Here is a 72,089-nt window from a genome sequence, read left to right as displayed (position 1 = left end):
CTGTTAGATACTAATATAATAGCCAGCACCCTCTCCAGGGACCTTTATTGCGGTGCTTAAATCTTTGGGCCATTGGGTCGTTAAGTCTTATAAAAACTGACTGCTTAATTAAAGCCAGATTAGAAGGACTACACGCAAGCTTTAATCCGAGGTATTGAAAAATAGATCATTTTCCGTATTTTCACCCCATTTTCTACCAATTTAGTCTCTCGCAGTTGCTCGTTCTCAAATCAGGGATACTTCAGGCTAAGATGTGCTTCCTTTGAGACACTGAAAGGAAGACATGCAGAAAAAAAAAGGCTTCTTGGTTTGAATGCTCTCTGGAGGAAAACATCCTCCTGATGAACTGTCTTGAGGTCCAACTGCTTCAAGTGTGTGTTTATGTGGAGGCTGGCAGTTTGAGTTTGTTTTTGTAAGCTGGCTCAAAGTGTGGTGTGTTTCACCAATTAAACATCGACTTTGACAGAAAGAAGCAGTTTGGGAGATACGGCTGATGAGCAGCGAGAGATTTTTACCATCGTCTGTTTGCAAACATCTGTCATCGCAGCACTATCAACAGAACTTTGGAAAGCCAAACAAATTGCTTTCAAAGACTTGAAGATCCTGAAGCTTGTGGCCAGAAAAGTGTACAAAAGATTTTGGAAACACGTCACTTCGAAACAATTCACAGTTATTCCACGAAATCGAGTCGTACATGAGCTGACGAGCGCTACAAGCCGTGTACGACGAGATTGAGTGGAATATCTGTTTTATTCAATGTAAATTCACTGGATTTTGAGAAATGGAGCATTTTTATTTTTTGCAAATTTGATAAATAAAAACTTTATACAAAATGCTGACAAAATCATTTCCACTTAAAATGTAAACAAACCAGCGAAATGACAGAAGCAATTTGTGAAAAATGCGATAATAATAATAATAATTATTATTATTATTGAAAAATAAAAAAAGATACATTCTTACCATCAAACACTTTCATTCCATATTTTGTTGCTTTTTTAAAAAAATTTTAGGGCTTTGTTTTCGAGTAGTTTTTATTTCATCCTCGGTTGGTTCAGTAACGCGCCGCCATTTTGTTTTTCTCTACTCGCGGTATATGAGCTGATATCCTAGTAGTAGAGTAGCCAATCAGAGCGCACGATTGCTCATATCCAGTGAATGTGGAGAGAATAATGTTAGGCTTTTTTTTTTTTAATAATAAATACAAATGTTCCTTGGAAGCAGGTGACTGGTTGTTGAAGTGTTTACAAGTTAAAAATTGCAAAGTGGAAAAAAAATGCTTTTCATTCTATCTTTATAGTGTGAAATTATTTATTTTTATGATTGGTTTTATTTTTTTAAATAAAGATAATTTCAAAATATACGCAAATATATCCAGACTGCTTTGTAGGGGTGTTCACACAGCACATATTTGCATACGGTAGATGCTGCACCGATGTATTTTGTTGCGATATCTCTTACACCGGTGTAAATTTTGTGGAGCGTTCACACGTCACAACCCTGCTTACTAGAGAGAAGTGTGTTCGCACCGGTGCAGCCCCACTTGCGTTCACATGGCAGTTTTTGCGACCGTGCTATACGATAGTAATAATGCGGAAATGAAATATGCGCATGCGTGAAAATGTACTTCCTTTTCCCGGTTGTCATGGCATCACCAAGCGCCGGGAAAACAACGTGGATGAAGACACCAGTGTTGCCAGATACTGCTGACGTTTTCCAGCCCAAAATATGTTCAAATCCACCAAAATGCACTTAAAACCGCCCAATCTGGCAACACTGGAAGACACGCAGTTCTGTTGTTGTTGATATTCGCCATTTTGGAAGCGCAAAATACCAGGATGCAAATTATGCAATGCCCGTATGTAATCAACTCTCCTGACGCGTAGCGAGTCTACCCCTGTAGCGTTCAGACGTCCCATTTTATATCGGTGCTGCCCCGCAAACTAGCATTAGGGGTGTTCACACGGCAACTTTTACTCCGGTGTAGCACCGGGGCTGCCCCAGTAGAGCGTTCACACGGTACAGTTATACCGGTGTAGCCCCTGAAAGCTGCTTAAACCGGTGCAAATCTAACCCTGCTCGGGAGGTGGTTTAAGAAATTTACTCCGGAGTAAATGCTAGTTTGCGGGGCAGCACCGATATAAAATGGGACGTCTGAACGCTACAGGGGTAGACTCGCTATGCGTGAGGAGAGTTGATTACATACGGGCATTGCATAATTTGCATCCTGATATTTTGCGCTTCCAAAATGGCGAATATCAACAACAACAGAACTGTGTGTCTTCCAATGTTGCCAGATTGGGCGGTTTTACGTGCATTTTGGCGGATTTGAACATATTTTGGGCTGGAAAACGTCAGCAGTATCTGGCAACACTGGTGTCTTCATCCACGTTGTTTTCCCGGCGCTGGGTGATGCCATGACAACCGGGAAAAGGAAGTACATTTTCACGCATGCGCATATTTCATTTCCGCATTATTACTATCGTATAGCACGGTCGCAAAAACTGCCGTGTGAACGCAAGTGGGGCTGCACCGGTGCGAACACACTTCTCTCTAGTAAGCAGGTTTGTGACATGTGAATGATCCACAAAATTTACACCGGTGTAAGATATATCGCAACAAAATACATCGGTGCAGCATCGATGCAAATATGTGCCGTGTGAACACCCCATTTACTCCGGAGTAAATTTCTTAAACCACCTCCCGAGCAGGGTTAGATTTGCACCGGTTTAAGCAGCTTTCAGGGGCTACACCGGTATAACTTTGTACCGTGTGAACGCTCTACCGGGGCAGCCCCGGTGCTACACCGGAGTAAAAGTTGCCATGTGAACACCCCATTTGAAAGCAACAACAATTTGTCAGCAAACCTATACATCATGATATCTAAAAACATTAGATATCATGATGTATAGGTTTGCTGACAAATTTAGACTTTTTTTTTTTACATTTTTTAAGTATCGTGATATATTTTTGTCATATTGTTCACCCCAGCGATGTGGTGTTGATTAATTTTCTCGAACAGCAGCTCTGACAGTAGTGTAGCTACCGGCCACTTTAACTGGAACTTGTTCTTGATTCTAAGATCCCTGTTCTCGGCTGTAGGAGTGGAACCCAGCTACTTTTATTCCGTATTTTGTAGCTGCTTTTTTCTTTTTAAGTTTTCTTCTTCTTCTTTCTTCTTCTTCTTTAGGGCTTTTTTTGGTGGTTGGCAAACCAACTTAAAGGTCCATTACTGCCACCGACTGGGCTGGAGTGTGGAACAGGCGATATTGGAGGGAAAAAACAAACAAATAAACAAACAAACAAACAACTCTATTCTTTCAGCTATTTCTGTTTCTTTTAAATTCTTCATAACAATTTTTATGATTTTGTTTTCGAGTCGAGTTTTTATTTCATCCTCGGTTGGTTCAGTAACACACTCCGCCATTTAGTTTTTCTCGACTCATGGTATATGAGCTGATATCCTAGTAGTAGAGTAGCCAATCAGAGGGCACGATTACTCATATCCAGTGAATGTAAATGGAATAAATACATATTATCCATCGTCCTAGTGATGTGCTTGACATTATGAAGTGCTGCAAATGCAGTGTGACAGTGCAGCTAAACACGCTTGAAGGAGATTGCTTCATTGCACTTAAGCGAAGAGACACCCGTGATTAGCAAGGGGACAGGGACATGCTGTTTTACACTCATGACCACAGATAACTGTCACATCATCAGGATTCAAAACCTGGGGTCAGTTTCAGCGTTTACGAAACTCTCAAAGTGCGAACACTGCTATGACATTCATATAAAAGCCACCAATAGGGGGAGCTAAAAAAACATTCATACTAATGGACAGAAAAATAGCCTTATCTCCTCAGACTCCTCCTCTTCACAATTTAAATGTTTTGTCTCGTTATAACGTTGGTACACTGGGCTTGTTTGTGTTCATGTGTCTGATTGATGACATAAACAGGATGTAGTTATTTTCTTTCCATCAATAGAGAACCTTCATCATCTAATCTGACGGAGAACAGATGTTATCGCACATCTGTTGTTGAATTCAGTCAGGATTTTATTGGAATCCTGTACAGTCTGACAAATAATGATCACACAGTCTAAAACCGGCTTTACCCATCTCTCATGGAGTCATTTATCCGGGCCGTGCTCAGCTCACTCCCAGTCTCCACGAGCAGAGACGTTTTTCTGCGAAACACCTGGACGGAGTCATCATTATGCTCAGGTCAGTGCTCTCGTGTGGCTCTGAGCACACAGCTCGAGAGCGTCCAGGATCATAAACCCGTCTGTGACGGTCATCCATCTCACTGGCACACTGACTGAGCTGAGAGCTGCTTTAATATTCCGCTGCAGAAACATTACAGAGTTTAAAATCCACATGCAGTGGCTTCCTCGCTGGGATTCGACCCCGTACGGTTCTGGATTCGCTTCTGAAACAGGAAGTCGGTGTGACAGCGTAGATTCTAGCTCCAACCTTGACTTATTCTTCCTGATAGAGAGCTCCTGACTGGGTGTAAAGACGGAATCACGTTCCTGAGGAGTCTGAGGAAGGGTACAGTATATTCCAGCATTAAAGTCACGCAAGCTGGTAAAACACTTCCAGATAAGTTCTTGTCACATAACTACAACCTCATACAAACTCCACCCTGTTCTGAAAAAAAACCCCACCTCAAACAACGATGGATGAAACGGGGACGACGTTGACAAAAATACATACATCAACCAACTGGGTTACTGCTGACGAGCTTCTACTCTCGAGCCAAACTTGCCCTGGGATGTTCTCCAGAGCGTTTCATTGGATGATCATGAAGATTTGCACAAAAATGAATCACCCAGATTTGAATAGTTTTCCTGGAAGTAATGAGCTAAAACAAGAAGATCTCCCAAAACTATTTTTTGTCATTTATTTTTGGAGTCCATAACAATAAGCATCTGCTATTAAAGTCTTTATTTTCTATGTGGGATTTGACCCACTGCCCATCGATTTCCAAACTCATTCAGGAAGGAAAGAAAGCGATATGATACTTGCTGTATGATATATAATTAAGATATGCATTTTTAATTTGGATTGTTTATAATTAATGCTGAATTCTTCTACGCTGTGTAAAATAATGCAATAAATAAATAAAACAAACACCTGTTTGAGACACAAGTTATATTGCTCAATATTTTTTGCACCATACACACTTCAGATTGGACTTTAGCATTAATAATTATAATAATGAGACGGTCAATGACGGCGTAGCTCACTCCGGCAACGTCTAGTCCAGAAGGAACGATCTAAAGTGGGCCACCTTGCACAATAAATGTTGCAAGCTATATACACTCTACAGTGGTGCTTGAAAGTTTGTGAACCCTTTAGAATTGTCTATATTTCTGCATAAATATGACCTAAAACATCATCAGATTTTCACACAAGTCCTAAAAGTAGATAAAGAGAACCCAATTAAACAAATGAGACAAAAATATTATACTTGGTCATTTATTTATTGAGGAAAATGATCCAATATTACATATCTGTGAGTGGCAAAAGTATGTGAACCTCTAGGATTAGCAGTTAATGTGAAGGTGAAATTAGAGTCAGGTGTTTTCAGTCAATGGGATGACAATCAGGTGTGAGTGGGCACCCTGTTTTATTTAAAGAGCAGGGATCTATCAAAGTCTGATCTTCACAATACCTGTTTGTGGAAGTGTATCATGTCACGAACAAAGGAGATTTCTGAGGACCTCAGAAAAAGTGTTGTTGATGCTCATCAGACTGGAAAAGGTTACAAAACCATCTCTAAAGAGTTTGGACTCCACCAATCCACAGTCAGACAGATTGTGTACAAATGGAGGAAATTCAAGACCATTGTTACCCTCCCCAGGAGTGGTCGACCAAGAACGATCACTCCAAGAGCAAGGCGTGTAATAGTCGGCGAGGTCACAAAGGACCTCAGGGTAACTTCTAAGCAACTGAAGGCCTCTCTCACATTGGCTAATGTTAAATGTTCATGAGTCCACCATCAGGAGAACACTGAACAACAATAGTGTGCGTGGCAGGGTTGCAAGGAGAAAGCCACTGCTCTCCAAAAACAACATTGTTGCTCATCTGTAGTTTGCTAAAGATCATGTGGACAAGCCAGAAGGCTATTGGAAAAATGTTTTGTGGACGGATGAGACCAAAATAGAACTTTTTGGTTTAAATGAGAAGCGTTATGTTTGGAGAAAGGAAAACACTGCATTCCAGCATAAGAACCTTATCCCATCTGTGAAACATGGTGGTGGTAGTATCATGGTTTGGGCCTGTTTTGCTGCATCTGGGCCAGGATGGCTTGCCATCATTGATGGAACAATGAATTCTGAATTATACCAGTGAATTCTAAAGGAAAATGTCAGGACATCTGTCCATGAACTGAATCTCAAGAGAAGGTGGGTCATGCAGCAAGACAACGACCCTAAGCACACAAGTCGTTCTACCAAAGAATGGTTAAAGAAGAATAAAGTTAATGTTTTGGAATGGCCAAGTCAAAGTCCTGACCTTAATCCAATGGAAATGTTGTGGAAGGACCTGAAGCGAGCAGTTCATGTGAGGAAACCCACCAGCATCCCAGAGTTGAAGCTGTTCTGTACGGAGGAATGGGCTAAAATTCCTCCAAGCCGGTGTGCAGGACTGATCAACAGTTACTGTAAACGTTTAGTTGCAGTTATTGCTGCACAAGGGGGTCACACCAGATACTGAAAGCAAAGGTTCACTCACTTTTGCCACTCACAGATATGTAATATTGGATCATTTTCCTCAATAAATAAATGACCAAGTATAATATTTTTGTCTCATTTGTTTAACTGGGTTCTCTTTATCTACTTTTAGGACTTGTGTGAAAATCTGATGATGTTTTCGGTCATATTTATGCAGAAATATAAAAATTCTAAAGGGGTCACAAACTTTCAAGCACCACTATATACACGATACAGTTAGGTCCATATATATTTGGACACTGACACAAATTTTGTTTTTTTACCTGTTTACTGAAACATATTCAAGTTGTAGTTATATAATGGACATGGACATAAAGTCCAGACTTTCAGCTTTCATTTCAGGGTATCCACATTAAAATTGGATGAAGGGTTTAGGAGTTTCAGCTCCTTAACATGTGCCAACCTGTTTTTAAAGGGACCAAAAGTAATTGGACAATTGACTCAAAGGCTATTTCATGGGCAGTTGTGGGCAATTCCTTCGTTATGTCATTCTCAATTAAGCAGATAAAAGGCCTGGAGTTGATTTGAGGTGTGGTGCTTGCATTTGGAAGATTTTGCTGTGAAGAAAACATGCGGTCAAATGAGCTCTCCATGCAGGTGAAACAAGCCATCCTTAAGCTGCGAAAACAGAAAAAACCCATCTGAGAAATTGCTACAATATTAGGAGTGGCAAAATCTACAGTTTAGCACATCCTGAGAAAGAAAGAAAACACTGGTGAACTCATCAATGCAAAAAGACCTGGACGCCCACAGAAGACAACAGTGGTGGATGATCGCAGAATAATTTCCATGGTGAAGAGAAACCCCTTCACAACAGCCAACCAAGTGAACAACACTCTCCAGGAGGTAGGCGTATCAATATCCAAATCTACCATAAAGAGAAGACTGCATGAAAGTAAATACAGAGGGTTCACGGCATGGTGCAAGCCACTCAAAAGCCTCAAGAATAAAAAGGCTAGATTGGACTTTGCTAAAAAACATCTAAAAAAGCCAGCACAGTTCTGGAAGAACATTCTTTGGACAGATGAAACCAAGATCAACCTCTACCAGAATGATGGAAAGAAAAAAGTATGGCGAAGGCGTGGTACAGCTCATGATCCAAAGCATACCACATCATCTGTAAAACACGGTGGAGGCAGTGTGATGGCTTGGGCATGCATGGCTGCCAGTGGCACTGGGTCACTAGTGTTTATTGATGATGTGACACAGGACAGAATTCTGAGGTATTCAGAGACATACTGTGTGCTCAAATCCAGCCAAACTGATTGGTCGGCGTTTCATAATACAGATGGACAATGACCCAAAACATAAAGCCAAAGCAACCCAGGAGTTTATTAAAGCAAAGAAGTGGAATATTCTTGAATGGCCAAGTCAGTCACCTGATCTCAACCCAATTGAGCAGCATTTCACTTGTTAAAGACTAAACTTCAGACAGAAAGGCCCACAAACAAACAGCAACTGAAAACCGCTGCAGTAAAGGCCTGGCAGAACATTAAAAAGGAGGAAACGCAGCGTCTGGTGATGTCCATGAGTTCAAGACTTCAGGCAGTCATTGCCAACAAAGGGTTTTCAACCAAGTATTAGAAATGAACATTTTATTTACAATTATTTAATTTGTCCAATTACTTTTGAGCCCCTGAAATGAAGGGATTGTGTTTAAAAAATGCTTTAGTTCCTCACATTTTTATGCAATCATTTTGTTCAACCCACTGAATTAAAGCTGAAAGTCTGAACTTCAACTGCATCTGAATTGTTTTGTTCAAAATTCATTGTGGTAATGTACAGAACCAAAATTAGAAAAATGCTGTCTCTGTCCAAATATTTATGGACCTAACTGTATATACAGACGCGATATCCACCCCAGGAATACTGACCTATTTACCAGAAAGAATCCAAAACAGTGAGGAACTGACCAAGGAGAAGCGATTTTTGTTGAACTGCTCATTCAGGCTTAATTAGTCCATAACTAGGTTCCCCTACCTTCATGCCAGAAAGAATCAAAATCAGTGAAGAATTGAGGGAGAAAAAGCGATTTGTGTGGAAACTGCTCATTAGGGATTGATTAATTACTGCATATCTTCATTATTAATTGCAATTATGCAAATTTGGGTAGAAGCCATATGCACCCCAGGCAGACCCACCTTCCTGCCAAAAAGAATAAAAATTAGTGAAGAACTGAGAGAGAAGAAGCGATTTTTGTGAGACGTGGACGACGCTGAATGGACGACAAAGAACACATGATGGATTAATAATAATAATAATAATAATAATAATACATCTTGTGTAATGCAGTAATGTCAGATGCATCCTAGTGTTTACTTATTCCATAATTACAGAGATTAAAGATGCAAGAAGATGTAAGAAACAAAACTCTACATTTATTGGTACCTTTATGAAAATTAACAAAAATGGATGACATCATTTATTTGGTCGTTTTTCAAACAAAAATATCTTCCATTAGTTTTAGTATTTAGGATGATTTCAAAACATTAAAACTATTCAGATTCCTACAAAAGCCTCACCAGGTTCTCTTTGAGAGTTTCTGAAATGGGTTCAAATCCACAGGGTGCCAATAATTTTGTCACATATTATCTCATCTCATTATCTCTAGCCGCTTTATCCTTCTACAGGGTCGCAGGCAAGCTGGAGCCTATCCCAGCTGACTACGGGTGAAAGGCGGGGTTCACCCTGGACAAGTCGCCAGGTCATCACAGGGCTGACACTTATAGACACAGACAACCATTCACACTCACATTCACACCTACGGTCAATTTAGAGTCACCAGTTAACCTAACCTGCATGTCTTTGGACTGTGGGGGAAACCGGAGCACCCGGAGGAAACCCACGCGGACACGGGGAGAACGTGCAAACTCCGCACAGAAAGGCCCTCGCCGGCCACGGGGCTCGAACCCGGACCTTCTTGCTGTGAGGCGACAGCGCTAACCACTACACCACCGTGCCGCCCGTCACATATTATTTTCAAGAGAAAATACAATTGGGAAATACTGAGATTTCAACTTGCAAACATTCAACAAAACAAACACTCAGCAAAAGACACCTTTATGGTGTCAGAACCTTTTTTTTTCAATAAGCCCAGTTTCTCCAGTTGGTTGAGTGCAAGTGAAATGTAATACAATGCAGTATAATGTATTGTTTATTAGATCCAGTAAACATCATGTACACAGCAAAATCCCCAGCGATGAATGAACACCGAGAGTGTTGAGTTAACCCTTTCAGAGTTCATTTGAACCATTTTTTTTATTCATTGGGCAGCAGATACTGTAGTTTATTTTCATGTCGTTTTTTCCAGCTTCCTCCTTGTTCATTTGTTACATTTTGAGGTGTGACATCGCACGACAGCGAATGAAACAAGAAATACAAAACGGATCTGATGCCTAAAACCAAAATAGTGTGTAAGGCTGATGACACTCAGTGAAAGATGGCACCTGAATGCAGCGAGAGGTACTTATCGGGATAAGAAGTCAGGGATGAAAGCGGAATCTGGGGTAGATTGCTTTCAGAACCTGGATGGGGCTCGTTAGGAGGAACGTTTATGGTAGGAAACGTTCTGTGGAGCTTTTTTTCCCAAAGGGAAGTATATTAACATCACGAGACACTTCTCTGAGTATCATAATGTTGTTATTCACATGTTCAGAGTCAGCACGTTAAGTATTTATGTCGGGAAAGTTATGTGTACTCTTTACATTAATAGGATTTAGCAGACACTCTTACCCAGAGTGACATATAACATACCCAGAGCAGCCCAGGGGTTAGGTACCACTTCAGCCATTCCTGCTGGTCCAGGGAATTGAACCAGCAACCTTTTGGTCCCAAAGCTGCTTCTCTCACCATGAGGCTAAGGCTTGTTATTCAGAGCTGTTTGTTTAAGTGGATTTTCTGGGCTGAAGCAAATCACGTGTTGAGTTCATGTCTCACCAAGTTGCCAGATTTTTCTTGAGCAAACAGGGTCTTGTTCCATCACCTTTGAACACAAGCACTTAAGGGATAGAAAATGCAGACTGAAGAAGGAAATAGTGTGTTTTCCTGTTCCTGCTGTTAAACACAGAACTCCAGGGCACTCTTCGAGCGCAGACCTCCAACAAGGCCAAATGCCGTATCTCACAGTGTTAGCGAAAGGGAAATTAAATTCACAGATCCACCCCATGACTCGGATCTGCTCCAGAATTTATTCCAATCTTTCTCAGCTCATGCTCCACCATTCCACCAACGTTCATGGAAATCAGGTCGGTAGGTTTTGCACAATCCTGTTTAGAGTCACCAAAAATGTAACCTTCTTGGCAGAGGAAATAAAGGCAACAGAGCATTTGAAAATTAAACATAAAAATAAAAGAGTAACATTTTCATGGACTTTACAGTGATATGATTGATTGCTTGATTAATTAATTAATTAAATTAATTGTGTCATATTTACACTACCGTTCAAAAGTTTGGGGTCACTTTGAAATGTCCTTATTTTTGAAAGAAAAGCACTGTTCTCTTCAATGAAGATCACTTTAAACTAATCAGAAATCCACTCTATACATTGCTAATGTGGTAAATGACTATTCTAGCTGCAAATGTCTGGTTTTTGGTGCAATATCTACACAGGTGTATGGAGCACTTGCATGTGACGTCACAGCCGATCCAGATTGTGACAGACGCCATCTTGTCGGTCAAACGCCTTTCCGCCTTCTACTTCTAGTTCTACTTCTGCTTCTACTTCTACCTTTTCTTCTGGAAAACCCTACTATATACAATTCTACTACAACGGCTGCAAGCTCTCCCTACCTGTGCACGTTTTTAATGTTTTTTGTGTGTATTTTTGTGTGTTGCTCATCTGTACCGGACTTCAATATCCACTACAACCGTATGGACTTACTGGACATGGGCTTCCAGCAGAAAATGACGGTTTGTAGCGATTTCCATCGCATGCACAACATTCCGGACGAGATAGCGAGACCAGCGGAGTCTCCGTGGATTGTTATCGGAAGCAAAGCGAAGAAGGCAGCGCCGGGAGCGGAAGCAAAAGCGAGGCTGCAGAGCCGGCCTGTTGACTAAGCTCAGAAAACAGCCACTCAAATCTCCACTGCTAAGCCTCTACTTCTCCAACGCCAGATCCATGGTAAACAAGACAGACGATTTGGAATTACAGCTGGAATTACCTTATTATATTCTATAATCGGCTGGTCAGTGCTATACTCAATACTTAAGTGACTTACCCGTCCAATGAGGATTCTTGTTTACAAGATGCCACATCTGAGTCGCTGACAAATCCTGAATTTCTGTAAAGATAACTGTCCAGAGATTTATAAGCACGCAGTGCTTCACCACTGAACAGCGAGAGAAAGTTGATGAGGTAATTATACACATCTGGGTATTCCACCTCTGGCAGTTCAAAATCCACTGACACGGTCATGAAAACTCCGTCCGGTAAGCCATAAGGGTCACTAATCTGTAGGTCGTTTATTTTAGACATATATCTAGTTATCTGTTCATTAGAAAAATGAGTCGTGTAGTCCGTCGGTTGAAATTGATCCATTCTGTACATGAGTGCAGCAGTATTCAGCTGTGTTTTTTACCGACAAGATGGCGGCTGTGTACTTTCCGGTCACGTGACTGCAAGATCTCTATAGAGGCCCATTTCCAGCAACTCTCACTCCAGTGTTCTAATGGTACAATGTGTTTGCTCATTGCCTCAGAAGGCTAATGGATGATTAGAAAACCCTTGTACAATCATGTTAGCACAGCTGAAAACAGTTGAGCTCTTTAGAGAAGCTATAAAACTGACCTTCCTTTGAGCAGATTGAGTTTCTGGAGCATCACATTTGTGGGGTCGATTAAATGCTCAAAATGGCCAGAAAAACGTCTCGACTATATTTTCTATTCATTTTACAACTTATGGTGGGAAATAAAAGTGTGACTTTTCATGGAAAACACAAAATTGTCTGGGTGACCCCAAACTTTTGAACGGTAGTGTATGTTTTTAATTTTGGCCATGAATTGCATTCTGCATATTTTAAGAGTATTTAGAGCCAAAACATCATTTTCATTTTCATTTTAGGTGCTGATATATTCCCCATTTCTCGTTAAATGATTGGTTCTGGATATTTAGATTTGTTTTTGCATCACTGGATGTGCTAAATTCACATTTTTTCCATTTTAAAACAGACTTTTTTGTACATCTGGATTAAATAGGGGTGGAGCTCCAGTATGTTGCTGACATCACAAAATTTTTCATTGACTTTCCACCAATTACAATTCGATATGCAAATAATGCGAAGTGCTAATGGTGACGTAAAAGTTTTAGCCACAGAGTCTACATGCTAGTGATGCTAACATTGTTAGCAATAATAATATGGTTGCTAGGGTGACACTTTTCTGTTAAATAAATATGATGCAAATTACACTTGTTTCATTAAAATAGCTAACTAGCCTAACCAAGGGTAACTAGCTAGTTAGCTGCTCAGGATAACAGAAGGACATGTGAGAAAGACATTTCTTATTTGCATATTTATTCATATTCATTAGATCCCAGCATTTTTAATGAAGATAAAGGGGAAGAGATGTTCCGAGGCCATTTTTTGGTCATTGAACAATTTATGATTCAGCATAAAGTTTTAATAGTTTTGCATTTGAAGACAGACAGAGAAGAGACGCTCAGTAATACCAGCTTCCATTGCTCTGTAACGCTGTGAAATGGAACAGGTTTGGTTCGTGTTCTGCCTTCAGGTCTGAGATGTTCATCAAAGGGAGTGAAAACATTGTGAATGAGAATGGAAGTGCAAAGACAGGAGAAAAAGAAAGCAAAAAGAAAGCGAGAGAGCGAGAGGGAGGCTGTGGAGACGAGAGACGAGCGAGCAAGGCTGGAGAGGAAAGATGGATAAATGCACTATGTGAATTATGTAAAAGAGGTGCGTGGGTGATCGAGAACAAACTGTGTGTATGTGTTAAAGAGGCAGAAAAATGGCAGGGAGAGCAGGAAAGAGAGGAAAATGAAGGAGGGAAAGAGGGTGACAGCGAGAGATGGAGAGAGTGATCGCTTGCAAAGGCAGTGGGCTTTTACAGTCGGGTTTACGTAAGGGCTAGCATTGATCTGCTGCTGCATGATAATGCAGAAGAAAAAGCAGAACGCTGGTGGTGGTGATGTATGGTTTTTTTTTCCTTTTCCTTTCTGCTCTTTCACTCCATCCTGACTGCTGGAGCTCACCCAGCCTTCTGATGCCTCCTCACCCGATACGCCGTCCATTCATTTGATTCTGCTGAACCGGCTTGTGTCCACATTCATCACACACACACACACACACACACACACACACACACACACACACACACACACACATACACACTGGAAGCAGATGTGCGCCCAAGGACGCCGTTTGATACATGCTCTGTTTGCCTGCACGGCCTCCTGCCTCCCGCCTCTCGTTCTCGTGACTACAGCTTCATTTCTTCTCCAGTGTATCTGCGGAAACTTCTTTTTTATGTTGGCCTTGGCTCTTTCATGATGCGTGATCTTTGTGATGATGTTGATGGGTAGATTCACGTGCATCATCCTGAAAGCATCAGGAAACGGTGTGGACAAAAACAAGCATGCAGTGTATCATGGTTACAAAAAGTCAAGGCTCATAAAAAGTGTGAGATTTTATATTTTATATTATTCTATTAATCCACAATCCACATTCCCGAGCTGGAGGATATGAGTTGAGTCCAGAGTCACAAGCTGGAGAGTCCATGTCGTTTCCAGAAACCTGTAGTGTAGCGTCCAGAATCCCATACCATCCGTTCTGAGTTGAGTTTCAAAGCAGAGGGTTGAATCCAGGACCCCAAGCTCATCTCATCTCATTATCTCTAGCCGCTTTATCCTTCTACAGGGTTGCAGGCAAGCTGGAGCCTATCCCAGCTGACTACGGGCGAAAGGCGGGGTACACCCTGGACAAGTCGCCAGGTCATCACAGGGCTGACACATAGACACAGACAACCATTCACACTCACATTCACACCTACGCTCAATTTAGAGTTACCAGTTAACCTAACCTGCATGTCTTTGGACTGTGGGGGAAACCGGAGCACCCGGAGGAAACCCACGCGGACACGGGGAGAACATGCAAACTCCACACAGAAAGGCCCTCGCCGGCCCCGGGGCTCGAACCCAGGACCTTCTTGCTGTGAGGCGATAGCGCTAACCACTACACCACCGTGCCGCCCTGGACCCCAAGCTGTAGATCCTAAATTCAGTCCAGAGTCACAAGCTGGAGCTGATTCCAAAGCTGCAGAGTCCAATTTGAGTCCAGAATTTCAAGCTTTAAAGATCGAGTTGTGTAAAACCCCAGCACCTTATATTCCAGATGAGCTTATGCAATGCCTCGTCGTCTGTCTGTCATCCGTCCACAGTTTACAAAAATCGCTACTCCTCCTAGAGGATTGATCGGATTTTGATCAAACTCACATACAATGTTCCCCAGGTGGGTGTGCATAAAATTTGTCAAGACGGTGGCGCCATCTGTCATATTTACGATTTTATGGGTGTCTGAAGTTTTTGGGTGACTCATCTCATTAAACGCTACTCTTCGTAAACTGCTGGGACGTTTTCACTGAAACTCACCCAGAAGACTCTAAAGACATATTCCAACAAGAGTTGTTCACAAGGCGGCGCCACCTACCATGGATGATGCTACAGAGGGGTCATGTGCAATTTCACGAAAATTGCTACTCCTCCTACAGGAGTGATCAGCTTTTGATCAAACTCATGTGGAATGTTCCTCAGGTTAATGTGCATAAAAGTCATCAAGATGGTGGCGCCACGTGTCATATTTAACATTTTATGGGCGTTTGAAAATTTCGGGTGACTCGTCACACCAAACACTACTGTTCATAAACTGCTAGGATGTTTTCACTGAAACTCACCCAGAAGACTTTAAAGACATATTCCAACAAGAATTGTTCACCAGGTGGCGCCACCTGCCATGGATGCAGTTACATAGGGGTCATATGCAATTTCATGAAAATCGTTACTCCTCCTACAGGATTGTTCAGGTTTCAAACTCACACACAACAACAGTGACTGGTATAAGCTCCAGCCTCATCAAGGCTATTTTTATTTCTTTCATTACATTATTGCACCAAAATGTGTCAAAGACAGCAGTTTAATTTACTCCAGAGTCCAAAGCTTGGGAACGGTTCACACTGCGAGCTTTTTGCCATCGACGTAGGAGCAGAACGTTGGTTCAAGTTGAACTTGATTCATCAGTGTCACTTTAGTGTATCCTAGGAACGGTTCAGGTGTTTTGACCAATCAAAGCGGTAAGTCTTACAGGGGCAAGAAATGACAAGAAGACCGTTTACAACAATGGGCACCACGGACAGATTGATTATCACCACCATGTCAAACCACGTGGAGTTGTACAACACAGCATCACAATATCCTGAAAAAAAAAATGAGCCTGGGAGAACGTGAGCCGTGTTGTAGGATCTTAATCTTAAAATTTGGAAACAGCAGAACATTTTAGATCATTTTTACTCTTTTAAACTTAATGTGCCATTTTTGTCCATTTTCACCTGAACATTGTTGGTTTATGCTTGGAATTTACTACACTGTTTTTCATAAAGTTGACCAGAAATCATTTGAAAAACATTTTTATTTACTCACACGAGGGAGATGAAAAAAGTTAGCTAGGCTCTATGTCTTAATATAAACTTTTGATATAACCAAAAGTATGTGCACCCTTGACCATCACACCAAAATGTGGTTCTTCCACAAAGTTGGAAGTACACAATCGGATAGAATGTTTCTGTATTTCCCTTCACTGGAGCTAAGCGGCCCAAATGTGTTCCAGCATAACGAGGATGATGACCATGCTCCTGTACACAGAGTGAGCTCCATGAAGACATGGTGTGTTCAGGTTGGACTGGAAGAACTCAAGTATCCTGCACAGAGCCCTGACTGAACTCAACCCCATTGAACACCTTTGGGATGAAGTGGAACTGGAGCCCAGTGCTGTAGTCGAGTCACTAAACCTCGAGTCCGAGTCCAGTCTCGAGTCCCCAGTCTTCAATTCCGCATCAAGTCCAAGTCATTAAAGAAAAGTGAGTCGGATCCGAGAACATGACTCCAACCACACCATGTGACGGTGTCTGTTGCTGCCTTTATGTGAAAGCGTCTTTGCTACCGTGTTGGACTAACGTTCCTGCTCGACGGCCCCATTTTAGTTAATAGTCTACAGAAAAAAAGCTTGTTCATCACTCAGCAAGCCCCGCCCACTATCAACAGGGCAAATAACATGAGAGAGGGTTAACACTCGCTAGTTTATCGCTCAGCAAGCAAGCCCCGCCCACTATCAACAGAGCAATGAACATAGCGTGTCACTTCCTTCTCTGGGTGGAGTCTTACAAAATGATGATTGCAGTTCGAGGTTGTCCCCGTTTTTCCACTGCACGAGAAGCAGGCAATCGTAGGGGCGTTCTCTCCAGGCATTTAAGCGCCATTAACGTTAGTTTGTTCCTGAACATGATGTATGAACAGGTGAATGTGCATTCTCTTGCACGAAATTAGTGTAAAAATTAATGTAAATATCTTATGCCAAATTACACTACCGTTCAAAAGTTTGGGGTCACCCAGACAATTTTGTGTTTTCCATGAAAAGTCACACTTTTATTTCCCACCATAAGTTGTAAAACGAATAGAAAATATAGTCGAGACATTTTTCTGGCCATTTTGAGCATTTAATCGACCCCACAAATGTGATGCTCCAGAAACTCAATCTGCTCAAAGGAAGGTCAGTTTTATAGCTTCTCTAAAGAGCTCAACTGTTTTCAGCTGTGCTAACATGATTGTACAAGGGTTTTCTAATCATCCATTAGCCTTCTGAGGCAATGAGCAAACACATTGTACCATTAGAACACTGGAGTGAGAGTTGCTGGAAATGGGCCTCTATACACCTATGGAGATATTGCACCAAAAACCAGACATTTGCAGCTAGAATAGTCATTTACCACATTAGCAATGTATAGAGTGGATTTCTGATTAGTTTAAAGTGATCTTCATTGAAAAGAACAGTGCTTTTCTTTCAAAAATAAGGACATTTCAAAGTGACCCCAAACTTTTGAACGGTAGTGTATTATGGCATGTTGCAAAAAATAAAGAAAAACTCAGAGTCCTCGTCTCCAATTTACGAGTAAGAATGCAGTTAATGCATGAGTCCAAGTCCGAGTCATCAGTGCTCAAGTCCAAGTTGAGTCACGAGTCCTTAAAATTAGTGCAAGAGTCGGACTCGAGTACCACAAGCCTGCTGGAGCCTCTTCAACATCCAAACATCAGCACCTGATTTCACTAATGCTCCTGTAGCTGAATGGAATAAACACAAATCGCTTTAGCCACGCCTCAAAATCTAGTCGAAGGCCTTTGCACGAGAAGAAGAGAAGAGTGGAGCTTATTATTACAGTAAAACAGGAATAAATCTGGAGTGTGATGATAAATAAGCACATCAGGACATGATGGTCGGGGTGCACAAACTTTTGGTTGTACAGTACATTTTGCAAAAATTGTGATTTTGTTTATGATTGCTTACGATGCAGGACAAACATGTCATAAAGTAGTCATAAAACAAGTAAAATTAGCATTACGGGTTTACAGATCATAAATGTACTGTATTATTTTCGTTTCTGCTGCTGATGTGAAACTCATTTGTGGTTTTTGCTGCAGGAGATAAAGTGCACTGTGATTTTATAACAGCATGCTAATTCGTTCATTTCTCTCTCTCTCTCTCTCTCTCTCTCTCTCTCAGACAACGCCCGCCTCAGGCGGAAAAGCATCGCCACTGGGCGCCAGCCGAGCATGGAGACCCCTCCCATAGCCCCCCCACAACCCTTCCGACAATCCGTGAGTACCCCTCCATCCCGTCCTCGCTCGCTCCTGCCTTCTCTTTCTCTCTCTCTCCCTCTCTCTCCCTCTCTCTCGTCTCCTCGTCCCTTCACCCGCAAAACCACATGCACACCGCCTCTCCCTCTTTCTCACCCTTTCTCTCTCCCGCTTTCTCTCTCTCCATCCCTGCCCTGCCCCCTTCCACCAGAAAGACGAATCCGCACCCCGCCCCTCTCTTCCTCTCTACCTCAGTCTCCGTTTCTCTCCCTTTCTCTTTGCCCATCCTCTTCTCCCGTCTCTCATTGTGCCGGAGAATGGAAGGTCAAGTCCAGCGTCACGGCTCTGCCCTCGTCTGAGGTACGTGAATCCAGAGACGCGTGGCACGGTCATGCCAAGTGCCAGCGTGAGAGAGATGCCAGAGCGAGTGGCAACAAGGTGCCAGACAAGCAATCTTAGTCAGTCAGGAAGTAAACATGCTCACAAGCGTAACCAGAGCCAAAACCTGAGTCAGTCGCTCAGATCTGATTATCTGATGATCTGCTGGTCCACTTGGGCTGAACTTATCAGTGCTATCAGTGAAAACAAAGTTATTTTTAATGAATAAAATATAATTGAAATTGACGACTGAGTTCTAATACTTAGTGAGTCGTGAGGATGACCCACATTTTTTAAATGTCTAGTTTAGGCCACACCCAGATCCAGATATTTGGAGCAGTGTATCAGGTAAAGACACAGATAGTGCCATTGTGTCACAGTATCACGTTCATTAGTCGTGCTGGTTTGTAAAACTGCAGTGTTGGCAATGCAGACAGGACACATTTCTCTCCAACACGACACGTGTGCTCATCTTCTCAACCTGCTCCTTTTACCTCATGCACTTCATTTCCTGTTTCTTAAATCTAAATACAGGTTTAGATCAGAAAACAAATTCGTTTTCATCCCTCTTCACCTGGATGCAGTAAATTCCTGGATTTGTGCGACACTGATGTTAACCTGCATAAATAGTTCCAAGGCTACCTTAATGATCTCGCTTTGGAATACCTCAGGAAAAGGTTGGTCAACTTCGCGGCGGTCCATGGAAGGAACGCTCGACATACAAACACGAACGTTATCCTGCTGCATTTGTGATAACACATTTGCATTCAGTGCTGCAAAACTGTGCAACTCACTTCCTCTGGACATAAAACAATGCAAATCTCTCGCGGCGTTCACAAGCGCCGTCAGGACTGTCTTTCCGTGAAAACTATGCATCGATTTGTAAATAATTTTTTGTTCAATTTTATGACAGATTTTTTTCTTCCTGTTACTATTGTCATTTATTTTATCCACATTCACTGGATATGAGCAATCGCGTGCTCTGATTGGCTACTCTACTACTAGGATATCAGCTCATATACCGTTAGTAGAGAAAAACAAAATGGTGGAGCGTGTTGCTGAACCAACCGAGGACTAAATAAAAACTCGACTCGAAAACAAAACCCCCAAAAATACAAAACAAAAGCAACATAATATGGAATAAAAGTATTTGATGGTAAGAACGTATCTTTTTTTTCAAGAATTATTATTATTGTCGTATTTTTCACAAATTGCGACTGTCGTGTCGCTGGTTTGTTTACATTCTAAGCGGAAATGATTTTGTCGGATGTTTTGTATAAAGTTTTTATTTATCGAATTTGCAAAAAATAAAAGTGCTCTGTTTCTCAAAATCCAGTGAATGTGGATCGAATAAAACAGTTATTCCACTCAATCTCGTCGTACACTACTGTTCAAAAGTTTGGGGTCACTTTGAAATGTGCTTATTTTTGAAAGAAAAGCACTGTTCTTTTCAATGAAGATCACTTTAAACTAATCAGAAATGCACTCTATACATTGCTAATGTGGTAAATGACTATTCTAGCTGCAAATGTCTGGTTTTTGGTGCAATATCTCCATAGGTGTATAGAGGCCCATTTCCAGCAACTCTCACTCCAGTGTTCTAATGGTACAATGTGTTTGCTCATTGCCTCAGAAGGCTAATGGATGATTAGAAAACCCTTGTACAATCATGTTAGCACAGCTGAAAACAGTTGAGCTCTTTAGAGAAGCTATAAAACTGACCTTCCTTTGAGCAGATTGAGTTTCTGGAGCATCACATTTGTGGGGTCGATTAAATGCTCAAAATGGCCAGAAAAATGTCTCGACTATATTTTCTATTCATTTTACAACTTATGGTGGTAAATAAAAGTGTGACTTTTCATGGAAAACACGAAATTGTCTGGGTGACCCCAAACTTTTGAACGGTAGTCTATCTATCTATCTATCTATCTATCTATCTATCTATCTATCTATCTATCTATCTATCTATCTATCTATCTATCTACAGTCTGTTAATATCCAGGATCTTCATGTTGATGTAAAAATGTTTAGTCAGTGCAGTTTTCTGACCAGGAGACAGAAGCTTAATCCAAAGACACATATGTTCAAAAGTAAATTAGCTGTTTACATCCAGCCTCATGATCTGATGATAATACTGTTAAATAAACCCAATTAACACACACAAAATGTTCACCGTATGTGTTCTGTACCTACAATATATTGTACTTGTGAACTTTTGATTGGTGGCTGCAAATAAAACATCTCATCTCATTATCTCTAGCCGCTTTATCCTGTTCTACAGGGTCGCAGGCAAGCTGGAGCCTATCCCAGCTGACTACGGGCGAAAGGCAGGGTACACCCTGGACAAGTCGCCAGGTCATCACAGGGCTGACACATAGACACAGACAACCATTCACACTCACATTCACACCTACGCTCAATTTAGAGTCACCAGTTAACCTAACCTGCATGTCTTTGGACTGTGGGGGAAACCGGAGCACCCGGAGGAAACCCACGCGGACACGGGGAGAACATGCAAACTCCGCAAATAAAACATTTCTATCAAAAAAAAAAACAGGAAGAAAAGTTTAAAAATAGATTTATTTTGTGCTTTAAAGATTAATTCAGCACGTTTAGGAAATGTCATGATCTGAAATAAATGAGAAGTTAAATTATTATTATTATTATTATTATTATTATTATTATGAATGGATTTTTTTTTTCTGAATTGGAATTGGGCTAATGAAAGTTGTGCCATCTTTTAAACCTGATCCTAATCCTGTCTGTTGCTGATGAATGGGAATATTTATGGTACAACACTGCCCACTATTGGTGATTCAGAGACAGTGCAGGAAAATTGTCGCATCATCGACTGTTGGATTGAGGAAAATAGTCTTCAACAGTTTTATTTATATTTTTAAGGTCACCTCTCAAAAGGTTTCTTTATCATTGATCAGACTTTCTTTCCTCCCTTTCAGTTTTGTAACAGTATCTCGTTCCACATCGACTTTTTGGCCAGAACTGGACATTTATCTGAATTGTGTTGAAGGAAGCCATTTCTCATAGCAGACTGTTGACTTGTTTTGTGCGTCTCTCACTAATCCTGAATGTTTTATTACAGAGTTTTCTTGGCCGAAGGCTGAAGGGGTCTATTAAACGAGCGAAGAGTCAGCCCAAGCTGGACCGCACCAGCAGTTTCCGCCAAATGATCCTCCCACGATTCCGCAGCGCTGATCAGGACAGGTGATTACAACTTCTCCTATTTTTACAAACATTCTGATTGATTTCCCTCCTTCAGTTTTCCTACAAAGTTTAAGCTTAAGAAATAAGGGTCAGTTTTTACCAACCACATCGCCTTATTTGCTGTTAGCTACAGAGCCCCCTAAGGGTTACAATGGAGGTTTTTTTAAAGCTAATTTTGTATTTCCTCACAACACTTTTGCATAAAGCTTTAGGTTAATGCAAAAGTACTACAAAGGAACACAAAAGTAGCTACAGTGGTGTTTGAAAGTTTGTGAACCCTTTAAAATCTTCTGTATTTCTGTATTTGTGAACCCAGTTAAACAAATGAGACAAAAATATTATACTTGGTCATTTATTTATTGAGGAAAATGATCCAATATTACATATCTGTGAGTGGCAAAAGTATGTGAACCTTTGCTTTCAGTATCTGGTGTGACCCCCTTGTGCAGCAATAACTGCAACTAAACGTTTGCGGTAACTGTTGATCAGTCCTGCACACCGGCTTGGAGGAATTTTAGTCCGTTCCTCCATACAGAACAGCTTCAACTCTGGGATGTTGGTGGGTTTCCTCACATGAACTGCTCGCTTCAGGTCCTTCCACAACATTTCGATTGGATTAAGGTCAGGACTTTGACTTGGCCATTCCAAAACATTAACTTTATTCTTCTTTAACCATTCTTTGGTAGAACGACTTGTGTGCTTAGGGTCGTTGTCTTGCTGCATGACCCACCTTCTCTTGAGATTCAGTTCGTGGACAGATGTCCTGACATTTTCCGTTAGAATGCACTGGTATAATTCAGAATTCATTGTTCCATCAATGATGGCAAGCCGTCCTGGCCCAGATGCAGCAAAACAGGCCCAAACCATGATACTACTGTACCACCACTATGTTTCACAGATGGGATAAGGTTCTTATGCTGGAATGCAGTGTTTTCCTTTCTGCAAACAAAACGCTTCTCATTTAAACCAAAAAGTTCTATTCTGGTCTCATCCGTCTACAAAACATTTTTCCAATAGCCTTTTGGCTTGTCCACGTGATCTTTAGCAAACTGCAGACGAGCAGCAATGTTCTTTTTGGAGAGCAGTGGCTTTCTCCTTGCAACCCTGCCATGCACACCATTGTTGTTCAGTGTTCTCCTGATGGTGGACTCATGAACATTAACATTGGCCAATGTGAGGGAGGCCTTCAGTTGCTTAGAAGTTACCCTGGGGTCCTTTGTGACCTCGCCGACTATTACACGCCTTGCTCTTGGAGTGATCTTTGTTGGTCGACCACTCCTGGGGAGGGTAACAATGGTCCTGAATTTCCTCCATTTGTACACGATCTGTCTGACTGTGGATTGGTGGAGTCCAAACTCTTTAGAGATGGTTTTGTAACCTTTTCCAGCCTGATGAGCATCAACAACGCTTTTTCTGAGGTCCTCAGAAATCTCCTTTGTTTGTGCCATGATACGCTTCCACAAACGTGTTGTGAAGATCAGACTTTGATAGATCCCCGTTCTTTAAATAAAACAGGGTGCCCACTCACACCTGATTGTCATCCCATTGATTGAAAACACCTGACTCTAATTTCACCTTCAAATTAACTGCTAATCCTAGAGGTTCACATACTTTTGCCACTCATAGATATGTAATATTGGACGATTTTCCTCAATAAATAAATGACCAAGTATAATATTTTTGTCTCGTTTGTTTAACTGGGTTCTCTTAACTATTTTTTGGACTTGTGTGAAAATCTGATGATGTTTTCGGTCATATTTATGCAGAAATACAGAAAATTCGAAAGGGTTCACAAACTTTCAAGCACCACTGTAAAACAATCCCCACCATGACCCTTAGGGGGCTCCAGAGTTTGCAAAAGAAATTAATGGAATCAAGAACAACAGCACCACCAGTGGTCATAAAAAGAATTACATATCAGAAATAGATACTGGGGCTGATTTCTTTCTATCTATAGCCCAGACTTTAGATTCATGAAGCTTATCATTTACAATAGTTTTCAGGTGATTATACAATGAGTTTTACAGAATAAGGTTTGTGCACTTTAAGCTAGCTTTACTCTGTACGATATTCGACCCAAATTTACTGTCGCAGGCACAATCACACAACCTCTCGTCGGGAGTTGAGACGCTGCTTTTAGTGCCACTGCGTCTAAAGACACCTGATGAGAATGCTCTGCAGTGTTGGAAAATTTTGATTCAAATCTCAAAGTGCTCGGAGTCCACCAACAGGAGGACGGCATCAGATTACACAAAACTCACAGGACAGCTACGAATACGGTCATAGCAATGTCAAAGCATAAACAAAACATCTGGGATTTAAAAGATGATGAATTTTGGCTGAAGAGAGAATGTCTTTCTAGCCCTCTGTGGATGGGATGGGATGGGATGGGATGGGATGGGATTACATTTAAATGTGGTCCTGGGGTAATTTCCTATTTTACAGGTGCTCCTCTGTGACTTTATTTCTGTCTGGACCAGCCATGTCGATGTTCTTCTCTGTCCACCTCTGAGACATTACCTACTGTTTGACAGTATTGAGTTGCATCATGCATGTATCAGTGACCCTCCACCAGATAGAAAACATTTCCTGAGTCACGAAACGAAATATGCAAATATTGCTTCTCATATACTTTGTGATTATGGGTTTATTGTGTTTTCAAATTATTTATTTAAGAAAGCAAGACACATTTCAGCCGTTCCTTCCTCCAGTTTTTTATTGTTTACCAGCAGAGTCATTCTGCCTGTGAGGTGGAACTGATTCCTTAATCGGGCTTGAACCCTGACAAAGTGCTTTGTATGACTGTATAATAACCACATAAGTAAAAACGACCTTGCAGTGGAGTGAGTGCACTCACAGATGGTCTGAGGGCATTTAATGTGATGCAGCTCTGTAAAGTCATTATAGAGTCTTCTTGTCCCTCTTGAACTTTCTTTGGCCAGATGCTGTTATTTGGTCAGGTCCTTCAGTCATGACTTATTCATTCTTTCATTTATTTTCAGTGCTGAGCTGATGCTACCCTTGGCCTCTCTGATGATTGGTGTAAAAAGAATTTTGGAAATGTGCCATGCTTACAGATTAAATGAAGTCTCTGAGATTTGCTTTTCAATCATCGGCTGTTAGGATGTTGTCTTTTTATGTTTCTATCAAGAACTTGTGATGGATATGTAAGGAATAAAACATTGTGTGTGATGCTTTCATTGTAAATTAATGAGTAATGAATTGGTGTGATGAAGTGGAATTTCTAACATCATCCCAACGTTGGTGACACCAGACCCAACCCTGATTCTTCAGCTTTTGACCCTGGGCTTGAGTTGAACTCTACAGTTTGAGACTCTGGAATTGACTCAGACTCTTAAGGTAAGGACTCAGGTTTTGAGTCTGACTCTATGGCTTCAGGCTTTGGACTCATCTTGAGACTCTGGATGTGATTTGGAATCTAGAACTACAGACTCTGGGCTTGACTGTGACTCCATAGCTTCAGATTCTGGACAATACTTAGACAGCTTGGGATTCTGGACTTGACTTGGACTCTACAGTTTGGGACTCTGGACTGGATTCAGAGTCTAGAGTTTGGGACTTTGGGCTTGACTATGACTCCATATATTCAAATCCTGGACTTGTCTCTGACTCTAGCTTTGGTCTCTGGACTTAACTTGGACTCTAAAGCTTGGGACTGAACTTGACTTGAAGTCTAGATCTAAGGACTCTGGGTTCAACTGACTGTATGGCTTCAGATTCTGGACTCAATTTCGACTTTATGGCTTTGGACTCTGGGCTTGACTCCAGCTCTGTCTTTGGACTCTGGACTTGACTTGGACTCTACAGTTTGAGACTCAGGACTTGACCCAGAGTCTACAGTGAGGAACTCAGGATCTGAGTTAGAGTCTCAAGCTAGGGGCTCTGGAGTTGACACAGAATCTAGAAATAGGGGATTAGGATTTGAGTCAGAGTCTTGAGCTAGGGGCTCAGTATTTGAGTCAGAGTCTAGAGCTAGGGGCTCTGGAGCTGATGCAGAATCTAGAGCTAGGGGCTCTGGAACTGAGTCAGAGACAAGAGCTAGGGGCACAGGATTTGAGCCAGAGTTGAGAGATAGGGGCTCAGGACTTGAGTCAGAGTCTAGAGCTAGGGGCTCAGGATTTGAGTCATAGACGAGAGCTAAGGGCTCTGGAGTTGAGTCAGAGTCTTGAGCTAGGGGCTCAGGATTTGAGCCAGAGTCTCGAGCTAGGGACTCAGGACTTGAGCCAGAGTCTAGAGCTAGGGGCTCTGAAGTTGATGCAGCGTCTAGAGCTTGGGGCTCAGGATTTGAGCCAGAGTTGAGAACTAGGGCCTCAGGATTTGAGTCAGAGTCTTGAGCTAGGGGCTCAGGATTTGAGTCAGAGTCTCGAGGTAGGAGCTCAGGATTTGAGTCAGAGTCTTGAGCTAGGGGCTCAGTATTTGAGCAAGAGTTGAGAGCTAGGGGCTCAGGACTTGAGTCAGAGTCTAGAGCTAGGGGTTCTGGAGTTGATGCAGAGTCTAGAGCTAGGGGCTCTGGAGTTGAGTCAGAGACAAGAGCTAGGGGCACAGGATTTGAGCCAGAGTTGAGAGCTAGGGGCTCAGGACTTGAGTCAGAGACGAGAGCTAGGGGCTCTGGAGTTGAGTCAGAGTCTTGAGCTAGGGGCTCAGAATTTGAGCCAGAGTTGAGAGCTAGGGGCTCAGGACTTGAGTCAGAGTCTAGAGCTAGGGGCTCTGAAGTTGATGTAGAGTCTAGAGCAGGGGTGGGCAATTATTTTTTCCATGGGGCCACATGAGAAACAGAAAATTTTGTGGAGGGCCGGACCAAAAGGCTGAACTAAATTCTGCATAATATTAATTGTATTTCTTTATATAAATCAATAAATAACATTGTTTTTACAAGCTGCTAAGACTGGTAAGAGTCTGGAAAAAACGAGGTTGCCTTACAAAAAATGTCATTTATTCAATCAAATTTCCCAAAACAATGGTTAACAAAATGTGAATGTTTGTACCATTTTTTTTCAGTCACATTCACCCCAAAACACAATAAAGACATCACAATATTGTCTTTCTGCTCCAAATATCAAGCAAGATGCATCATATTATAATAATGATGCCCACATTTGTAGTCTAATCACCTCATTTGGTGTTTTTCATTTTTTCGGATCTGCTCTCCGCAAACTAAACACACGGCTTTATCTCTGACTTCAGTAAATAAATATTTAGCAGTCCATGTTTTGTTGAAAGCCCTGCATTCGGCATCTACCTTTCTTCTTTTTGTGGACATTTTGGGAGCTAAAGTCTTCTTGTGACCTGCTCGCAACAACGTCGATTTGGTGTAGGAATCAGATCTATAGATCGGCTCGGGCGCCTGCTGGTGACGTCACACTATGTGATTGGCTGGACCGTTTGAAGAATGACGTACAAGTTTGTGGTTGGTCTGGACAAATTACGGAAGTAGTTATCGCGGGATTAGGTTTCATGGGATTTCATGTCATGTTCATGTCGTGCACATTGTGTTTTTGTTGAACACAACTTCAAAATAAAAGCAATGCACATTCAGAAAAGAAAAAAAAGAAGAAACCGGTTGTACAAATTGCGATTCAGTTCATGCATGAGGTAAAATTAGAAAATACGTTTATTTTGTAATTTCTAATTAACCTTACGCGGGCCAGTCAGAATGAACCAAAGGACCAGATGCGGCCCGCAAAATGCCCAGGTCTGGTCTAGAGCTTGGGGCTCAGGATTTGAGCCAGAGTTGAGAGCTAGGGCCTCAGGACTTGAGTCAGAGTCTAGAGCTAGGGGCTCAGGATTTGAGTCAGAGTCTAGAGCTAGGGGCTCTGCAGTTGGTGCAGAGTCTAGAGCTAGGGGCTCAGGATTTGAGTCAGAGTCTAGAGCTAGGGGCTCTGCAGTTGGTGCAGAGTCTAGAGCTAGGGGCTCTGCAGTTGGTGCAGAGTCTAGAGCTAGGGGCTCTGAAGTTGGTGCAGAGTCTAGAGCTAGGGGCTCTGCAGTTGGTGCAGAGTCTAGAGCTAGGGGCTCTGAAGTTGATGCAGAGTCTAGAGCTTGGGACTCAGGATTTGAGCCAGAGTTGAAAGCTAGGGCCTCAGGACTTGAGTCAGGTCTAGAGCTAGGGGCTCAGGATTTTGAGTCAGATTCTAAAGCTAGGGGCTCCAGAGTTGGTGCAGAGTCTTGAGCTAGGGGCTCAGGATTTGAGTCAGAGTCTAGAGCTAGGGGCTCTGGAATTAACTCTACTGCTTCAAACTCGACTTAACTTGGGACACTGGGCTTGACTTGGACTCTAGAGTATAAACTATGGAACTCAGACGAGACTCATTGCAACTTCTGACTTAACTAGACACGTTAAATCTCATGATTTAGTGACTGTGATATACACCATATATTGTCCAAAACCTTTCTGTCCTCAAAGGTGGCAATTCAGCCTAATGAGCATCAATATCAAACAGTTTAACAGAAGAACCTACATCCTATAAACTCCAAATGGAATCCTAGTAACACCCCATTCTCCACCTCATCCCCCACCCCCTTGCTGATCACTTTCACTTTCTCTCATTTTGGATCCTGCAGCTTACATAACTCCTTGATTTACTTAAAGAAGTCCATCTTTGTCTTCTCTCTCTCTCCCTCCCTCTCTCTCTCTGCCTTTTATGCTGTCTCTTTCTCCCTCCCTCCTCCACACCCCTCTTTTTTCACTTTTTTCATTCTGACTCATTCTGATGGATCTATTTTTATACCACTCTCTCTCCCCACTGTATGTCTCTAACACCCTGATGCACATTTTATTCCTGAATGTATACAGTAACAGTAATGCTATGAGGATACGCCAGAGAAAGCTCCAGCTCTCATGGAGTCCAGAGGATTTTCAAACCTTTTCTTGTTTTACGTGCTTAATCTAAAAGGGCTTAATTTCCCTTGATTAATATGTCTTTTGGATAACTTCATTATTATTTTCTGGGTCTGTCTTGTCTTGTTTGTCTTGTGCTTTACTTTAAGCGTATGGATCCATCTAGCTTGTGTGCTAGAAGGTGCGGTAAGTGTAGGTAGGTGTTTGTGGATGCTGTTTGTCAAACCGATTCACTGACGTGTTGTTTAAAAGGCATTTCATTTGAACTTGAACGTCCAGTTACCTGTGAGGATGCTTTATTCACAGTTACTGATGCTTCAAAGGTATGTACCAAAAATTTGCCATCTAAGTCTTAGCCGAATGCGTCACTGAGTAGGTGTTTAACAAGTTTCTGATCTTGTTGAAATGAAGTAGAAGGTTAATTTTGTCTGAACGAGTCGGCGTTGGATGAGCCACCCTTTGAGTCCAGTCCTGTGCTTTTTCAGAACTTCCTTAGTGACTGTATATTGTTCCTTGTCTCCTTGCAGGACTCGCCTGATGCAGAGCTTCAAAGAGTCCCATTCTCATGAATCCCTGCTGTCTCCCAGTAGTGCAGCTGAGGCACTGGACCTCACACTGGACGAGGATGCCATCATCAAACCGGTTCACTCCAGCATTTTAGGGCAGGAGTACTGCTTTGAGGTGAGAATATACCGTAGCTCTTGTGAATAGTACATATAGTCGATGAAAAGTATAATTAAAGTTTACAACCAACGTGAACTCTCACTCTGAGAAACCACAAAAAGTGTAAACACCTCTGTCCGGAAACTTTTCCAGTAAGTTCCGGCTTTACATCAGACTGTTACAAAGTGCTGATGCCTGAGACTCCTTCTGCAAATGTCTTTTTACTGAAAACTTCACTGCATCCTTGTTGAATAACAACATAATTTATCCATTGATTATTACGCTACGATTATGCTCAGCTCAATCGCCGTACAAGTTCCTGTGAATGAGCGGTTACTACAGAAATGTTAATGTATTAGAACAAGCGCATTCATGTGATTTGCAGCTGCACTACTGTCAGAGCTGCTGTTATAGAAAATGAATCAATAGCATCCATCCATTTTCTTCCGCTTATCCGAAGTCAGGTCACGGTGGCAGCAAGCTAAGCAGGGTATTCCAGATGTCCTTCTCCCCAGCAATACTTTACAGTTCCTCTTGGGGGATCCCAAGGTGCTCCCAGGCCAGATGAGATATATAATCTCTTCAGCGTGTTCTGGGTCTACCCCGAGGTCTCCTCCCAGTTGGACATGCCCAGTCAACCTCCAAAGGAATGCGCCCAGGAGGCATCCTAATCAGATGCCCAAACCACCTCAGCTGACTCCTTTCGACATGAAGGAGCAGCGGCTCTACTCCAAGATCCCTCCGGATGTCTGAGCTCCTCACCCTATCAGAGAAAGCTCATTTTAGCCGCTTGTATCCATGATCTCATCCTTTCAGTCACCACCTAAAGCTCGTGACCATAGATGAGGGTTGGAACGTAGATTGACTGGTAAATCAAACACTTTGCCTTCTGGCTCAGCTCCCTCTTCACCACGACGGTCCGTACAATGCCTGCATTACTTCTGACGCCACCCCAGTCCGCCTGTCCATCTCATGCTCCAGTTTACCATCACTCATGAACAAGACCCCAAGATACTTGAACTCCTTCACTTGGGGCAGCAGCTCACTCCCAACCTGGAGGGAGCACTCCACTGTTTTTTTGGCAGAGAACCATGGCCTCAGACTTGGAGGTCAATACCTTCTGACCAATCAGAATCCAGATTTCAACAGAGCTCTGGTATTGGCCTATTATTGAGGAAAAGTTGTTGAAGGATCGAATCCACTAAACAATAGTCAAACTAATAACAACTGACAAAAATTAACGATGAACAATGAATGAACGACACTGACAAAGATAGAGATTTGTCCAAACTTTGAGTCTTATGTTTAGTCACACTTATCAAAAAGAAAATTCAACTAAATGACAGATGAGCAATGAATGAACGATGAACAATGATGACAGCATCCCATTACCATGACATTTTATTAACTGCCAGCATTCATTCAGTGATTGTCATCACTATTTTTCCTTTTAATGCCATTATCTTGTATCTCAGGTGACGACTGCTTCGGGAACAAAGTGCTTTGCTTGTCGATCGGCTGCAGAAAGAGACAAATGGATCGAGAATCTACAGAGAGCTGTGAAGCCCAACAAAGTGAGTGGAACAAATGATCATCATAGATATCAGTTCATTTTTCTCTCTCATCCATCTACATCACATCACTTTCAACATTTCTACATTTTTCCAGAAGGACACCATGACATTCTTAGCTAACTGGGACTCAAAACAGCAGCAGAGCTGCTTTTCTAACTTCGTACCCGTCTTCTGGGCCACCATTTTAATTCTGTGAAGTTTATGAAGATCATTCTTCAATTCTTTGCCTCTTCTCTTCTTCCTCTTATTATCTCATCTCATTATCTCTAGCCGCTTTATCCTGTTCTACAGGGTCGCAGGCAAGCTGGAGCCTATCCCAGCTGACTACGGGCGAAAGGCGGGGTACACCCTGGACAAGTCGCCAGGTCATCACAGGGCTGACACATAGGCGCAGACAACCATTCACACTCACATTCACACCTACGCTCAATTTAGAGTCACCAGTTAACCTAACCTGCATGTCTTTGGACTGTGGGGGAAACCGGAGCACCCGGAGAAAACCCACGTGGACACGGGGAGAACATGCAAACTCTGCACAGAAAGGCCCTCGCCGGCCACGGGGCTCAAACCCGGACCTTCTTGCTGTGAGGCGACAGCGCTAACCACTACACCACTGTGCCGGCCCTCTTATTATTATTATAGGGTTCATCGGTTTCATTTCTATACAAGTTATATCCGGGTATATACCATACACCTGGGGAATATAATTGTCGATCATATAATTGAAAGCACTTTCCGTAGGATATGTGCAGTTCCCAACAACTCTATTTTCTGAATTTGGTTGATCTCACTACCTCCTGGTATTCTCCCAAGGTACTCACTCAGTCCTTTTTTTATCACCCCAAGCGCTCCAATAACGACTGGGATCATTTTAGTCTTCATACCCCACATTCTTCTTCTTCCTCTTCTTCTTCTTATTTTTAATACAGACATCTTGTGTTCTTCTCACCATTTTTACATTTTATGTCTCAAATATCTCATGCTACAAAGTTCATATTTCCATTCTTTTTTTGTGCTTCTCATCAAAACACATGGTGCTCTTTGGGAATGGAGTAGAACTTTTGGATCTTAGATTGACTGATCCATATGCTCAGTCAGCAGGAGCCCGGGACTGAATTATGATACATAGATGACAGCAAGAGTTTCCAAAAGCCATCAAAGCTCCTAGAAATGTATCTTAGCTGATACCTTTTCAGGAAGAGATGAAAGGACACACCAAGGATACTCATTATCTCAATGTACATGCTGATCAATTTATTTTATTGATGGAAGCTTGAAGGACAGAGAGGCTTCTTCTGGCATACCAATTAAGCACTATTTTCTGGACACAACTGCTTTTCAAATGGCGGTATATTTAGCTGAACTAAATTACACCATAAAACACAGGCCAAAGTGAACCAGTGGCATTTTGATCTGATTAAATGACTCAGCCTTTATGAAAACATCACTCTCTTTATCCATCCGAGCACTCTGCTCTTCCACTGGGGATTTTGAACATAGTTTGAGCCTTTATCTCTTGCACTCATTACACGTTGAGTGCTAATCTTTCTTGAACCGTGGCCAACCCTGAGTCCTCTCACTCCCTGCAGCATTTCTATTTTTAATATTTCTATCTTGTTAAATAACCTGTTATTCAGTTCCGCTTGCTGTCAGATATAACCTTTACCAGCATCAGCAGTCATTTCTTTATTTCCATGTTCTTACGCCATACGCCTACATGTCTCGACCAGTACTGAGCAATCCGCTCTTTCCTCACACTCAGGACAACAGTCGGAGAGTGGACAATGTCTTGAAGCTCTGGATCATCGAGGCCCGGGAGCTGCCACCCAAAAAACGTTACTACTGTGAACTGTGTTTGGACGACATGCTGTACGCACGCACCACCAGCAAACCCCGCACCGACACTGTCTTCTGGGGCGAGCACTTTGAGTTCAACAACCTCCCGGCTGTCCGCAACCTCCGACTTCATCTCTACAAAGAGACGGACAAGAAAAGACGCAAGGTAGGATAATTCATTTATGGCATAAAAAATGGTTCCTGGGGTGACCGTGATTAGCGAGTTAGTGTAATATGTTATGTTGTCAGTATGCAACTGAGAAAATGCACCAGTTGGCTTCCAGACACAAAAAACCACATTACATTACAGTCATTTATCAGACTCACTTGTCCAGAGTGATATACAGCATACCCAGAGCAGCCTGGGGAGCAGGTGCCTTACTCAAGGGCACTTCAGTCATTCCTGCTGGTCCAGGGGATTGAACTGGCAACCTTTTAGTCCCAAAGCTGCTTCTCTAACCATTAAGCCATGGCTTCCCTACCTTGTAGCACTCAGCCACTCTTAGTATGCCACGTTTATCCATATAAATAGCTTGTGTTGACCAAGCTCTTAAAAAGTGCTATTTTAGAGGGATGAAAGACATTGTGTAACTCTGCATTTTAGTTCCTCAAACTTGAGCAAAGTAGTACACTGGCTAGCTGAGGTACGTGTGTGGGCTTGCACAGTAGCTTTCCAGTCTGGAGAAAACTTTTAAGTGGCAGTGATTGATTGAAAGCGATACTGATCCAGGGAATCACATTTATTGCTCATGAAGATAATAGTTCTCTCAGCTATCTAACAAATAATCAGCTTACGTAGCTTAACCTAAATATATCAGTCAGAATACATCTTGGGTTACACATCGATGTGTTCGATGCAGCAGGAAAAAGCTTCCACTGCATGTTACTTTGTTGAGACCTAAAGCAGACATCACACTTGCGTGAGTACAAGGGAACCTCTTGGTTGGTTGGTTTCATTTTTGAACGGCAAGCGCAAATTCTTTGTGTTTTGTGAAGTTTCACCCACAGTTCCTAAACAGTAACCCTTACCAACAGGAGAAAAGCACATATCTAGGACTGGTCAGCATCCCCATATCCAGCATCACCGGTCGGCAGTTTGTAGAGCAATGGTACCCTGTCATTCAGCCCAGTGTCCTGGCCAAAGGAGGCGGTGTAGGAGGGGGTAAAATCATCAATGCCTCTTTGCGGCTCAAGTCTCGCTACCAGACCATGAGCATCCTGCCAATGGAGCTGTACAAAGAATTTGCAGAGTATGTCACCAACAACTACAGGACGTTGTGTGCTGTCTTGGAGCCTCTGCTGAGTGTCAAAAGCAAGGAGGAAGTAGCCTGTGCACTGGTACACATCCTACAAAGCACAGGGAAGGCAAAGGTAGATGCTTAGTGTTAGTATTAACTGTGTACACTTATCATTCCTTTTGTATCTTTTGGTTACAGGTGAACTGTCTGTGGTGTGACGACATTTTCCTTTTCTGTGTTTAAGGACTTTCTTTCAGACATGGCGATGTGTGAGGTGGACCGATTCATAGACCGAGAGCACCTTATATTCCGAGAGAACACCTTAGCCACCAAAGCTATAGAAGAGTACCTCAAACTCATCGGACACAAGTACCTCAAGGATGCTTTAGGTGATAAGTTTTAGTTATTGTAGAGCGGTGCACAGGACTATTTTTTTCAATCCTATCTTCCGCAGAAACAAGTGAGCAAACTTGACTTCTGTCACAGAAACTATGACTGTCGCCAACCACTCCTGCAGAAATTGTGACCAAACTCAAACAATCCCACAGAAACTGTGGCCATATTTGACCACTCCTGCAGAATATGTGACTGAAATTGTCCACCCCCACCCCCGAAACTGTGACCAAGCTCAACTACTCCCATAGAAACTGTGACTGAACCCAACCACTACCACAGAAACTATGACCAAAATTGACCACTTCTGCAGACACCTTCAAGTCAAAGTCAAAGACCTTCCCATGCCAGGGCCTGGTCTTCCCAGGCAGTCTCCCATCCCAGTATTAACCAGGCCCTTAAGGTGCATTGGGCAGCGCCGATCTCTGCTTCTGTAGCCCTCAACCTTTACAGCTAGGGTTCCGGGGTGGGGGTGGGGGGTGGTATAGTGCAGACACCTTGACAGAACTCAACTACTCCCATAGAAACTGTGACCAAACTTGACCACTCCCTCAGAAAATGTGACCAAAATCATCCATTCCCACAGAACCACTGCCTCAGAGGCTGTAAAGTTTGGCCAAACTCAACTGTTCTCACGGAAAGTGTGACTGAACTTACCCAATCTCACAGAACTTTGACCAAACTTGACCACTCCTGAACTTCACCTCTTCTCCAGAAACATTGACCTAAACTGACCATTCTCACAGAAACTGTGACCAAAATTGACCACTCCCTCAGAAACTGTCTAAACTCAACCATCATCACCATCACTGCCGAACCCGAACCGGGCTTGAGGCAAACCATGTTTGGTTGACTTGGCCAGAATCGCAGCAGTAGCGTGGCCAGTTCCTTTCTGCACACTCACACATACACATTCATACCTATGGGCAATTTAGAGTAGCCAGTAAACCTAACTGCTTGTCTTTAGACTGTGGGGGAAACCGGAGCACCCAGAGGAACCCATGCAGACATGGGGAGAACATGCAAACTCCACACAGAAAGGCTCCCGTCCGCCAATGGGCTCAAACCCAGAACCTTTTTGCTGAGAGGCGACAGTGAGAACCACTGCACCACCATGCCGCCCTGAACTCAACCAGTCTTACAGAAATTGTGACCAAACTTGACCAGTTCCACAGAAACTGTGACCTGACCTGACCGCTGCCAATTAAACTGTGACTGAACTTGACCACTCCAAAGAATCTGTGACTGAATTTGACCACTCCCACAGAAACTACGACTGAACTTGACCTCTCCTCCAGAAACAATGAGCTAAATCGACTGCTAAATCAACAGTTTTGCAGTAACTGTGACTGAATACACCCACCTACCCATCCACCCAAAATGTCCCATGCCTGAAACTTGTTGTTGGGATCCCCAGTCCTGGTGTACAGCTGTGACTTAAGGCCATATTGATTTAATGTGCATTAACATGCAGTGAGGATCGTTCAAATTGATTGGTGTTTTGCATTAGTTGTACAGAGCTGCTGTTTATTTGTATGCAGGTGACTTCATCCGAGCGCTGTATGAGTCAGAGGAGAACTGCGAGGTTGATCCCATGAGAACTCCACCTTCTGTTCTACTGGACCATCAGGCGAATCTTCGCATGTGTTGTGAGCTTGCTCTCTGCAAAATCGTCAACTCGCATTGGTTAGTGGCCAGTGTCAATGTCAGCAACGTTAAATGTGATTATTCTGTGATAAATCCCAAAGTAAAGGAAATGCTTCAACCAAAAAATGTTAGCAATGGGGTGTCACACAATCTGAATCAATATCTGTATCTGTTTAATGCTCCAAATATCTGTATCTGGATCTGGATTTATACTTATAGTGGGCTATGGTGAATATGTACATATCTAATACTTGTTGTTACTGTCAAAAATACAAAACACAAAGGTATACAAGAGCGTAAAGCCATAATGTAGGTCTGAAAGAGCATCAAAGTTTGTATGAAAGTTCTTTTGAAATACTCGATTGTAAATGCTTTGTATCTACTAGTGTTTTTCCACGTGAGCTGAAGGAGGTCTTTGCGTCTTGGCGAGTACGCTGTGCGGAGAGGGGGAGGGAGGACATTGCTGACCGCCTGATCAGTGGCTCCCTCTTCCTGCGCTTCCTTTGTCCAGCTGTCATGTCTCCATCGTTGTTCAACCTCACCCAGGAATACCCGGACGAACAGACATCACGCACACTCACCCTCATAGCCAAAGTGCTGCAGAACCTCGCTAACTTCTCCAAGTCAGTCCAGGCAATTTGCTGTACAAAGGCTTTGTGTTTAATTGCTTTGCATGTGTGTTTTAAATCTATCGGACCATATGGACTTCCATGTTGTATGTAGAGCACCACTGCTTCTCAGTTCTTTGAAAGAAAGCTGCAGTTTCTAGGAAAGTAGAGACCAGCCAATCAGAGCCTGGTTTTGGTCTTATTAATATGTGTAGTGGTGGTTGTAAAGTACCATGTTTTATTAGCATAGCACTGTAAAATCTGACAATCTACTGTATAATACAGAATATTAGAATACTTAAATACATACTGTAATAGCACAAATGGCTTGATGTACAGTGTGAAAAAGTTTGCACACCCTTTATTTTTGAATGGATAAAAGGCAACTTGTAAAATCTCTGATGTATTTATCAGGGCGGCATGGTGGTGTAGTGGTTAGCGCTGTCACCTCACAGCAAGAAGGTTCTGGGTTTGAGCCCAGTGGCCGGCGAGGGCCTTTCTGTGTGGAGTTTGCATGTTCTCCCCGTGGGTTTCCTCCAGGTGCTCCGGTTTCCCCCACGGTCCAAAGACATGCAGGTTAGGTTAACTGGTGACTCTAAATTGACCGTAGGTGTGAAAGGTTGTTTGTCTCTATGTGTCAGCCCTGCAATGATTTGGTGACTTGTCCAGGGTGTACCCGGCCTCTTGCCCATAGTCAGCTGGGATAGGCTCCAGCTTGCCTGCGACCCTGCACAGGATAAGTGGTTATGGATAATGAATGAATGGATATGTCTCACCTCATCTCATTATCTCTAGCCGCTTTATCCTGTTCTGCAGGGTCGCAGGCAAGCTGGAGCCTATCCCAGCTGACTACGGGCGAAAGGCGGGGTACACCCTGGACAAGCCGCCAGGTCATCGCAGGGCTGACACATAGACACAGACAACCATTCACACCTACGGTCAATTTAGAGTCACCAGTTAACCTAACCTGCATGTCTTTGGGGGAAACCAGAGCACCCGGAGGAAACCCACGTGGACAACATGCAAACTCCGCACAGAAAGGCCCTCGCCGGCCACGGGGCTCGAACCCGGACCTTCTTGCTGTGAGGCGACAGCGCTAACCACTACACCACCGTGCCGCCCCTGAATGGATATGTATCTACTAAATTGTAAAATTTCAAGATGTTAAAAATGAAATGCGGACATATCCTTTTTATCCGTGATACTTAAACACACAGTGTCTTGTTGCTTATATCATCTTCTCCAGTTTATTGTAATGGTGTGCAAACTTTTGCAATCAGGTGTTGAAGAAGTCAGAGAATATGAGAATAATTGATGTATAGCATAGTGAATATTTCCCCTCTTGATTGTGATAATCCCTTAAGGTTTGGCAGTAAGGAGGAGTATATGTGCTTCATGAACGAGTTCTTAGAGATGGAGTGGGGCTCCATGCAGCAGTTCCTGTATGAAATCTCCAATCTTGACAGCATAAGCAATGCCGGGGCTTTTGAGGGATACATTGACCTGGGCAGAGAGCTTTCAGTCCTGCACAGCCTCCTGTGGGAGGTCATGGCTCAGCTCAGTAAGGTGTGTACAACTTACTCCAAAAGCATTTGCCCTGTTATCCAGAGATGGGTTCAAACCCCTATGATTCCACAGCCATCTGTGGCTGGGAGGTCGGGGAGCAACATTGACTGTGTTCTCTGGATGGAAGGGATGGCAAACACTTTTGCCCTCCCCAAATGGTTTGTGTTGTATGATAGGGGAGAGCTGGCTTGTGGGTGGGAATTAGTACTTGATAAAATTTTGGAGATTTTTTTTTTTTAACAAGTGTAATTTCTGATTGTTTTGGTAACTTTTTGTTTTATTCGTTATGGTTCATATCTGTCTGTTTTAATTTGTTTTGCTTAAAGGATGCAATTATCAAACTCGGACCATTACCCCGCCTCCTGAATGACATCAGCATGGCCCTTCGCAATCCTCATCTCCAAAGGCAGCCCAGTCACCAGACAGACAGACAGCCTCCAGAAAGACAAACGGACCGTTTACTCTCTCGACCCAGCTTCAACAGGGGAATCTCTTCCGAGTTTCAGAACCTCATGATGAGGGACCTTAACAGGTAACTCAAAGGGTCATATTTAGAGTCAGTGATTGAAATTCAATAGATATGTCAAGTGTTTGCTCATCTCATCTCATTATCTCTAGCCGCTTTATCCTGTTCTACAGGGTCGCAGGCAAGCTGGAGCCTATCCCAGCTGACTACGGGCGAAAGGCGGGGTACACCCTGGACAAGTCGCCAGGTCATCACAGGGCTGACACATAGACACAGACAACCATTCACACTCACATTCACACCTACGCTCAATTTAGAGTCACCAGTTAACCTAACCTGCATGTCTTTGGACTGTGGGGGAAACCGGAGCACCCGGAGGAAACCCACGGGGAGAATATGCAAACTCCACACAGAAAGGCCCTCGCCGGCCACGGGGCTCGAACCCAAGACCTTCTTGCTGTGAGGCGACAGCGCTAACCGCTACACCACCGTGCCGCCCAAATGTTTGCTTTTAAGCTGTAAAAATAAGCCAATTATGCTCAAATGCTTTAAACTGCATTGTCCCTCAACAAAGGCAGGTGCCTCTTATGCCGCTTTTCCACTACCAACGCGGCTGAGTCGGGCTGAGCCGTGCCGTGCTGAGTCGAGCTGAGCGGGGCTATTGGAGTTGCATTTCGACTACAACCGCGCTGAACCGTGCTGGCTGGAAGTGGGTGGACACATTGGGTGGAGTTAGCGAAAGTGGGTGGACGTTAGGTGATGTCGTTAGGCGGCGCAAACAGTGACATCAGTGACGTTTTAAGCGGTAGTCTCACGACCCGGAGAGTAAACAATAAACATGGAGGACATGGAGTCATTAGTGTTGCTGGTCTTGGTGCTGTGGCTTGTTGTCGCCGACAACGCAAACAGATACTGGCAAGAGCGTATAGATGAGGCGAGGCACATAAGGCTTCATAATTCTCGTAATTCTCCTTCTTCCGGGTTTGCGGTGTTTACAGATCCCAGCGCGCTCGCAGGGCGTGTGTGGGCATGTGAGGACACTCCTCCTCACCAATCAGTGCACAGGGGAGTGTCTGCTCACGCCCCCAGCCTCACTCAGCTCGGTTTGGCGCGCTTCAGCCCCACTCCAAAACCGTGCGAGTTTTGGGTGCTAAGCAGGGCTGAAGCGAGCGGAGTCGTGCTGTTGTTAGATAGTCGAAACGCGAGCCGTGTCGGGCTGAAGTGAGCTGAAGCGAGCTGAAAAAGGGTAGTGGAAAAGGGCCATTAGTACCCACATCCCAGAGTTATCAAACTCCCAGTTTGGTCCAGAGGTATACCTGTGTATTCCAGAATCACAGGAGAGAGAAAGAATAAGGAGGATCTTTGTCAAAGGCCAAAAAGGAATCTTCTCTCAGGCTAAAGATTCTTGTTTGTGGGCGATAGTGTTCCAGAAGTTTGGTCCCACCAACCTCTGGTTCTTGATAAACAGAGGTCACAGAGACACACACAGAGTGGCACCATCTATCCAGGACCAGGCACTATCTCCTTTTGAAATCTGATTTTGGTTGGTATATCTAGTGCTGAAGCTCCAGGTTAAGCTCTAAATAGAACGAGATGATAGAGTGGATATGATGCAACATGGTCAGTTAAAAATAGCTCTCAGACAGGCACACATGTAGGCGATTTCAATAAAGAATATTCAAACAGACTAAACTTTTATATAAAACGCCTTGTTGCATTTTATGGGCTGTCAGTTGCGATGTGACGTATTGGAAAAATAAGGCAATTTAGAAAAAGATTTGATGATGTAGCAGGCAGAGGGGTGATTTCTCATGGGCTTGCACCTGGATATTAGTGCTTTATCCCGAAACAGTGCCTGTGCAGATGACCTCCGCAAAGAGTGTACCTGAGGCACACAATATCATGAGTTGGAATCCCAAAAAAGGTCCTAACTAATCAGGGATATGGCGTTCCACATTAGTTCTTCCCACTCTAGCTCATTCCCAAATGCCTTCTTCTGAGTTGAGACCCATGCTAAACCGTACCCAATGTGATAAAAGAAGTTAATTGAGCAATTTGGGTTTCAACTGCACTTATTGACTGACAACCTAATAAACAGTTCTTAATTTTGTTTGATCCTCTCTGCAGTTCCATAGATATCACTCGCTTGCCTTCCCCAACATCCGCCATGTCCAGCGGTGTCGTTCCTCCATCGCGAGCTGGAATGGGTGGTTACGTTGATCGGGATCATCCGCATCGGGCTTCTTCTAAAGATGTTTTCTATGTTACACGTCCCCCGCTGGCCCGGTCCAGTCCTGCGTATTGTACGAGCAGCTCCGATATCACCGACCCAGACCCAAAGGTAAGCTTGCAAGGTAAATATAGCTGACCTGAAAGGGTGGAGGGGCAAGTCATACGATAATGGCCCATGTCAATGAGTAATGCTTTACTGTGGTGAAAGTGAAAGCTGTTTGGTTCAAAATCTCATTTGAATGGCAGCTTGCTCATCAGCACACCTTTCCCCCCTCTCCATCTTTGCTGAGGGACTTTGGGTTCCTTTTGATCCAGTGGGAAGATGAAGCGCTACAGGCCTGCTTACTGCATGGTTCAAAATGCCACCCAAGCATGGCGAAAGAGGGCAACACGATGATGTGGGTGCTGTTAATACATACAAACGTGACTGTCTACATTTGGTGTGTTTTGGATTTTTGGATTTATCGGAAATCAAACTAGTTGCGCCAAAAAGTAGATAAATAGAGTTGAGATTTTGTAGCACACGTATAAAAGAGCACGTAACTGCAGCGTTCTCCCCCCCCATAGGTTCTGACCGTTAATGAAAGTATTTCTATGATGGACCTCCAGGACTCAAGAATGAACAGCGTCTCTAACCTGCAGTCTGTGGGGGACATGCTCAACTCTCCCCAGGCCTCACTTGCTGGGTTCGGTGGCCTTGGTGGTGCTGGAGTAAGCCTCGGAGGTCAGCTGCGCGCCGGCGGAGGGAGGATGTCGGCTGGGTCGGGTGGCTCCAGTGTGTCCGGTGGCCTGCGACTAAGCCAGCTGAGCCAGACGGGGACCGCCACCGACTCGCTGTCCCAGCAGCAGCAGCAGCAGGCCGCCGCACTCCGCTACCCGCTCTCCTTCCAGAACCCTCTGTTCCACATGGCTGCCGACGGGCCTCAACTCCAGCGCCAGCCCAGTCGTGCTCAGGTGCCTCCACCCCTCCTGCTGGCTCCAGAGCCAGACTCCTCCCACCCTGCATACCTGCCACAGTTCGCTCGTGGCGCTTTCTCCCGGAGCGAAGACCTCTCCACACTTAGACCTGGACCACACCTCGGCCAGCCCAGTATTGTCCACTCCCACAGCTATAGTGATGAATACAGCCGGGGAGATTACGCCCGACGGCAACTCTCTATGCACATGCAGGTAGAACTTCTTTTCTTTATTCCAAAAAGAAATTGCCAAGAAAATATTGTAATCTTTCAGCTTACACAAATTTAAATGCTAGCTGTAATAGACATGAGAACTTTCTTATCTAGAAGTTCAGCACTTCTTGTACCTGACTTTTGCACTTGTTGTACGATAGTCTGGATAAGAGCATCTGCTAAATTCCTGGAATATAATCTTAGAAGAAAAAGCGAAATGAAATATGGCATCAGACGTATAAACTAAAAGCAAAAACGAAAAAGGATTTTTTAAACCTAAATCATTCCAAATTGAGTTCACAAATTTGCTGGTCGTGTGTCAGGAAAACCTCCAGCAGCAGCAGATGATGGGCATGGCCTCACAGACTGGCACGTCTCATTCCTCGCTTGCCTCGCCTCCCACTACTGTCCAGCCTGTCCGTCAGAGCTCCATGGCTCCGCCTCCCACACAGCGCATGAAGTCTCAAACCTCCCATCAGCTTTCTGTGAGTTCGGCTGCCGGTGCCACGCCCCCCAGCAAGACGAGGCCTCAGAGCGGAAACCTGCTCCAGTCTCCTGAGTCAGGCTACGGGGGCAGGCAGCAGGTCCCACGGCAGCAGCTGTCAGTCAAGGATAACACCGCCCCCGGCCTTCCTCATCAGCACAGCTCCACCCGCGAGAGCCAGGGATCTCAGGGTTCTCAAGGGGGAACGCCACAGTCAACGCAGCAGTCGCACAAGGAGCGACAACATTCGCAGCAGCACTTACTCAAGCCTTCCATCAGCAAACAGGTGCTCAGCAGGTTTACATAGAATACGCATAATTTTGTGAAATTACTGTAAGTCACAGTATGGGGTGTTGTCAAAATATTAACTAAAGTTAATTAAAGTAAAAATAATTAATTAGTTAAATCATTAGAATTTAAAATAATTAAATTAAAAATATGTAATAATTTTTTTATTAAAAATATATATATAATAATTGTAATAATTTTTAACAAAATTAAAATTCAATGAAATGTGTTTATTTATTTAATAAAATTTAATAAAGTTAATAAAAATTAAGAAGTTTTCATTGAAAAATAAATACAAATGTAATCATTTTTTAAAAATAATTTAATAATTAAAGTTAAAAGTCACAGTATGGGGTATTGTCAAAATATTAATTAATGTTAATTAAAGTAAAAATAATACGGCGTTGGAATTATGCCTGAGTGAACGTTAAACAGTTTCCACACTTTGAAACGTCAAATAAAAGTAGCTTCAAGAGAGAGAAAAAAGAGGCTCTCGCATCAGTGACAACAGGAACTAACTTTCGTTGATTACTTTCCAAGCACAGCACAGCACAGGGTTTTCTTCCTTGCTTTGAATGCACAAAAACACAGGCTCATTAGAGTTCGAATAAACACAAGGTGTAACTGAGTAGGAGTGCAAGCATTCGTTTGTATTTACACTCGGACAAAATACAAATTAGTCCATGTAATCAGAATTAAGCACATTTACTGAAGCACTTCTGCTTGTTCTGAAATTTGCGTTGTGTTTTCAGGGCTCATCTCCCAACACGTTGAACCCGCCCACCCCTGCCTCAGAAAGGACAGTCGCCTGGGTGTCCAACATGCCACACCTTTCCGCTGACATCGAGAGCTCACGCATCGAGAGAGAAGAGTATAAGCTTAAGGAGTACTCCAAAAGCATGGACGAGTCACGTTTAGATCGGGTGTGTTTCTCTCATAGCATTGCACCACGTTCACAAGTACACATTTTACCATTCGATAATAAACAGGAACAAGGTAACACTGAAACTTGAATTTCAAAAACAAAGTACATTATTGCATCTTTAGGGGTATAACTGCTTGTCGCTGTGGCAGGACCCTCTAAGGTACTTATTTGTACCATTTGTATCCTGATTCAAAACATGTATGGAACTTTTTGACCCTAAAAAGGTACTCATAGTTACCTTGAAGTTCAATAATGAGCCCTGTGGGGTACATTAGTGTCGATTGTACCTTGGGGGACAGAAATGGATTCCTGTCGTACCCCTGTTCCTGATGAATGGGATGTTCAACTGATGGTCAGAGGTGCACATACTTTTAGTCATGAAGTGTTCTCATCTCATCTCATTATCTCTAGCCGCTTTATCCTTCTACAGGGTCGCAGGCGAGTTGGAGCCTATCCCAGCTGACTACGGGTGAAAGGCGGGGTACACCCTGGACAAGTCGCCAGGTCATCACAGGGCTGACACACAGACACAGACAACCATTCACACTCACATTCACACCTACGCTCAATTTAGAGTCACCAGTCAACCTAACCTGCATGTCTTTGGGGGAAACCGGAGCACCCGGAGGAAACCCACGCGGACACGGGGAGAACATGCAAACTCCACACAGAAAGGCCTTTGCCAGTCACGGGGCTCGAACCCGGACCTTCTTGCTGTGAGGCGACAGCGCTAACCACTACACCACCGTGCCGCCCTTAAATGAAAGTGTTAGTGATATTCAGAACAATCCTTGACTTGCAAGCGACGTCAAAGCAAAATAGAAACCCGGATGTCGGCCATGTTGATGGAGATACAAATGCGGGGTCAAGCGACATTCCATACAAAACATAGTCACGCGTGTGCAACTCTTTGTTTTTCCACTGCTTTAAGCACTCTTTTAGCTCTGTCATATCTCTGTGCCGTATGTGGTTGTGGTCACAACAGTACTCGTGACCGTGGCACGTTGCGATTTTTTAGAATTCTATCTGTGATTCAGAAAGAGGGCGAGGAAACTCTGAGGCTTAGGGTACGCTGACACTTGCACGATTCCGTGGCACGCATTGACACGACTCGAGTCGTGCCAGTGCACAAACTAGTCGTAAACTGGCGTGAAGTGTGCGTAAACCCGTTGTGACTGCGTGCCATGTCGGGACGAGAATTTTGAAATGTTCAAAATTTTGGTCACGACAAAATTTCGCGACCGGGTCGTGAAATATGCACAAACTGTTCGTGATCTCGTCGTGAACTCATCGGGACGACGCGGGAGGATGCGTGCCAGTGCGTGGAAGTGCGCGCCATGCCACGACTGTCACGAACTGCCATGAATAGTTCACGAACAGCTCACGTCGAGTTCACGAATTGGTTCGCGTCGCAGTGTGGCCGTGCCTTCCCACTGACACGGTCACGCATTGATGGCACGAGCAGTTCACGACTAATTTACGCACTTCACGAACAGTTTGCGCATGGCACGAGCAGTTCACGACGAGTTCACGAGCAGTTCACGACTACTGCGCGACAGTGGCGCTCGCGTCGGTGCGGAGGTATATATAGGGCTTCCCGGACACTTCTCGCCATTCGCAATTTTTCTTCTTGCTTTTTTCTTTAATGTCTTTTATTTTCTATTCCTTCATGACTTTTTTTTGGGGGGGGGGGGGAGTTTCGTTTCTTTTATTTCAAAAATGGAACAACTGTGGATGCAGCTCATGAAGCTACTACCATTCTTTCTTGCCAAGGGACAGCACCAGCAGGGGACATGTAGTAATGTGACAGGTAGTCTCGCTGATCCTTTGCATCCTTCTGGGTATGATGGCCGGTTAGAGGCAGCAGCCCCTGCAGGTGTCGGTCAGTCCTCCATCCACCAGGGATCAGATCATGTGTGTCCGGATCTTCGCGGTCCACTTCTGAAATTGCGTGTGGGTATCTGATGAGGATGAGGTTGTGCATGACACAGGCGTGCCCAAGTCGGCACGACACCGTCCGAATTGCGCAAACTCGTCGTGCCAATGCGGGAAGTGCGTAAACTATGCGCAAACTATGCGTGAACTCGTCGTGCCAGTTCGTGAATGTGGACTGGCACGCATTCGTGAACTCGTCGTGAACTATGCGTGAACTAGTCGTGAACAGTGCGGGAGCCTCCCAGTTCGTGCCCCAAAATGGCACGACTTGCCACGACAAAATCGTGGCCAAAAGTCGTGCAAGTGTCAGCCTAGGGTTAGTACGGAGAGGAGACGAGGGGATCAGGACACTTTGTCCAATGACCATTTCATTGAAAGCCTTTTTCAGACACACGATCGATTATTTTATATTTCAGGTATTCCTGTGTTTGCGAACGAAAGCCCCGTGAGAGCGCTGCTCCACTCCTAAAGATTTAATATGATCCAGCTGGCTTTAAAAATTAATAACTTGGCCAACGGAGCTCACAGTGAAGCCAAATTTTACAGGCACCTTCCTCTAAGCCTCCCCCTTCGAACGAGCACAGTCGGTAGGACTGCGCCTCGGCCTGGGATTTGCAAACGAAGCCCCTACGAGAGCACCGATCAGCGCCTAAAGCTTTAATATGATCCAACTGGAAACATAGACATGCAAGCAAGCAGCCTGCAGTGACAAAGGAGTGAACTCACCCCAGGATCAGCAAGTGGCACGGGCCGACGTGGTTACCCCGCTTAGTACGCTCTTTAGTGTTGAAGTGCATGTACTATGGCACTCATTTGCTTTACAAAAATGTGTCTTGCTTTGGTCAAATTCCACTGAGAATTCCTCCTTTTTCCGAACAAACAAATACCTGAAAAATAAAAGAATTGATGGTGCGTATGAAAAAGGCTTTGGGCGAAATGTCTTAACTATTGGACGAAATGGTCGTTGGACGAAATGACCTGTATTCGTAGGAGCGTCTTATCTTCAGAAAAGTCTGACTTTTAAAAATAATATGGGTCAAAACCACACATATCTATCTTCTCTTTGCTGGACCGTTCAAATCATGGTAAAACTGAGAAAATTCAGCATTCTTTACAGACACGCTGCCATCTTAGTTGCTTTGTATATCCACCATCATGGCGGACGCTTATGACGTAGCACATTTTGATCACGTCATCTATTGAGGTATTTCACCTGACGTCACAGGGTCACATGACGCCCCGGTGTCCGCCATTTTGAACGTCAAGCTAGCTAATGTCAACAACAGTAGCTAGTATGTTACTGTAGCAATGTTTACGTTCAGTCATTTGAATGACTGTTAAAACCTTTCAGTCTCAAGTTTTTCCTTTACTGGTTTTACTAGTTTACTGAGCTAGCGCGCTCGGGCCGCCGGCGGGCTAGCGCGCTCGGGCCGCCGGCGGGCTAGCGCGCTCGGGCCGCCGGCGGGCTAGCGCGCTCGGGCCGCCGGCGGGCTAGCGCGCTCGGGCCGCCGGCGGGCTAGCTCCCAGCTTGCCCGAGCGCGCTAGCTCAGTAAACTAGTAAATCCAGTAAAGGAAAAACTTGAGACTGAAAGGTTTTAACAGTCATCCAAATGACTGAACGTAAACATTGCTACAGTAACATACTAGCTACTGTTGTTGACATTAGCTAGTGCTAACAGCTAGCTGCTAGTACACTGCTACAACTACACCGACCCTAATAATACAGTTCTTGGTCATTGCCTGGTAACAGCAAATTTATAACAGGCCATGTCTCAACAGACTAAGAAGTTATTTCAATGACATTTAATAACATTTTGTTTATCCTGAGGACCGAAAGTAAATGAAAATGTGAACAAACCTTAGCTGTAATAAGATGGCGACCACCGGCTCCAGGGACGACCCGCTGATGTAGGCATGTTACCCAGCCTGACACAAAATATTTGTAGGCATCCAAACTCTTATACGCTTTCAGATCAATACCTGTGTATGGTGATGGGTTTTTAACGACATAGGTATACAGATCATGTGGGCCGAAGTCAGGTAAAGACGAGGGCTTCGTGTACTTCCGTACGTCAGTGAACAATCCTGGTGGAAGCAGGTAAACGTCGTTCTCTAAGCCTGCTAACCTCAATTTTTGCAAATACCTCTCCCTCTGCTCGCCCTGTAAATGCCCTACATCGCTGGATAGTGAAGGTGTTTTCTGCATCTCGCTCCTTTTTCTTTTATGTTTTTCGTTTGTCGCCTTCCTCGCATTCAAACTGATTCGAGCCGTGCCCTCCAAAATGGCAGCATCACATGACTTGGTCACGTGGGTGAAAAACCTCAATAGTACACCCAGATGGCAGGCATTTAGCAGACGCTATTATCCAGAGCGACGTACAACACATCCAGAGCATCCCAGGGAGCAGTTGGGGCTTAGGTGCCTTGCTCAAGGGCATTTCAGCCATTCCTGCTGGTCCAGGGAATCGAACTGGCAACCTTTTGGTCACAAAGCTGCTTCTCTAACCATTAGGCCATGGCTTCCCATGTTAAGACAGACAGTAACATGTAGTTTTCAGTAAAGTAAAGCTATGATGGTTCCGTGGTTGACTATAACATTGGCTTCACTCTGATAGAACTGATCTCATGATTTCCACTACGATTTCTAGCGAACTGGGTTTGGATATCTTAGTGTCCACACTTTTCAGATTGTGGAGATAAATATCAGGAGCAGAACTTTAGCGAACTCGGGTTATTTCGCTGGCTCTGTGTGAGAGCAGACGCTTGCTAACGCTAAACTGTCAGTGTGCCATATGTATCAGTGCTATAGTTAGACACAAGGCTCCATCTGGCTGCAATTTAAAATGTCCAAGAGCCGAAACTACTGAGCTGAGACGGTTTATCAAGCTTTGACCAACCTGAATTATTACACACACGCGCACACACACACACACACACACCTCAAAACATGAAGGGTTTCTGCACTTCATTAAGTTTGTTCTGACAAACTGTAAAACCTTTTTTCCTCGGTGCTCTTGGAACATCACAGGAGGTGATTTCCTGTTTAAAACGTCCAAGTCTCTTTGCGAAAGCTGGTTGATGATTGAATAAAAGAAATAAGAAATGAGATGACATCCAGAAACGTCGGGCTTTGCTTATTTATTATACCGCAGTGTTGCTGAATTCTGGATTCTGACTGGTCAGAAGGTGTTGATTAATTGTTAAAGCGTGGACTGCTTTGTCATTAATTATTCTCCTATAACAGCGTGAGAGAGAGAGAGAGAGAGAGAGAGAGAGAGATGACAATGATGTTGCAGAAGTTTCATATCCTTCCTCAAGCCTGGAGCAGGTGCCCAGGACATGCCGTTATGTCCGTCACCTCTACAACAGATGGTGCTGTGGCTCGTCTATGAATTATTTACGTGACAGAAGAGTGAAATGAACCCGAACGGTCTTTTGGAGTAAATAAACTTGAGGAGAAAACAGAACAAATGCATTACATCACTGTGTTGCAGGTGTTTAGTCTTCACCCACGCTACAGCGCTGATGAACATGTAGCGTAGTTACGATGAACACCATCTAGGGGGAAGAAAACCCTTATCTTTTCTATATACTTTACACATTAAAAAAAAAAAAAACATAACAAGATAAATCACTCCAACAACAATCGAGCTTCAGCACTTAGTGCTTGGACACCAAAGCAGATCGAATTATTATCATGTTGTGAGTCACATTTATGAAAAGATTCATTCACTGAAACTTAAATTAGTTTTTATCTCAGAGTCACATAAAGTTGATGAAAGTAGTGTTTCGTAACATTAACTACGGTATCATTGTCTCTTTACAGCCTTACTGAGGTTTAGCGTTATCTTTCAGTATGCTCGCTGTTGTTAGTTCTCATTGCCTTAGCGAGCATTACCTTTAGTATTTTAGCTGTTATCGTACTTGATGTGTTAGCTAGCACAAACTTTTTAATATGCTAGCCGTCATTAGTTGTCAATGCCATTACTTCGCATCAGCACTTGAATTAAATTTAGAAACGCGTTATGGTGTCCTTTGCTAAAATAGCATGGCTAAGTCTGCTTTTCCTTCTTAGAAAGGAATGTTAGTAGCTTGCTTAAAAACAACAAAAACCATACTGTATATCTCGTAGCTATAGTTAAATGGCTAGCTCATTCCTCAGTCATTTTGCCATGTTATACATTTAGGTTTCAGTTATAAAGCTCATGTGGATGTTTTACATTTTATAAATGAGGAGCTGGTTAACAGTCAGCGTATCAGACGCTCGCTGTCCGTGCTGTGAAAATTGTCCATGCAGACGCTCATCTAAGTTTCCAAACCTGTCATTGCTTAACTCTTGGATATTTTCTATTGTGAATCCTCTCATTAAAAAGTTTATAATCTCTAATTTCCAAAGAAATGTATCTGGTTAAGATCTGTTCAGTACTTTGGGAGTAACGGCAGGTTGAAGTCGGTACAACAGAGTAAAAACTCTGCTCGCGGGACGTCGGGAAACTGCTGGTGCTTTTCTTTTTGAGTCACGGGAAAGCGGTCAGGCTCTCTCTCTCTCTCTCTCTCTCTCTCTCTCTCTCTCTCTGATCGGTTTCCCACTGGATTACTCGTCAATATCAATCAGATAATCTTTATTTATAGGGATGTTCTCTCACTCTCACTGTTTCTGATGAAGGATTCAGCAAAATTTTCCGTCTGCTAGTTTTGATGTTCTGATTCACGGGAGACTTTGAAGCGAGTTTGCGTAGCTTTACCTACTTATTTTATCAAATCAAACTGATTCCTGTAAATAAATAACTATTTTAGAATATAACTGGAGTTGTTTTGATGAAAAATATTGAGATCTTAGTGGTCAGAATGAGATTTTTTAAAAACCAGAAGTCAGAAACGTGTCGATTTCAGTTCAGTTAATGCAAATTGTTTACTGGATGTGGATCAGACAGTTTTTTCGAGGTTCGCCTGAAAGCTGTGGATATTAATTAAAATAATCATTTATATCCTTGGGCGGCACGGTGGTGTAGTGGTTAGCACTGTCACCTCACAGCAGGAAGGTCTGGGTTCAAGCCCCGTGGTCGGCGAGGGCCTTTCTGTGCGGAGTTTGCATGTTCTCCCCGTGTCCGCGTGGGTTTCCTCCGGGTGCTCCGGTTTCCCCCACAGTCCAAAGACATGCAGGTTAGGTTAACTGGTGACTCTAAATTGAGCGTAGGTGTGAATGTGAGTGTGAATGGTTGTCTGTGTCTATGTGTCAGCCCTGTGATGACCTGGCGACTTGTCCAGGGTGAACCCCGCCTTTCGCCCGTAGTCAGCTGGGATAGGATCCAGCCCGCCTGCGACCCTGTAGAACAGGATAAAGCGGCGAGAGATAATGAGATGAAATGATATTTATATCCTTTCATATAAACACTAGTAGGCCTTACTGAGAAATACAAAGGCCTACAGAGCACAAAGAGGGGATTAGAAATAATCTTTTATTACTTTTTTTATTGAGTGTACCAATTTAATGTTTTTACCTAATTAGCATAATTAATACAAATGTAATGCTAATTTGCATAATTTGGGGGGGTTTACATTTTTCAAACTTTGTATTCAGTATACAACCATCTATGTGCTGCCAATTTCCGTGTTAATATTTTGAAAAATAGAAAAGTTATGAAGAAAAAACATTTGATCTCATTGGCTAATGAGGCCCATTTTGGATCATGTGACCCTCAGACAGAATATTACAGCCGTTTTCTAAAAATTAAGACATTTCTTCAATCTTTGACTTGTAATATCTCAAAAACGGATAAACACGTTTTAATTCTGTAAAAAGTATGTTGTTCTGAATTCACTGAGAGCAGGTCCAAGTAATTTGGATTGAATTTAAATTTTCACCTGATATTCCTGTTAACAGAACCGAGGTGCTTTTTTTTTCCTGTTTTCTTGTGCAGTTTTGTGGGTGACACGTATGTGAGCGTCTCACGTTTATACTGGATATCAACTAATTTCTTGTCTCTGTATCAGCAGTGTGATGATTAACTAGTTTTCTCAAGCATTTTATTAATCAGTTTAATTATATGATGAAAAAAAAACAGACATCCTGCAAACCATCCATACGAGCAACACAGCAGAGTTAAAATATTGAGCCTTTATGAGCACAAGTGCTAGACAAACTCGAACAAATATTTAAAACTGCATTAATTGCGACTGATGCAGGTACGGGAGTACGAGGAGGAGATCCAGTCTCTGAAGGAGCGTCTGATGATGTCCCACCGCAAGCTGGAGGAGTACGAGCGGAGGCTAATCACTCAGGAGCAACAGACCAGCAAGATCCTGCTGCAGTACCAGAGCCGGCTGGAGGACAGCGAGAGGAGGCTGAGGCAACAGCAGATGGAGAAGGACTCCCAGATTAAAGGAATAATCGACAGGTAATTAAAAAAATAATAATATGAGAGGCAGGGATCATTTTCACAAACTCCTTTTAGAGTTTCTGCTCGCGGGTAGACAGTAAGATTCTCGCACTTAGTGCTTGGACCCCTGACTAAATAAATTCAGGACATATTCATGTTATAAAAAGTCATACTTTTTATAGTATGAGTTTTGTCTTAACCATGCATTATCTGCATATTTTTAGCGCTGATGGTCTTGGGCGCAATATTTGAAGAAATGTAGAGTCTACGGACAACGTGTATTCACTTTCAGTGCACATGAGAAGGAAAGAGGTGGTTTATTAAAATGCAAAACAAAAGTGTTGATTATTTCATTATTAATGATCTATGAAGTTAGAGCTAAATATTAAAATTGAAACTCGTAGGGCACTCCGAGATCACAGACCTCCATCAAGGACTATCGTCGTTCGACTCAGCTAGGAGATGCAAATGCAACCGCACCCACTTTATACTGTATGTCTGGATATATTTCCAATGGAGCCATCATATTTCTACACTGGCTGTGTTTTGTCATGATTGAACTTTCCCGCCATCTGTTGGATTGTAAGATGGATGGCATTCTCGAGCGCAGACTTCAACCAAGGCAAATTGTCGTATCTTGCAATTTTCACTTGCAAAATGAAATTAAATTTGTTGATCTGCCCCAGGATTTGGACCCGCCCCAAAATTTTATGGGTTCTTCTTCGGCTGTTGTTACATCTTTCCACCAAGTTTCATGGAAATCGGGTCGGTAGGTTTTACGCAATCCTGTTTACAGTCAGACAAACAAACAGAAAAACAACAAACGGCACTGAAAACATAACCTCCTTGGTGGAGGTGACTAGCATGTGAACGCTAACTTCGTGAATTAAAAAAAAAAAAGCCAAATTATCAATTCAAGAGGAATCATTGCAAAGTTGATTATTTTCTTACGACAGCACATCCTGAGTGTTTTAATCCACTTTTACTACAGCAATTTGCCAACACTTATAATTTTTTCATTTATTAAAGAGCAACACATTGCACTTTTTAGTTACATTTGTAGTTACAGTGGTGCTTGAAAGTTTCTATATTTCTGCATAAATATGACCTAAAACATCATCAGATTTTCACACAAGTCCTAAAAGTAGATAAAGAGAACCCAGTTAAACAAATGAGACAAAAATATTATACTTGGTCATTTATTTATTGAGGAGAATGATCCAATATTACATATCTGTGAGTGGCAAAAGTATGTGAACCTCTAGGATTAGCAGTTAATTTGAAGGTGAAATTAGAGTCAGGTGTTTTCAATCAATGGGATGACAATCAGGTGTGAGTGGGCACCCTGTTTTATTTAAAGAACAGGGATCTATCAAAGTCTGATCTTCACAACACATGTTTGTGGAAGTGTATCATGGCACGAACAAAGGAGATTTCTGAGGACCTCAGAAAAAGCATTGTTGATGCTCATCAGGCTGGAAAAGGTTACAAAACCATCTCTAAAGAGTTTGGACTCCACCAATCCACAGTCAGACAGATTGTGTACAAATGGGAGGAAATTCAAGACCATTGTTACCCTCTCCAGGGGTAGTCGACCAACAAAGATCACTCCAAGAGCAAGACGTATAATAGTCAGCGAGGTCACAAAGGACCTCAGGGTAACTTCTAAGCAACTGAAGGCCTCTCTCACATTGGCTAATGTTAATGTTCATGAGTCCACCATCAGGAGAACACTGAACAACAATGGTGTGCATGACAGGGTTGCAAGGAGAAAGCCACTGCTCTCCAAAAAGAACATTGCTGCTCGTCTGCAGTTTGCTAAAGATCATGTGGACAAGCCAGAAGGCTATTGGAAAAATGTTTTGTGGACGGATGAGACCAAAATAGAACTTTTTGGTTTAAATGAGAAGCGTTATGTTTGGAGAAAGGAAAACACTGCATTCCAGCATAAGAACCTTATCCCATCTGTGAAACATGGTGGTGGTAGTATCATGGTTTGGGCCTGTTTTGCTGCATCTGGGCCAGGACGGCTTGCCATCACTGATGGAACAATGAATTCTGAATTATACCAGCGAATTCTAAAAGAAAAATGTCAGGACATCTGTCCATGAACTGAATCTCAAGAGAAGGTGGGTCATGCAGCAAGACAACGACCCTATGCACACAAGTCATTCTACCAAAGAATGGTTAAAGAAGAATAAAGTTAATGTTTTGGAATGGCCAAGTCAAAGTCCTGACCTTAATCCAATGGAAATGTTGTGGAAGGACCTGAAGTGAGCAGTTCATGTGAGGAAACCCACCAACATCCCAGAGTTTAAGCTATTGTGTACAGAGGAACGGGCTAAAATTCCTCCAAGCCGGTGTGCAGGACTGATCAACAGTTACCGCAAACGTTTAGTTGCAGTTATTGCTGCACAAGGGGGTCACACCAGATACTGAAAGCAAAGGTTCACATACTTTTGCCACTCACAGATATGTAATATTGGATCATTTTCCTCAATAAATAAATGACCAAGTATAATATTTTTGTCACATTTGTTTAACTGGGTTCTCTTTATCTACTTTTAGGACTTGTGTGAAAATCTGATGATGTTTTAGGTCATATTTCTACAGAAATATAGAAAATTCTAAAGGGTTCACAAACTTTCAAGCACCACTGTACCTCGTGTCACGGTTGTGAGATAAAGTGTGTAAATGTGAACTTATGTATGTTTCTTAAATCACATCCATTAGAGGAAAAGTGACCCGCTTTACTACATTTCTCAGGTATTCATGTTCTCGTCTGTATCTCTCTCCCATCACCTGTACGTTTGAAATCATTGACACCTGTTGAGTTCTTACATAACTTTCACTGAAATCAACCTGCATGCAGTTTTCATTTCCAAGCACCTGAAAATTTAAATATGAAATTATTTGTTCTGGTTGCGCTGGACTGGAAAACAGAAATACAGCAGATTTGATAAGATTTCAGGATGAACACAGAAGCATGAAGAAGATCATTAATTATGAACCCAAACATATTGTTTGATGTTGTTTGTGAGCGAAACATCTGATAAACATCAGGACATCGTACATTATAAATAAATGAAATCATGAAACATAGAAATGATACTAATTAAGTCATTGGGCATGAAATGTTCATTTATCTTATTTGGGAAGAAATTAATAGTTGGTTTCTTCAGTGAGTAAAGTTTTAGAAAATGTTTACTAAGATATAAATCTTTAACAAATGACAAGGTATTACTTATACTATAGATTAAATTTAATCATTGTTTAATAATAAAAGCTACTGATGTCATAAACTGACATTTCGACGTCATGAACATCATCATCAGAGTAAAATAAAGCGTTTAAAGTGCAGATCACGGGTAAATTCAGGAGCAAGATCAATGTAATTCTCCTATTTTATATTAAATTTTGGTCAAATATCTGACACATTTTGCATTTTGCGCAATTTTTTTTTACCTTGCGCAATACCAGGAAAATTCAGTTGAAATTGAGCCATTTGAGGTGAATTGGTCCGCCTCTGAAAAAACTTGGCGTTTGGATTTCCCGGGAAACATTGATTTTCGTGATGTCGCGTGCGGGACGCCTCCCTCTGAATCCTACGTCAGCGCTGGTTTGTTTATGAGAAAACGACCTGGTGGTTTTCTGCAAATTTCTTCAACGTTATCGTGTAATTATTAAAATGGTTAACAGATGTATCGTAGGAGGGTGTACAGTAGCAACACCAATCTTGATGGGATTAGTACTCATCGTTTCCCAAAAGACCGGACAATGAGAGAGAAATGGGAGCGCTTTGTGCGAGGCACCCGGAAGCCGAGGACCAAAGCAGAGCCGAGAAAAAGACCAAGAAAATCGGTGGTTCACAAGTCGACTGTTGCCAGGGTAAGAAATAAGAAAGACTATACTCTAAATTAGGTGTTCCTGTGTTTGTGTGGTACACGGATAATGTTATATACAAAAGTAAACAACACGAAAGCGCTGGGCGATAATACACTTACTTCACATGTATCAAGGGATATACAGCGTGTCAGGGCTTGAGATCTTGGGACCTGTCAAACACATTAAATGTATATACAACCAGGGCTTTGAACCAGAATTTTTTTCCTATTGGTTCGTTCCGAACAGAAACGGAATTTTAACGTTTCCGGTTTTGGGTTCCACCATTAAATAGACGTTCCCGAACCGGTTAGAACAAAAAAATTTCATTCCCGGAACGGTTAATTACGTTCCCTGTCAGTGGTTTAACAAATGGCTATAAAATTATGTCTCTGTCTCATCCAGCTTAAGCCAAATGTAGGCTAATTCTATTACAACCTTCATTAAATAAGACAAGAAATAATTCAAAACAATTATTATTTCAAATGTTGGCGATTTGGATTCTCAGTATGTCTTCCCATCTACACAAACAGAAAAAGTGCCAAAAATGAAAGATAATTCGTTTAGTGTGTTACCAAAGGCTAGTCAGGCCCTATAGAGGGCTACCGCATGACGTCACCGCGCCGCGAGATTTTGTTAGGCGCCATATTGGAAGACCAAGTACACATCTATGCAAGTACATACATACATAAAACAAACTACACCTGAAATGTAGCCAGGGCCGGTTCTGCCCTAATCTGGACCCGGGTGCAACATCGCGCAACCCCCCCCCCCAAAAAAAAAAACCAGTCTAAATCAGGACAACCATCACATAACTATAACTATAAACATTTTATATCAACTATTTTAACTAAATGGGCTATAATAAATAAGCCTGCAGGCAGCCACGGCGGGCTGCCTCAGAAAAGGAACCATTTGTCCTACCTTAAAACTCGTTTTGCATTTTCTGCCTCCTTTTTTGTATTTTCGACCCTCCGTTTATTTTCTTTCCTTTTCTGAAAACCCGATTTGTGTCCAGACATTTTGTTCTGCTACCAACGAACTAACTCGTCAGGTCTCGTCTCTCGAGCCCGCGATGATTCCCGTGGGAAGGGCAACAACTGATACATTTTTACAAACAGCCAATAGGGAGGTTACAACGTTCAGGCTCTTCTTTGCTCAGACACTCAGTAATGCACTTGCTCACTTATCATCACGTGGAGACGTGATAGTAGTCCACCCTCCCGCTCTCTCCATTCAGTCAGTGAACGTCACACAGGAAGTGAACCCCAGCGGGTCATAGAAACTTGCGCAGGAGAAGAATGACTTTTTTTATTTGTAGGCTATGGAAACTTTGAGGAACGAAATAAAAACCGGTATTAACCGGTTACCATTATTTTTAATAAGCGTTTCTGTTCCGGAGCATAAAAAATAATAAAGTTTCTGGTTTCGTTTCTGTTCCATGTGAAATAGAAAAAGTTCCCGGTTTTCGTTTTCGTTCCTTGAACCGGTTCAAAGCCCTGTATACAACCCTGCTTAGCAGATTCCATGTGTGTAGCTTATGAAATCTTTCTCCTACAGTAGCCAGTACTCTTCTAAATGAAGAAATATCTCATCTCATTCTCATTATCTCTAGCCGCTTTATCCTTCTATAGGGTCGCAGGCAAGCTGGAGCCTATCCCAGCTGACTATGGGCAAAAGGCGGGGTACACCCTGGACAAGTCGCCAGGTCATCACAGGGCTGACACATAGACACAGACAACCATTCACACTCACATTCACACCTACGCTCAATTTAGAGTCACCAGTTAACCTAACCTGCATGTCTTTGGACTGTGGGGGAAACCGGAGCACCCGGAGGAAACCCACGCGGACACGGGGAGAACATGCAAACTCCGCACAGAAAGGCCCTCGCCGGCCCCGGGGCTCGAACCCAGGACCTTCTTGCTGTGAGGCGACAGCGCTAACCACTACACCACCGTGCCGCCAGATGAAGAAATATATAAATACATAATAGTAATTAGAAAAAATGATTTATGTAGCAATAGATAGATGAGCATTGATACATGAATCCATGGGTTTAGAAGCTCAGGCAACAATTCCATATTTTATTTCAATGCAAAATCGCTAGCTGCTAAACTTGGTCTCCACAGGCTGTGCACTGAACCCATGCAAGCTCTCGCGGCCTGCTGGCGCTTCCGCACGTGACGTCACGATTCTGGCTCCAGACTCCCTTGGGATTTTTCCAGGCGCGTTTTGTTATTTTATTTTTTTCTGCTGTAGACAGATGGCCTTGTGCAAAATTACCCTTCTGGATGAGTGTGTAAAGGGACATACTTTCATATAAAAAAAAGCACGAAATTGGTCCAGGATATGCACTTTAAGGTGATTAAGAGTCAGTTCAAGTTTTAATAAAGTCCCAAGAGAGTGCATCAAGTGAAAACCTTAGCATGTAAATCAGACAGTCCAGCTGCTTCCCAGTGCATTTTCATCGAACAATAAACTGATTGTTCAAATCAGGAACGTCTACAGTAGGAGGCCATGCTCACTCTCAAGGTGTTTACCAATAGTTGAGTGGCGATGTTCTTCAGTTCGTTGGTACAGATGCCTGCAGGTGCAGCCAACAGAGTCTGCATCACACAGACCACACTGAAATAAATAAACAGCGTTCTGTTGGCTAACCAGCGGCGGTTTGGCTTCGTGTAACTTGACTTTCTCCTGGATTTTACGACTCATGAAACAGGAAGTAAAGTGATGTGATGTGATGATAAGTCTTGCATTCAAAGATCCAAGCTGTTTTCTCACCATGTCAGACGACTTCTGGTCTTTAAAAGACAAGGAAAAAAACGAATGGTCTTCATGTCATCAGAAGCTTGATTAGCAGCAGCTGATAACCCGAACTCCTGCACCATGCTGTAGAACTGATTAATAGTTGAACCAATGAGCTTTTCTGGGTATTTTAGGACTTGAACAGCTTCTCTCATTTTACTCTGATGATGATGTCTGTGATGTCGAAACGTCAGTTTATGATATCGCTAGCTTTTATTATGAAATGTATAACAAAAATTGTCTTAATTATTATAACCCCACTCCGAAGGGGGGGGGGGGGATCCTGGTTTACCTCTGTCCGTCCGAAACACCATTTTTCTCAGCAACCACAAATCCTAGCCACTTGGTACCAAACTTCAGCTTGGGGTTCTATACGATGTACACTACCGTTCAAAAGTTTGGGGTCACTTTGAAATGTCCTTATTTTTGAAAGAAAAGCACTGTTCTTTTCAATGAAGATCACTTTAAACTAATCAGAAATCCACTCTATACATTGCTAATGTGGTAAATGACTATTCTAGCTGCAAATGTCTGGTTTTTGGTGCAATATCTCCATAGGTGTATAGAGGCCCATTTCCAGCAACTCTCACTCCAGTGTTCTAATGGTACAATGTGTTTGCTCATTGCCTCAGAAGGCTAATGGATGATTAGAAAACCCTTGTACAATCATGTTAGCACAGCTGAAAACAGTTGAGCTCTTTAGAGAAGCTATAAAACTGACCTTCCTTTGAGCAGATTGAGTTTCTGGAGCATCACATTTGTGGGGTCGATTAAATGCTCAAAATGGCCAGAAAAATGTCTTGACTATATTTTCTATTCATTTTACAACTTATGGTGGGAAATAAAAGTGTGACTTTTCATGGAAAACACAAAATTGTCTGGGTGACCCCAAACTTTTGAACGGTAGTGTATACCGTTTTCAGGTCTGTCGCACATCGACTTCCTGTTTACCGACTGAATGTGTTTACGAAACATATACGGCGGATTTACAACATTTTCGTAACACTTTTCTCAGCAACTACAAATCACAACCGCTTGACATTTGGTACCGAGCTTCAGCTTGGGGTTCTAAACCGTGTATACCGTTTTCAGGTCTGTCGCACATCGACTTCCTGTTTACCGACTGAATGTATTTACGAAACATATACGGTGGATTTTGACACTATTTCAAGAAGCAAAATGCTATTTCAAAATGTCACTTTACCAGGATGCTGTTTGAAATCCCTGGGGAGAGACACGGCTCTTTACTTACTCGTTTCAGGGTTCATTATTTGTTGGAGTCAACATTCATAATAAGTGTCGTATTCCTTCGATTGCTTGCATTCTGATATAAGTGAGAGCGGGGGGATACGTAAGTGAGCAGGAGCTCACAGTTCATCTTGTTAAGATATTAATCTTTGTTCAAGTGCAATATTGTTTAATGTAATCTGTTTAATTACTGTACAGTAAATAGGCTTCGCTTCTTCATGTATCATTAAAAACACATCTTCATTATTTCCTGTTGATATGAACATGCAGTTCTTCCAAAATGCTCTTTTTTTAATATTTTGTGCATTTTCTGGCTTCTGTTTATTTATGTCATGCAAATATTTTTCAAATGAGTTCAAACAAGAGTCTCTTATTCTTAAGGGCTGAGCAATATCATGATATAATTGTGATAAATTGTGATAAATTGTCACAATATTTTTTAAACAATGTTTCTTGACATATCGTGAATTATTTAATTTATTTTCTTAAAAAACTGTGCACTAATCAGAATCTTAAACCCTTCGACCATTCTACCTCATTTTTCATGCTAAATAATTTATTTGGTAATAATCTTAGAGGCATTCGTGAAAATTTCACTCAATAAACATAGTTGGTGCTGGAAGGTTCTTCGGAAGTCAAAAACTGTATCATGATGATCGATTGTGATATAATTTTGTCATATCGTCCTCGCCAATGTTCCACTTGTACCCACTGTCTCCATGTTTATCATTTTTAACTGGTTTGTCTGTTGATATGTTTCTTTTCATTTCATTGATGTTTTTGTAAACATGTTGGGGTTTTTATGGAATAAAAAACGACCAATCACATTGTCCGAAGCCAATTTTTTGTGATCTCATTATTTGTCCATGTGCATTTCATCAGCTTTGACCTTTTTTCAGATGCACATACACACTCTTGAACATTTCTGAACTCTTGAATGAACTACCTAGTGTTTTGGTGTCAGTAGTTTCCAATTTTGAAAGCTAAGAACCCTTAATTATCCAGCAAACCACTAAAGAACCTTTTTGTTCGAAGAGTGTGTGGATTCAGTAAGTGTGTGGTACAAACTCATTATTTCCTTTATATCTAGAACCTGTTGTTTCAAATTTCTCTTGGTACTTGATACATTTTCAGAAAAAAATGGTTCTGTGGATAAATTTAGCTGCAAGCAGCGATGAGGGGGCCAAGCATCCAGCAGGGTTTAGTTGCCATGGAAACTTCATGTCGTTTTTCTTCAAGGGCATGGCTGTATGCATTCACAGCAAGAGTCAGGTCAACTGACCAAAGATTGGCCAAGATATGAGTTCACTTCCTGTTTCATGGCTTCACTGTAACAGACAAATGGTTTCGAAAATAAAAAATCCATCAGATAACTTTGCTGATGCTTTGTCTGAAGATGATCTGTGCCAAATTTGGTGAAGATTTGACAAGGTTCGTTGCAGCGAAAAGGGTTTTGATCAGGCTTCTTAGCTTCTCCTAACTGTGAACTCTTGTTGAAGGTTTCTACACAGCAGCTTTACAGGTTCCTTCAGAGGAACAACCAAAGAACCCTTCATGGTTCTAGATTTTCTAAGTGTCCACCTTATGAAAAAAAAATCCATTTGCTGCTGATTTGTACCATGCATCATTCTTTCTTAATATTATTTTCTCTTTTATCACATTTGTCTTTATTCATGAACCATTTTTTTCATTTTCATAGTTTTTATTCCAGAACCAGGAATAATCTAAAATAGTAGATTTTACTCTTCCTTTTCTGGGATTATTTGATAAAAGATTAACAAAAGACCTCTTTTGGCCTTGTCTTCATATTTAATTTTGTGTGTGTGTGTGTGTGTGTGTGTGTGTGTTTAAAACAAAATAATGACTGGACATAATCCAAAAAACTTCAAGGTAGACGGCCTTTCAGATTTTTCAAGTGTAGGTCATAAAAAGAATTTTCCTGACACCCAATTATTTTTGTTTAGTGACTGAAAGTTACTGAATTCGAATCACAGACTTCCAATTTTATTAGGTTTTTACAAAAAAGAACAATTAATGAATTTATCTCCACGTGGCCCTAAATTCTCCGCTATTTTTTCCTGCTTCACCATGACCCGATTCAAGATACTACATCATGCATCACATCCCGTGGCGGGCTTTCCCCGTTCGCGCAAGGCATTGTGGGATACAAATTTGAAACAGGAGAGAAAAATGGAGGACGTGAGTGTGCGAATGAAACGTGAAAGAGCGACTACAGTAACGGAAAGAAAGCGAGAAGAAAATACGTTATGTTATATACGAAGGAAAGGAAACGCAGGACCAAACTAATAAATATGGGCGCTCAGCGAGCACCTCGGTGTGATCAGCTGTTTGTTTAGCGACAGAATGATGGAACTGTCAGTGCACGCTCAAAGGTAAACCTGCAGATGGCAGTAATGCAACACTGTGGATGCCAGCTGCCGTAAAACCCAAAAGAAGAAGAAGAAGAAGGTAAACCTGCGCATGCGCATACGGACTTCCTCTGTCTGCTTGACTGCGCCAAGCGAGCGATTTCATGCACATTATTTGCTTTAATCCCTTCAAATTAAATAACTTCCCAGCCACAGAATGGCCTGATATTTTGTGAGATATTACAGAAATAAACAGATATCACAATGACCACATTTCAGACGGAACTACATTTCACCGATTTTATGAAATCGAAAGGCCGTCTCGCTTTAAAAGTAGAGGAATGTGAATTATTATCCAGGATTAAATGATATGAAATGACGAGTGATCTCTTTTACTGAATATTTAACAATTATTCGCTGAAGGTGAAGTGAATATCGGTGAATAATGACAGAGACAAAGTCGAGGTTGAGGTTATTATTCACCGATATTCACTGAGCCTGAGGTGGATAATTGTTTTAGTATAAATATACAGGTGATTATTTAAACAAAAATTTTTTGTTGTATTTTAAAAAATTATTTATTTCAAACTGCAAACACGGGATGCAAAGGTGCGGCGCAGACTTGTGTCACTTATCTATAGGAGTCACATAAAACACTGTTTTGAAATCGATAAAATAAATCACAGTTCCACCTTCCCTTTGAATAGTTTTAGACTAAACTTCATAGTATCTTTAGTGCTTTTAGGAACAGCATTTTATTTCATGATTTGTAATTCTTCCTCACTTACGGTGATGAAGTGATTAGCCACCATTTTGCCGCGTCGCTCGAGGTGATTATCGAGAGATAGTCCAAATCTCTTGACCAATCAGCACGCACGATTTTCTATAATCACCTCTGTATTTATACTAAAACAACTTCTAAATGCAATCTATTTCATCTCATCTCATCTCATTATCTCTAGCCGCTTTATCCTGTTCTACAGGGTCGCAGGCAAGCTGGAGCCTATCCCAGCTGACTACGGGCGAAAGGCGGGGTACACCCTGGACAAGCTGCCTGGTCATCACAGGGCTGACACATAGACACAGACAACCATTCACACTCACATTCACACCTACGGTCAATTTAGAGTCACCAGTTAACCTAACCTGCATGTCTTTGGACTGTGGGGGAAACCGGAGCACCCGGAGGAAACCCACGCGGACACGGGGAGAACATGCAAACTCCACACAGAAAGGCCCTCGCCGGCCACGGGGCTCGAACCCGGACCTTCTTGCTGTGAGGCGACAGCGCTAACCACTACACCACCATGCTGCCCAATCTATTTCATTATTTCAGTTATTCCCCAGGGAATTTTGGAACATAAGTGACAGGATTTGCATGATTGTTAAATTTCTGCTTTTCACGTAGAACTACATGAGCTACAATGGAAATGGGAGAATTCTTTCACACACATTTAAACAATTTCACATCATAAATATGTTATTCATTATGTGTATTATTGGAATTAATTTCCCATCTGTCTCTCTTTTGTTCCTCTCTCCCATAAAGACTCATGGCGGTGGAGGACGAGCTGAGGGGAGGGGTAGCATCGGAGCACAAAGCCAGGATGTTTGCAGATCAGGTCAGTGCTCCTGTTTTTCTCTCCTGCTCTTCCTGTCTTCTCTTTCTGATGATATTTTTCTCTGCCATGTCCAGTTTTGGTCTACCGTCTGTGTGTCAGTACATCTGTTTTGCGATGTATTGCAATGTCTCCGTGTCGGTTTTGCACTACCTGTCAGTTCATTTGCCTGACAATTATAATTATTTGCATCCTCAGCAGTAGAACCCGTTACGTCGTTTGCATATGGGTCGTGTTATGGCTGGATTCAGTGTGAAGGCTGTTGATTCATGTTCATGCACTCGATTCTGAATCTTTGAGATGAGGTGCTTTGGATCATTTTGAGGCAGTGTGCTGCTAAAGGGAAGAGTCTGTCTGACCAAACAATGTGGCCAACAATGAAATAAGGAAAGAGTGTCTTTCTCCATCATTCATTCATTCATTCATTCATCTTTAGTAAGCGCTTTATCCTGGTCAGGCTCGTGGTGGATCCATCACTGCATCCTGTGAACATGGGGTCGGGGGGAGGTGGGAATTAGCCTGGGCCCGCCCATCCTAAGTGTGACGCAACACGAGGGCCTGTTGCGAGCTTAGTCTGGCAAGGCAAGCTATCTCCAGCTCTTCCAAGCTCCCGAAAAATCAGGAGCCAATCAACTTTGAGCATCTCCAACGGCCCTGGGTAGAGGCGTGTTCAAGGCACTGACGTAGTAGAACTGCGACCGGAAGCCGTAGATTGTTTACAGAATCTATGCCGGAAGCGCTTCATTCACTAGAAACATTACGAACATAGAGCAAGTTCTCATTGAAAACGGAGCAAAGAGCAGCCCTGGAGGTATTTATTGAAAGGAAGGACGTTTTCGCCTTGCTCCCGACCGGCTTCGGTAAGAGTTTAATCTACCAGTTAGCCCCGTCGCGTCACATACGTCAGAGGAAAGAGTGATGTGATTGGTTTAAGCTTCGTCACAGCCTTTTCTGGCTTCGACCAGTAGCAAACCGAGGCATTTCAGGGAGGCGGGTCAACCACGCACTTTGGGAAACGGTTGGGCTTAATATCTTTGCCAGACCAAATGCTTGCAGAGCTTTGAAGTCGCGTTAGCCAGACTAGGTGGGAATACACCTTGGAACGGACGCCCTTTATTCACCAACTCATTCGCATCTAGTGGTAATTTATAGTCACCAGTCCACCTATTGTTTGGGAGGTGGAAGAAACCAGAGAACCTGGAGGAAACCAGGTTCTGGAGGAAGCCAGCCAAAAATAGGAAGAACACGTGAAACTCTACACCAAGCTCAGATTAAACCTGGGACCCTGGAGCTGTGAGTGCACTGGAGCACCATATTGTACAAAGAGCTTTTAGTCACTGCAGAGAAAAGGTTTTAAAGACGAAAGACCCTGAAAATCCCTTCATTTGGAGGAAAGTCTTCAACCACCTAAAGCACCTAAATGTTAGAAAAGGTTACAATGAACAAGCAGAGATGGCATGGTGGTACAGTGGGTAGCACTGTTGTCTCACAGCAAGAAGGTTCTGGGTTTGAACCTCATGGCCGACTAGGGCCTTTCTGTGTGGGGTTTGCATGTTCTCCCCCTGCCTGCATGGATTTCCTCTGGATATTCTGGTTTCCTCCAACAGCCCAAAGACATGCAGATGAGGTCAACTGGCTCCTCTAAATTGCCTGTAGGTGTGAATAGTTATTTGTCTTTGTGTTAGCCCTGCGATGGATCGGTGACCTGCTCAGGGTGTGCTCTGCCCCTTGCCTGAAGTCAGCCGGGACTGGCTCCACCATCCCTTGTGACCCTAACAGAAAAGCGGTACAGATGATGGATGGATGGGTAAAAAAGCAGAGAATAGAGTGAGACTATAAAGACATTTGAAAGTAAAAATGACTTGATGAATTCTCTAATTCGATTTGCATATGAACTCAAGTTGCCTAGTCTTGAATACACTGGAATCTTCTCAGAGAGTATTTTTAAATTTACCCAATTTGGCCTAAAAACTGCAACCCTGTCAACCCTGTCATTAATTGTTCTGTCTGCTGCAACTCTTCTGCTGAAGATATTCATGGAGCAAGCCTGAGGCAGCGTGATTCCTTGCCCAGTGGGATTTTATTCGTGCTTGATGTAGTTCCAACTTCTGACCACTAGGTGCAATAATAACTCTATGTGAGCACGTTGCCCTTCACTTACGTAACATCAAGAAAGGCAAGCAAATCAAAGGAACATCATGTCATATTTATATAGTGGGTATCTGCATCACCTGCCCCTTTGGCCACGATGCCGGTCACATCTGTAGCTTATTCATAGTTTTATAGCGCAGTTACGTACAGGTTATTAAGGAGATCAGGACTCAACCTTGACATTGTTAGCCACATCACTGTGTAGAGTGACTTTCCTCTTCAGTGTGCTGTATTCAGGCAAACCTTTCTGCTTCTGGAGTGTCACTCATTTTCGACAGCAAGTGAATGTCTTTCTGAGCTTCTCCAATCATCTGCTCAATGGTAAATCACCATCTTCCACCAGTACAGGCTCAAACTTGTCTCATACATAAAGTATCTTCCTGACATCCAGTAAGCACATTTTCATTGGTCTCAATATTAGAGAGGAAACATCCACTTTACTGGGAACCATGGAGTAGGACCATGAACTGGTCTTATTACACTTCAGTCCTGTAATACACAAAATCAGGGTTTTAACTGCTGACCAGTGGTTGGTTATGTTAGAAATAAAACACCTGGTGTGGTGGTGTGATGAAGACTCAAAGAATAAAACGTCAGTCTATTGTCAGAAGCTGACGCATGGTGAACAGGCAGAATCCTTGTTTTGCAGGCAGTCATGCAGTCTAGCACTCCTGCTCTTTTACCATTCAGCTAAGAATCTTCTCCACAAGAGCAAGGGATTAGCTGCAGCAGAGGCTTATCGAGAGTTGAAAGGGAAAGAAAGCACGCAGTGAAGCACAGGCTAGATCTCAGTTGGAGGAAGAGGAAGACATGAAGAATCAGCATGATAAAAAAAAGAACAGTTTGTTCATCATGTTGGAATTTACCTCACTATTCTTCAAGGTGCTATTTAGACAATCTCTGAAGAGATATTTACACTTAATGTCTTGTTTAATCCATGAAACAAGACCATGAATCCAGGCAGAATGTGCTTTATATCATATTTATGGAAACCTCTGGACTTTTCTTTGGTTATCCCTCAATGATAATTGTCCCATATGTCTAAAATAAACATATTTCTGCATCCCACATAGTGCCATAAACACATGACTAATCACTGCTGTTGAAGTTATTCACACTTCCAATAAAAGTGAGTGAATTAGTTGTTTGAGCACTCAGTATCTTGCAAAGAAAACAACTGATATGTTATTCAGAAATAAAGAACCCATTGTGAGAGAAACAAAACATGCCAAGAGGCAAAAAGTTTGATATCAGCATGAACTTTATAATGAAGTCTCCAAAACTGAGCGAAGTACACATCAAGAATTCTGAGATACTGAGATAAGGGCTGACATACTGCATGACTAAGTGATGCCATAACAACCATGATTGGGCACTTGGGATAGATAAATGGATGGACGGACGGACGGACGGACGGACCGGACGGACGGGACGGACGGACGGACCGGACGGACCGGACCGGACGGACGGACGGACGGACGGACTTCATTGATTGGGAATGTGGCAGCCCAGGCCAGGCAGATGCACCTAAAGACAGTCTCTTATCAGTGTTGGGTCCAGAATATGCCTGACCAGTAACCATACATGGTAAAAGCCTGGTAAAATGGCTAAAACCCCCTAGCAGCCCAAGTAAGGTTGAGCAAACACTGGTGGAGGATGATTCAGTTTCAGGAGCAAGATCTACCAAAACAGAGCAAGGCAGTACTGTTTAATAGGTCACAGATTAATGTGCATTATGGTCTTGAAAGATCAGACATTGAGGAATGGGGTTTGTTCCTGCTGTAAGTGGTGAATGAAGGCTTACCTGAAGGCTGCATGAGCTATCTTCCATGTTCTTCTACATCCTGATACAGTTGCCCCTGAAGAGGGTTGAAAGTCCTTCCTGTGCTATGCCCTGGTCTTCCCAGGCAGTCTCCCGTCCCAGTACTAACCAGACCGTTAAGGCGCATCAGGCAGCGCCGATCTTTGTTTCCATAGCCCTCAGCCTCTCGCCTATACAGCTAGGGTTACAGTGGGGGGCTAGTCCTCTGGTAACCGCAAGAGTTTGACTCCCCACTCGCATCTGTATTGCAGCGTGCCTTGCCAGACGGTAATAGGTACCATTTTTACGATGGTGTTTGGTAACTTGCGATCTCCCAATCGAGAGGCGGACATGCTAATCACTTGACCAGCTCGTGGTCCTGAAGAGGGTAGTACTACCAAAGGTTGCTGACTTGGTAAAGAAGGCCAGAAATCCAAGATGTTGACAAGTCGGTGAACAAATTGTGGTCCATTTTTGCTACAGTAAGAATAACATCTAATTCCTTGTGGGCTAACAGTGCAAGACTGTCCTGGTTGGAATCCTCAGCATGTCCATTGGATTGTGGGTGGAAATGTTTAAGGGTTTGAAGTCAACATGCTTCAGAGCAGGGTTTGCGTAGTGTCTTCAGATAGGTCAGGGGTCCGTTTTGGCTTTGCAGGGAAGCACAATTGTTTTAAATATAATGGAATCCACTGGAGGCAATGGGATAATGTAGGCGATCCAGTGGATCCAATGTGGGGGAAGACCTACCAGCAGTGAGTTCCAGTAGTTTATTCTTGAGAATGCAAGGAACTGAGTGATAGAAATGGCTGGACGTTGATGATGATGTTGTAAAGTAGAATGCTACATGACCAAGCCCAGTTAGCAGGATGAGAAGAGAAGGATAGCTGGTTGTCCAGAACTACCCCAGGGTTGTATGTGATTCAAGAGTTCCCCTGGCTCAGTCTTGCTGGGATTTTGTTTCAGTTGATAAGCTGCCATCCATTATGAGATGTCTACCAAACAAGTTTTCACGCTTCATCTGAATACTTGAGTCTACACCTTTGTTTGTCAGAGGTGGGGCGCATACTTGCAGGTTGCAATTGCTTTCACATTCTTGTCCTTCGGTACCACCACTCAAGCCGTGAAGAACAGTGATTTTTGGATGCAGTCCATGTCATCGTGCAGGAATACCTGCAAACGAGGAGGCGTTCTCTTATAAGAAGTCCGCCATGCATACCATGAGACATGCATTTTTCTTGATGTTCTCTTTGTACCACAAATCAGCACTCCAGTCCTATGAAACTCTGGTGTTATGCATCAATAACAGTCTGTCTCCTCTGCTGGCAGTAACAAACCTTTATCCTGGGATCACGAAAGTAGAAACAGGATGTACCTAACATGACAAGGTGATCCAATCATGTTATTCGGCATGAGGTGCTGAGACCAGATAGCTTCCACACACGACGCAGACTACATCAGAGTACGGTTCAAGCGAAACCCTGCCGACTGTTTCCAAGAGGTCCAGGGCTCAGATCTGAGGGCTGCTCTGGGGCACGAAAACAGCTTTCACACTTCACAAAACTTACCAACTGTCCCAGAGTTCAGACAAAAACACAACCTAAGTTTCATTGTATATCTTTGTGAGACCATTTTCGAGTCACAGTGAGAATCGGCACACATTTAGCCAACACAACCAAGCGCTTCCATGATCATTTCCATAAACCCACATGATTGAGCTCAACAGCTTTGCTCTGCATGTGCTATGTTTCCATGCTAGGTTTTAAATATTCGCTATGTGAATGAAGTGAACTTGTGGCTGAGTTGTGTACTGGCTTTTTTTTTTTTTCTTCATTTATATGTTCGTGAAAGTGGTAGCACAATACCACTGTGACAAATAATGTAGATCTCCTACAGCCCTTGCTGATTTCAAGTATCTTTTCTTCAACACTTGTCTCTTTTCTTCCTGCTTTGATCAACTCTTCTGTTTTCCTCAACTACCTCGACAGGAATGGCATGCAGATATGCTCGAGTGCATGCCTTGTAGGTGTCGCATGGCTTTTTATTGAAGTTTGAAGTCTGTAGAACTGAGTATGATCCCTATTTGAAATTTGAGTTCATCTTTTCCAGCATGCTGGCTGATACTTGACCACAGAATGATAATTTACTTTTTTAATGAGCGTGTTCCTTTTTTTCCTACAGATGTCAGTATTTTTATGTTTGTGTGCCTTTTTGTGTCGGTTATCTGAACTGTGTGTGTATGACTTGGTGTGTGTGTGTGTGTGTGTGTGTAGAGATATATATGGCGTATCTACTGTATATATGTGTATTTATGTGTGTGTATGTGTGTGTGTGTGTATGTATGTGTGTGTGTGAACCCAAACCGGGAGACACTTTCCTCACTTCCTCTACGTCCTCCTGTTTACTCTATTCACACCTAAACCCTCACTCACCTACCATCACAACAAACACACACACACCTTCCTTTCTTCCTTCCTTCCTTTCTCTCTCTCTCTCTCTCTCTCTCTCTCTCTCTCTCACACACCTCTCCTTGTGTTGATGAGATACGGTGATTTCTCTTAGGGGAGGCGGCAATCCATCCTAGTGCAGCCCCGTCTCGCGCCCGTCCCTCCTCGAATGCACAGGTAATGAAGCAGCTGAGTGTGAGCCACCCATCACCATCCACCCTACCAACCAACCGACCAACCAATCACGTCTGGCCTGTGTGTGTGTGTGTGTGTGTGTGTGTGTGTGTGTGTGTGTGTGTGTGTGTGTGTGTGTGCAGCATTCATCCTCACAAACCAGTGTGCATTCACAAAAATAAGAATAAGAATTTTAAAAAGTTCACACTTTAAAAACAGTCATTATTATAAGTTGTAAGTGCATCTCACCTCGAATAATAATTACGACATACATTCAGTAACTATAATCTATCAATAACAATAACACTAATATTCCATCAAAGACGAATACCTCTGCTCCAGATTAATTTTTTCCATCGATGTCCATTTTTTGATTTTCATGCAGTCCGACAGCGACCTTTATTTGATTCAACGCTAACAATTTTACTGCTATACATGACACATTCGCTTTACAGTCCTAATTAAAAAAAATCCAACATCCACGCTCAGCACTCTCGTCTCCCATTCCATCCCATTCAGCTGTTGCCTTCGGGGTCCAGACTGATGTTTTTAAATGTTTTTCTCATTTGTGAAGTGCATTTCTGTCATTATTGTCACAACGGCATGCACTTATGCTCTTGTTTTCTTATTCTTATGGATGACACATGCCACACACCCCACACACTATTCACACTCACTCATTTCTGATACGATACATGCCAGTGGTGGAAAGAGCGCAAAAAAACAACAACTATACACTGTATACTGCAGTATATATTTGTTAATTACATCCATGAACCAAAGGTTTATGGGTCATTCTAGAATTCGGGGTACGTTTCGCATCTCCAAGATAAACCTTTTGTTATTTTCCACAATCTTTATTGAATCAGTTTTGAGCAATAATGCAAATTATGACAAACTTCACCAATAGCAATGTTTGATGTACATGTTAGACCTAATTTATCCATAAAACATGAACTAAATGACTCCAACCCCTCCCCCACATTACTGGCTGTCTTCAACTCCTGATTCATCCATTCAACTCCAATAAACAGGAAGTGATTCAGTCTAACCATCTGTTTTTGGGGCTTATTCTGTTAACTGTTATAAAATCAATTGCATAGGAAGTCTATTTTCTGTATTATATGAAATTTCAGTA

At 42.7% G+C, this 72,089-nt stretch overlaps 1 protein-coding gene across 1 annotated transcript; it reads left to right on the top strand.

Annotated features, from left to right (window-relative positions):
* Positions 1 to 29,585: 29,585 nt before the first annotated feature.
* syngap1b (synaptic Ras GTPase activating protein 1b) lies at positions 29,586 to 71,048 on the top strand. Its single transcript, XM_060901001.1, has 16 exons — positions 29,586 to 29,729; positions 31,187 to 31,285; positions 33,048 to 33,287; positions 34,157 to 34,492; positions 34,604 to 34,748; positions 36,294 to 36,438; positions 36,786 to 37,022; positions 38,372 to 38,573; positions 38,900 to 39,105; positions 41,167 to 41,380; positions 41,839 to 42,441; positions 42,764 to 43,210; positions 43,965 to 44,135; positions 52,259 to 52,470; positions 64,309 to 64,381; positions 70,893 to 71,048. The coding sequence occupies exons 1-16, from the start codon at positions 29,586 to 29,588 to the stop codon at positions 70,956 to 70,958; spliced, it is 3,540 nt and encodes a 1,179-aa protein (XP_060756984.1). The 3' UTR covers positions 70,959 to 71,048.
* The last annotated feature ends 1,041 nt before the right edge of the window (positions 71,049 to 72,089 follow it).

The sequence above is a fragment of the Neoarius graeffei genome, chromosome 19 (genome assembly GCF_027579695.1).
Source record: "Neoarius graeffei isolate fNeoGra1 chromosome 19, fNeoGra1.pri, whole genome shotgun sequence".
In the NCBI taxonomy this organism is placed as follows: Eukaryota; Metazoa; Chordata; class Actinopteri; order Siluriformes; family Ariidae; genus Neoarius; species Neoarius graeffei.
The sequence above is the reverse complement of the archived record's forward strand: the minus strand, read 5'-3'. Positions and strand labels throughout refer to the sequence as shown.

Bases quoted from the DNA above. Each gene is read 5' to 3' on its own strand.
- syngap1b (XM_060901001.1), top strand. From the start codon at position 29,586: ATGCAGAGCTTCAAAGAGTCCCATTCTCATGAATCCCTGCTGTCTCCC. The intron at 44,136-52,258 runs GTGTGTTTCTCT...CGACTGATGCAG, and splicing joins ACGAGTCACGTTTAGATCGG to GTACGGGAGTACGAGGAGGA. The intron at 52,471-64,308 runs GTAATTAAAAAA...TCTCCCATAAAG, and splicing joins ATTAAAGGAATAATCGACAG to ACTCATGGCGGTGGAGGACG.